Source organism: Lycium barbarum, chromosome 6 (genome assembly GCF_019175385.1).
Source record: "Lycium barbarum isolate Lr01 chromosome 6, ASM1917538v2, whole genome shotgun sequence".
Taxonomy (NCBI): Eukaryota; Viridiplantae; Streptophyta; class Magnoliopsida; order Solanales; family Solanaceae; genus Lycium; species Lycium barbarum.
The window spans coordinates 91,666,315-91,738,403 of NC_083342.1; the positions used below are offsets into that span (position 1 = coordinate 91,666,315).

At 35.5% G+C, this 72,089-nt stretch overlaps 2 protein-coding genes across 2 annotated transcripts; one reads left to right on the plus strand and one right to left on the minus strand.

The window, feature by feature from the left end:
* The first annotated feature begins 23,425 nt into the window (after positions 1-23,425).
* Positions 23,426-33,833, plus strand: LOC132644823 (T-complex protein 1 subunit theta). The gene is made up of 13 exons (XM_060361454.1): positions 23,426-23,726; positions 24,439-24,701; positions 24,790-24,936; positions 25,018-25,179; positions 26,846-26,923; positions 27,394-27,527; positions 29,864-29,936; positions 30,023-30,100; positions 30,189-30,311; positions 30,566-30,660; positions 30,753-30,962; positions 33,010-33,067; positions 33,386-33,833. The coding sequence occupies exons 1-13, from the start codon at positions 23,591-23,593 to the stop codon at positions 33,452-33,454; spliced, it is 1,626 nt and encodes a 541-aa protein (XP_060217437.1). The 5' UTR covers positions 23,426-23,590; the 3' UTR covers positions 33,455-33,833.
* A 1,842-nt stretch (positions 33,834-35,675) lies between these two features.
* LOC132644824 (pheophytinase, chloroplastic) lies at positions 35,676-39,979 on the minus strand. Its single transcript, XM_060361455.1, has 6 exons — positions 39,823-39,979; positions 38,217-38,934; positions 37,155-37,381; positions 36,643-36,834; positions 36,389-36,545; positions 35,676-36,157 (listed from the first exon to the last, which is right to left on the minus strand). The coding sequence occupies exons 2-6, from the start codon at positions 38,904-38,906 to the stop codon at positions 35,918-35,920; spliced, it is 1,506 nt and encodes a 501-aa protein (XP_060217438.1). The 5' UTR covers positions 38,907-38,934; positions 39,823-39,979; the 3' UTR covers positions 35,676-35,917.
* Positions 39,980-72,089: the final 32,110 nt, after the last annotated feature.

Sequence of the window (72,089 nt, forward strand, 5' to 3'; positions counted from 1 at the left end):
AGTGCTGCTTGGTTGTTAAACTGCATATTGTTATCAATTTGTTGCACCTGCTTACTGCTTGTACTTTTATCTCATGCAAATTACTATAATTGATATATGGAGGAGAACTTGCATGCTCTCCCTCCTAACACATTGATTGTTCGTTTGGAAAAAGTGGAAGAGAAAACTTGAAGAGAGGGAAAGAAAATAATGGAAGGGAAAACTTCAGCCAACCCTAATGTTTAATATGGACTGAGTGTTAAGGTCGTACAGGGGTATATTTGGGTGAAAAATATATTTTTGCCGGTCAGGTCGGATCGGGTGTCTTTTTTTTTAGTGAAATTGGGTAATTTAAGGTATAATTGGGGATTTATGTTAACTGAAGGGTATAGATAAATACTTTCTTAACGAGGGTGGATATTTATCAACTTTGGCTAATGGAGGGTATATTTAACTAATAAACTAAAGTAGAGGGGGTATATTTGACCCTTTTCCCAATAAAAAATGTCACCTATGGTGATATGATTATTGTTTCTATTAATCATTCGTGTTGTCCAATGGCTCGAATTGGGAGTCTCTGACATGAGCTAAATAACCGCCCGCGTTAAAGTAAACCTGTTAACCGGTTCGAATCGGGCCGGACCGGTAACCGGTTAATAAATCGGTCGGTTTTCGGTTTAAAAATGAGTTAAATAACCGAAATCGGACCGGTCCGGTTCAAAAATGTCCAAAATCTCTTTTTTTTTGTTTTTTGTATAGTATATATACATTATAGTATTTATTAGTATATTGTAGGTATATTTACATATGTTATATAAGTTTATAAGTAAAGTTTATATATTTACTGACTAACAGCAATACAGCATATACGTGTATATATATATATTAAGTTATATGCTTAAGTTATACTACATATACCTAAAATATACTAAAAATATACTTATATATATCAATATATTTAGGTTATATATATATGTTTAAGTTATATGTATACTATATATACTTATATATTATAACTTAAGTTATTTATAGCTTAATTTTTTTCTAAGTTTATAAATTCGTATTTTATAAATTAAGTATATTTATATTATAAGTATATTCTTAGTATATTTTAGTTATTTTTCAAGTATATAACTTTCTAGTTTTTAATTTAAGTGATGTATATTATAGGTATATTCTTAATATATTTTAGGTATATTCCTAACTTAATATAATAAAAATATGAACACAAGTAAATAGAAGATAGCTCAATGAGCCATGTATTTTATTCATTCTTGAATAACATTTATTTGCAAGTTGTAGTTTTTTTTTAACTTGCAAATAATACATGAGTTGCAAAGAAATAGTAGAATAATAAAATCACCAATTCTCAATCATTTGGTTAATTTCCCCATATCATATTCGGCCATGGAGATACCTTCAAAGTCTTCCATTTGGTCCGCTCCACTTGCTATCAAATCTTCAATCTCTTCCTCTTCCTCTTCCATCGCTTCTAAGTTTTGGTTGTGTCGCTCCGATCTAATCCAATCGCGAATGCACACTAGTACTTGCAAGCTAAATCCGGATAATGAGTGTCTATGGTCTCCAATTTGTTGTCTTCCTTGGCTAAATGCACTCTCCAAAGCCACGGTTGATACTTGAACCATAAGGATATCTCGAGCCATTCTTGAGAGTATCGGATGACTTGCCTTGTATTTCTTCCACCATGCTAAGACGTCCAAATCATCTAGTTCCTTGATATCCACATTTGGCTGCATCAAATAAAAGTGATATTCATCAAAGTTTGCATTACAAGAAGGAGTTGGATGTGAATGTAAAACTTTTAAATGCGACAAACCCGACAAGCCCTTTTTGCTACTTTTAGTGGAGGGTTTAATTCTCTTTTTAAAAAACCAATCGCCTTTGTATTATTAGAAGCATTATCTAAAGCAATACAAAGTGTTTTTCTATAAATGTTAAAAAATCTCATATTAGTAGATATTGAATCCGCTAAAAAATTTTCATCGTGACGACCTTTCCCTTCATCATATAAAAAAGCTATAATTCTTTTTTGCATAACCCAATTATCATCAACCCAATGACATGTAATAGCAAAAAAATCTAACTTGTTGAGACTAAGACCCAAATCAGCGGTAAGAACATTACAATTTAAAGAATTAAATACATGGCGCAAATAAAATTTATATTTTTTATACAAATCTATAACATCCGCTCTACAAGTACTTCTAGGAATACCCTCAAATAACGGATTATAACAATGTTGAATGTAAGTAACAAACCCCAAACCTGAAGGAAAAGAAAATGGTAAACAATCATAAGCTACCATTTTAGCTATTTCTATACGCTCTTATTTCTTGTCATACTTAAAAATTTTACCGGTTCGTGGGTGTATCATCATTTGAATACCCCCCACATTTGAACCTGTTTGCTCTCCCCAAACATCCATATGTTTCTTTCTCATATGACCATTTAGTGTACCCGTTCCACCATCCTTACTAGTTCCTTGCCTAAAAGTAAATACTTGTTTACATATGTTACATTTAGCTGTTTGGCTTTCCTTATCCTTAGTCATAAAATTCCAAATTTTAGCGGTTGGCTTACGAGTTCTATGCGGTTTATCTTGTGTATGTGATTGTGCAGGACCTGTATCTCCTATGGGATTTTCGGGGGCTTGTGTTTCATCATCATTAATTTCATTAAAAGTGTCGGTATAATGTTGTTGCGTTGCCTCATGATCTAAAAGTGGATTATTTCCACCAATATCAATGCATAAATTAGGTGTTTCTTCCACAAATGTTTCCTCATTAAACTCACCCCTAACAATACCACTACTACCGGCACCATATCTAAATCTCTTCGCCATTATTAAATAGAATTAATTTAAATCACACTCAAATAAATCACAAGAAAATAAATTGCAACAAATTAAATTGCGTAAATTAAATTGCGAAAAATAAGGATAGAGCTGGAACGAAGGTCTCAAATTGTCGGACTAATTTCCAACAAAGTATAGGCGGCTAGAATTGCAAATCCACCAAAGCTACTTCGGATTGTTGCAAAATCACCAACTCCACCAACAATATTATAATTGCAAAATTAATAATTGAAATTATAATAAGACTTTATAATATTTAATTGAGAGAAATTTAAAGTGGCTAATTGTTGCAAAGTAACTATAATTGAGAGATTGAGAGAAAGAGAAGAATGAATTGATGTGGATTAAAATGGAAATGGAGAGGAGTTTATATAGGGGTGGGGGATGGGTTAAAGTGTTAAAAAAAAAAAGTTTGGGGGTTGGGGGGGGGGGGGGGGGGGGGGCAAAATGTGGGTTTGGGACCGTTTGGCAACAGCCATTTTGGCAAATGGACTGTTGGCCAACGGTTCAACTAAGCAGCCCAACGACTACATTTAAAAAATAAATAAATAAATAAATCGACCGATTTTACCGGTTTAACCGGTTCGGTTTCGGTTTTACCGGTCCGGTTCCGATTCCAAAAAATTGAAACCGAACCGATATTTAATAAACGGTTAACCGGTTCCCGTTCCGATTCCGATTTTACCGGTCCGGTTAACGGAAACCGGTTGACGGGTTTACGTTAAAGTCCAGTGCTTTCATTGGAGAAAAATGTGTTAGCCTGACAAGTCACAATGTTGCTCCTACATTAAAGTGCAGCTAGTTACATTCAACCGGAAATTAATTTTTGCTAACAAGCCCTTCTCGCATGCTTTTAACTTGTAAAACTCTTATTTTTTCTTTTCTTTTTTTTGTAAGAAAATTCAGTATTTCTAATTTCTATTATATATAAGTGTCAAAGGAGGACCAACATAGCATTAACAAATTGTACATAGAGCATTCCATGTTTAGAGCCATCCATGTTGTACCCCATCTATTTTTATTATATTCTATTATATATATTTCTATCTATTATTATTATATATAAGTGCCAAAGGAGGACCAACATAGCATTAACAAATTGTACATAGAGCATTCCATGTTGTACCCATCTATTTCTATTATATTCTATTCTATATTATATATATATATTATATTATGAGCCCGTTTGGATTGGCTTATAAGTTGCTAAAAACAACTTATAAGCTGTTTTAGCTTTTTTGAGTTTTTGGCTGGCCAGCTTAAAGCCATTTTGTGCTTAAAATAAGCCCAAAAAAAATAATTGGGCCCGTTTGGCTTAGCTTATCTAAAACAGCTTATAAGCCAAACAAAAATTAGTTGGGCTACCCTAATTTATTTATTTTTGGCTTATAAGCTGCTTTTTTTAAGCCCATCGAAACAGGCTCTATATATAAGTGCCAAAGGAGGATCAACACATCATTAACAAATTGTACATAGAGCATTTCATGTTGTACCCTATTTCACTGGTGAAGGACACGTTAGATTGTACTATAAATTTTGCCAATTTCATTAATGATGAAAGGACACGTGTTTGTACAAAAAGATTCAATTTTAATTCTCCGACACATTTATTTCCTCCATACACTTTTATCTATTTGTTTTTGACTTTCACGTTCTTTAAGAATTAATAAATCAAGTACTCCCTCCGTCTCATATTACTTGGCTTTAAGAATTAATAAATGAAGTACTCTCTTCGTCCCATATTACATGGCCACATTACTATACTTAACTTTTCACGTTCTTTAAGAATTAATAAATGAAGTACTCCCTTCGTCCCATATTACTTGGCCACATTACTAAAAATATATGTCTACTTTTCTATTCCATGTTTTTCTTATGTATAACAAACGCCCAAGGTGGACAAACACAGCAACAATAAGTTGTGCAAAAAGCAACTGAATTCAGAAGTTGAACATTAATTCTACCTCTTGTGTATTTACTTTTTTAAGTCGCCACGGTCTGTAGTGTCTAAATTGTCCTTTCATTTCCTTCATTTGGCTTATACTCCCTCTGTCTCAATTTAAGTGCCTACGTTTGACTAGACACGGAGTTTAATAAATAAAGATAGACTTTCAAATCTTGTGGTTCTAAATTAAAAATTTGAATAATATAATAAAACATCCTTTGAAATCTTGTGATTATAAACTTGACATGTAGGATATTTGAATTGTCAACTTACTAAATATAAAAAGAGGCAGGCATAACCAAAATAAGTCAATTTTTTTTTATTTCTTATATATATTATTTCTATTATATATAAGTACCAAAGGAGGACCAATATAGCATTAACAAATTGTACATAGAGTATTCCATGTTGTACCCATCTATTTGTATTATATTCTATTCTATATTATATTATATATTTCTATTATATATAAGTGCCAAAAAAGGACCAACATAGCATTAACAAATTGTACATAGAGCATTCCATGTTGTACCCATCTATTTCTATTATATTCTATTCTATATTATATATAGTATTTCTATTATATATAAGTGCCAAAGGAAACGCCTAAAGTGGACGAACACATCAACACTAAGTTGTACAAAAAGCAACTGAAATTGTACTGTAAGCAGGGACTAATATATGTATATGTTTTACTATCTTACCCCTATCTCTCTCCAATAAATACTTTCTAATCAAAATTGACTATTTTTAAGAACATTTATTACTAAAGGTAAGATGGGAAAGATTTAATTAATTTTATCTTGGTTTTGTAAATGAACAAATAACTTCGTCCCATATTACTTGGCCACATTACTAAACTGCTTTTTTATCCCACGTGGGCATATGTCATAGTACTGAATATTTATTCTCTCCTCATGTATACACATATACACTTCAATTTTAATTATCTGACACATATTTATTTCCTCCGTGCACTTTTACTTGCTCACTTTTGACTTTTCACGTTCTTTAAGAATTAATAAATGAAGTACTCCCTTCGTCCCATATTACTTGGTCATATTACTAAAAATATATGTCTAAATTACTTGTTCATTTACAAAACCAAGATCAAATTAATTAAATCTTAATTTTAATCCCTGTAACAATTCTTTTTATCTATAATTGTTAATATAAAAAATTATAATGTAACTAATTTACCCCTTATTAACATATTTTTTAATTAATTTAATAAAAATATTTTATTAGTTTTGCTTTTTAAAAATTCAATATATACAACAATTGTTCTTATGTTTATATTGAACAGTTAGTTAATTGAGATGGATATCAACCTGTCAGTATACATATAAGATATTAAAGAATTTAAAAGAACAAATCTATAATCAAAATATTAATTTCCCCTCATATTCTTACTATCTTTTTCACATCGATGAACAACTTTCATTGTGTCCAACTCTTTCCACTTCAAAGACTTAATTCCATCATTTTTTAATTATAACTAAAGTGATGGTACATAAAATACATTTTGTATATGTTGTTATATATAATAACAATTAGAATGTTTTTAAAAGTTATCTACAAAATACAAACCTTAAACACTGGCTAATTAAAGTGACGGAGTTTAAGAAATAAAGATACTTTTGAATCTTGTGGTTCTAAATTTAAAATGTGTATAATGTAATAAAATATCTTTGAATCTTGTGATTATAACATTGACATGTAGGATATTTGAATTGTCAACTTACTAAATATAAAAAGATGCGGACATAACCAAAATAAGATAAATTTGAACAACAATTGAGAAATTAAGGGGAAAAATAAGAGCAAAAGAAACAAAATATGGAGACTCACTACGGAGAATCACGGTATCTTTGCAAAATATACAAACCATAAAAACTAACTAAAATGAATAACCAAATTAATCATGTTGGGCCCGTGTTTCAATCTGTATAATTTTTTACCCAAGTGCATTTGTATTGCTTGTTTATGTTGTTACCAGATATTTGGGAGATTGTATTTGGATATGATGAGGAGAGAGGCAACAAAAATTAACTATTAACCAAGATAGGTTAACTAAATAAATCTGGACCATTTATTTATTGAAGGGACACATGTAAGAATTTTCAATAGTCAACGGGAGGAAATGGAGTGATCAACTATTGGAGGGGAGCCGGATTCGTTTCAAATGGCTTTGCGTTATTAATGCAGTTAATGTTGTGTTCTGAAGTTATATTGGAATCTAGTGTATTCTTCGAACTTGTAAATCATGTCTTTATCGTCCATTTGTTCACTTGATTCGATCTTCTATTTGTTCTTGTTATTGTATTTGATCTAGTATCACTGGCGGAGGCAAGATTTTCAGCAAGGGGTTCAAAATATGAAGAAGTAAACATGCGAAAATTAAAGGATGATAAACGGGGCGGGTGGGCCAGAAAGAGAAAGAGTAACCTTAACCGGCTAATTTTAACTCGCCTTATCATATCCTGTTTAATATTTCGTCCTACTTTTCCCCTGCTCCATCGAGTCTTTTTAAAATTTCTTGCGCTTCTTTTTTCCTTTCACTTTCCAGATTTCTACTTCATTTTTAAACTTTCTATTCTTTTTTTCTTTTGAATTAGTGCCCCTTTAGTTATATAATACCTTTGAAAATCATCAAGATTCTTGAAAAGAAATTGATATGATTTATGAATGATAGAGAAAGAGGAACGAAATAATAAGAATCTAAATGTAATCCTTAACTTTGGAGAAAAGGTAGAGAATAAATAAAAGTAATTACTATTTACTACTTTGTTTAGATATGCTATATTTGTTATAAAATCTGCTGCTATTAAAATAAAAATAAAAAAAGTTAGAATCCTAACATTGTTGAATCATATTGATTAAAACACTTAGGGCAATATGCTTCCACGCACATTCCCCAAGACTTTTCTCTGTCCTACTTCCTATGAGGGGGAAACTCCATTTTCCAGTGACTCCTTGCCAGAGAACTCCTTTTTCTTTCCTTTATACTTAAGCTATTACCTTATGTGATAGTTTCTAATCTTTCTTTCTTCCTATTTTAACCTATTTCCTTTTCTTCACAAATATGGGGGATAGCTAGATCTATTTTAATGCTGGTTTTAAGTCATTTGATGTTACCAGGTGGTCCTCTGGCAACTCAGTGTGGTACGAATAGGTGGAAAAGAGTCGTAAGATAACGAGGAGATCGACCATGAGTAACAAGACCATGGAATGGATATGGATCATTCTTAAAGAGGCTTCAAAAGATCAGAAAAGAGTGGTTAGAAGATGGAAAGTCACAGAACAGGACTCGGAGCATTTTTGCACCAGAAAATACAATGAGCCTAGGAGGTATATGAGCATTTTGTCCTTAAATGGTGGGGGAAGATCAATCCTTATTATTCCTGAACCAGTCTTGAATGCAGGGTAGAATGAGATAGCATTTAAGATTGACAACTTCATTAAATGCTCAAAAAAATCAGCATTGAACGCTCTTCCGAGATTAACTGAAGCCAACTACCCTTATGATAAGATAGTCCAAGATAGTAAATGGCAGTCCAAAAGGCTTCGCAAAGAAGAGCTGACTAGCAAGAAAGGAGATATTGTTATCTATAAAGATGTCGATGACGAAGAGGATGGGTTTCTGAAGAGATGTCTAGTGGGGTGTTTCGGAGAAGAGACTATGGAAAGACCCACACTAGCCGATATAAGGAGATGGTCAACTGCTACATGGAAGAATGTTTTCGGGGTAAGTATCTATGAGATGTATGGAGAAACCTTTTTATTTGAATTCCCTACAAGATTCATGGCAGAGAAGACCATTCAAGGGCAATGGTTTTGGAAAAAACTCAGATTGCAACTAGAATGGTGGAACCTTACGGGGGGTGTATTTCGAACTCCATTGCAATAAAAAATTCTTGGATTAAAGCAGTCGGAATCCCTCTCCATTTGTGGTCGCAAATTTTTTTTCAAAAAATAAGGGAGTTATGCGGAGGCTAGATTGCAACTGAAGAAGAATCAGAACTCAAAAATCATCTAAAATGGGCCCGAATTCTGGTAAAGAATGATGGTAGAAATCTACCAAAGGAGGTGTCCATAACTCGTAATGGAATCAACTATGCAACAACTCGTACCTTTAAACTAGGCTATGATTCATGATTTGGGACTTAGAATATCAAATGGGAAGTGTTGGAATTTAATTTGCTGCAGTTAAGCAAAATCCCATTGTCACGACCAGATACACGGACCGTATAATAATATACGGCCCATACTTCTAGTTCATATAAGGCGAGTACAAATATCTCAGTATCTACCAAGTTTTTGAAATGCTTCGATACGAACCGTATAATGATATACGATCAGTTCGTGAAACTCGTTTGGGGAGTCCCAGTTCCTGGAACTTTAATCATTGTTAAATACGGTCAGTTTATACGGACCGTATAACTTTATGCGGGCCTTATAATTTCCCGAGTCAGTTAAGTATAAATACCCACCCCAGTTCAGCCTTTTTATTTTATTTTACTCCCAAGCCCTAGCACGAAGGTTTTCTTCTCCCATCAATCCAAAACAACAAGGTAAGCCTATTTCAATCATTTCAAGTCAATTCTAATATGTATTCATGTGATCTAATGACAGTTCAACATTCCTAAACTAGGGTTTTCAAGAAAACTCATTTAAAAGATTCAAGACTAAATCTTTAGGGATTCTTCTCCAAGTTCAGATTATTGATACAAGTTTTGGAGCATTATCAGGTATGTAGGGTTTCTATCTACGTGTGGGAACATCTTTGTTCTTTCCCACGCCCCGTTCTTCCATGATTATGTAAGAGTTCACTAAACTATGGTTTTTAGCCAAGTTCATGATAACCCTAAGTCCATGCACCACGATTTACCATGTTTGATATATATATATATATCCATTGTTGTATTCCTAATCTTCCATTTTGGATATAGGGAATCCGTCCGTAATCCATGAAACCCCATATATTGCATTCCATGGGTTCCTACATGCAAGTAATTAAATATTATGCTTACTTTCATGAATATACTACATGTCTACACGTTTTCATGCAAATAAATTATATAATCTTTATCCATGATTATGAAACAAGATATCCATGTTATACTACAAGTCATGTTTTTACGAAATTCATCGGCTTCTCAATCAACTATATCCTGTTCATGTTTTTGGGAGTTGCACAGATTACCGAGAAGGTTTTATACCTAAAACTATGTATGCCAACGTAGGATAAGGATCGCTCCGCCCAGTAGGATGATTTCTTCATATATTCCCCATTGAGGGATATGGATCCATTCAGGTTATGTTCATGTCTTGTACCCCGGCAAGGTACAAGATGGCTTAGCTAATCGGGCAGAGATCAGACGCCATGTGTTAACATGGTGGTTACATGTCGGTTATACTAATGCCCTCTCAAAGATATTTCTACTCATGTTATCTATATATATGTATTCATGTTCATGTTCATAACCAGGTTTAAGTTTCAGTTTCAGCTCTTATCATGGTATTTCATGTACCTGATCATTTCATTCAGTTGCTTTACATACCAATACATTTAATGTGCTGACATCCCTTTTCTATTGCCCCGGGGCCTGCATTTCACGATGCAGGTACGGATTTACAGGATGCCGCATCTGTTCGGTAGGATTTGCTCGTATCAGCTTATTGGTGAGCCCCATCTTATTCGGGGTGTTATCCTTATTTATTTCATGTCATGTTTAGCAAGCTAAGATATGTTGGGGGCCTTGTCCCAGTAATTATGTTTTACAGTTCAGATTCGTGATAGAGGTTTCATAGACTAGTCAGTCAGTTATGTCAGTATTCGGAGTTGTGTAGCCATCTTTGGCTCAGTTTATGATATTTCCGCATTCACGTTTTATACAAGTATTTTTATTAAATAGTATGAATTCTCATGTTCTATTAAGGCTCATCATGTTTCATGTTATATTCCGCATGTTTATGCCCCATGTTGATTCAGCAAGCCATGTGGTTCGCTCGGTCAGATGCAGTCAGGCACCGAGTGCCGTGTCACGCCCAGGCGGCCATGGTTCGGGGCGTGACAATTTATCACATTCCAATATGGCTGGAAAGCAGAACTAGATTCGAACTTGAGCTGGAATATGCAGAAGAAAGTGTCAGAGAAGGAGATACAGAGAAAAATCCAGTCCATGCTCTTACCCATTGGACAAATAGGGTTAACACCTGCAAAGAAGTATAAAAGTCTCCTTTTCATAGGGATTCAGTAGACAGAGATCATATGGGTAGTACTTGTTTGACAACTTTGACAGCTGGGAGAAATTTTAAGTCAACAACATGTGAGAAGCACATGGGTCCTTTTAATGAAACTACAAATTTGAGCCAACAGGTTGAGCCCACTTTGGAGGCAGCTTTAAACATAAAATTTGGGCCTCACTTAGCCAGCCAAGTTATATTTAATGACTTACAATATTCTTATTCATCTGATCTCTTCAGTGATCCTTTTGTTGAAGTGCTGAAGTGTTCTCAAGATCAAATACCGACGCATGCAAAGACCCAAAGTGAGGAAATTCCAGATTCTTTGGCAAGAGTAACTTCAAACACAATGGAAGAGCTAAACGGGGGAGCTCCGCAGGATATAATTGGGGCAGCACAGACGGTAGAGGTGAGAGAAGATGACATCCGCTGTATAAATAAAAGATTAATTGAATTAACTGAACAAAATTCAATTACAACCATAGAAAATTGGGAGGTAGAAGAGGTTGAACCTCTTCTTATTCAGCAACAAGAGGCTATTCTTGACAAAGGCTGGGCAACATCAGTCTGGGTCCAACAGAACATGATTGAATTGAGCAAATTACTTGGGGCATTTTTTTAGGGGGCACGAAAAGTAGGCCTTGGAATTGCTATTACAAATCGATAGTTGCATGCAAGCTAGAAGGATGGATGAGGACAGTGTCAGTAAGAAGACTAGATTCAAAAGGGCACAAGAGTTAAAAGGCTTAGTTATTTTTTATGGCAAACTCAAGAGTAATAGGGATAGAGCAAGGGGAGGAAAATACTTACCACTGATCTATGCAGTTCAAACTAGTATCCTGGAATGTTAGGGGATTGGATGATAGTGAAAAAAGGAGAATTGTGCAGAGCTCGATAGTTGACTGGAATGCAGACATCATATGCTTCCAAAAAGAGGATGAGGACTGATCTATGCAGTTCAAACTAGTATCCTGGAATGTTAGGGGATTGGATGATAGGGACAAAAGGAGAATTGTGCAGAGCTTGGTAGTTGACTGGAATGCAAACATCATATGCTTCCAAGAGACTAAACTTGAGGGGGACATTACAAACATACTAAAATAGGTCTGGGGAGGAAGATGGACCAGGTTTTCTTATTTGGAGGCTAGTGGCACTAAAGGGGTAATCTTGTTTATATGGGACTGTAAAGGCTGGAAGGGAGAAGTCCTGGAAATTGGCACCTATAATTTGACTTGTAAGTTTGAGGCACAGCTTCAAAACTTTTCCTATCATATAACAGGGGTATATGCTCTAAACAACTGCTTTGAAAGAAGATCAATGTGGGAGGAGATTGGAGATGTTAGAGGACTGATGGAAGAGCCTTGGGCTATTTGTGGTGATTTTAATGTCACCAGATTCACCTCAGAAAAAAGGAAATGTAGAAGAAAAACTAGGGGCATGGTGGAATTATCTGATTTCTTTGAAGACATGAAGTTAATTGATCTTCAATTAGAAGATGGATCATACACTTGGTTTAAAGGGGATAATCATGACATAGCTTCCAGAATTGATAGGTTCTTGATTTCATAAGAATGGGATGACAATTTTAGTGACATAAAACAAGTCTCACTGCAGAGACTGGCATCTGATTACATTCCAGTAGCCTTGTAAGAGGTAGAAGCAAAAACTATTTCAAGTTTGAAAATTGGTGGCTACGATTACAAGGCTATAATAACAGAGTTAGAGGTTGGTGGAGCTCTTTCAATTTTCAGGCAAGCCTGACTACATACCTACCTGCAAACTAAAAGCTCTAATACTAAACTCAAGGATTGGAGTAGAAGTGATCCTGGAAACCTGAGTCTTCAGAGGAAGAAATTGCTAAGTGATATGGCAGTGATGGATGAGGTGCTTGGAGACAGAGCATTAACAGGGGAAGAAATAGTAAGGAAGGCAACTTTATTTATGGAATATGAGGAATTGATCAAAAATGAGGAAATATCCTGGAGACAAAACCAAGACACTGTGGTTGAAAGAAGGTGACAAGAACACCAAGTTTTTTCAAAAGGTGGCCAATACACACAAAAGATTCAACAATATTGGTCAACTGTTGATCCAGGGTGAAATAATAGAGGAGCCAACAAGAATAGAAGAAGAAATTATTGACTATTATCAGAAGTTGTACAAAGAAACTGTTCAAGGCAAACCTACTTGCATTTTTCCAGCTATCCAGTCTTATCTGAGGAGGATAAGGAATCCCTGCAAGGCAACTTTGAGGAGAATGAAGTACTAAGGTGTTTGAAGTCGTGTGCAGTTGATAAAGCTCCTGGTCTAGATGGTTTTACTATGGGTTTCTTCATCAAGTGCAGGGAGATAGTGAAACAGGACATCATGAATGTTTTTCAAAACTTCTATGAACAAGACGTTATTGAGAGGAGCTTCAATGCAACCTTTATTTCTCTCATTCCTAAGAAGAAAGGTGTTATGGAACTAAGGGACATTAGGCCTATCAGCTTGATCTGAAGTATCTACAAACTATTCTCTAAAGTTCTGACAGAGAGACTAAAATGTGTGATTTTAAAATTGGTGGATTCTCAACAAATGGCTTTCATTAAAAGTAGACAGATCATGGATGCCGCCCATGTAGCCAATGAAGCAGTAGCCTCTAGACTGAAGCAATAGAAACCTAGTATCTTGTGCAAACTTGACATTGAAAAAGCGTATGATCATGTTAACTGGAGCTTTCTTTTGAGTATGTTAGAGAAGATGGGTTTTGTCCAGAAATGGATACACTGGATTAAATTCTGCATTTCGACTGTTAGTTATTCTGTCTTTATAAATGGGTGCCCAGAAGGATTCTCAAAGCACAAAAGGGTCTTCGTCAAGGTAAACCTTTGTCTCATTTTTTATTTGTAATTGCTATGGAAGGCCTTAACAACATGATCAAAGTAGCCAACTTGAATGAGTGGATAAAAGGTTCAAAAATTGGCAATGACAGTCTAGAGGTGACTCATCTACAATATGCTGATGATACACTGATATTTTGTGATACTAAAGAAGATTAATTGAAATACCTTAGGGTGATTGTTGTTCTCTTTGAAGGAATATCTGGCTTACACATCAACTGGAGGAAAATCTTTCTATATCCCATTAATGATGTTACGAATATGGATTTGTTGGCGGTTGTTTTGCGTAGGGGCTCTACCAACTATTTATCTAGGAATGCCTTTGGGAGCTAAATCAAAGTCTGTTAAGATTTGGAATAACGTTATTTAGAGACGGGGAAAAACTGGCAAGATAGAAGACTCGGTATCTGTATATGGGTGGTAGATTGACTTTAATTAATTCAGTTCTTGATGCACTTCCAACATACATAATGTCTCTGTTCCCCATTCCAACAGGGATTATCAACCAGTTGGATAGCATCAGGAGAAATTTTTTGTGGCATGGGAACAAGGATAAGAAGGGTTACCACTTAGTTAAGTGGAAAACATTTACTTGTGGCAAGAGATATGGGGATCAAGAATTTGAAGATTCAAAGTAAAGCTCTCAGAATGAAATGGCTATGGAAGTTCACCAATGAGAATCAACTCATGTGGGGCAATGTTATTAGAGCCAAGTATGAACAGGAAGATAACTGAAGACTAAGGAAATCACAACACCATATGGGGTGAGTATATGGAGATCTATTAGAGTATTGTGGAGTGAGTTGAGGGCCAATTCCAAGATCAAAGTGCTTGATGGAAGAAAACTAGTTTTTGGAAGGACAATTGGCATGAGATGGGCAGTTTGGAATTGGCTTTCCCATACATCTTCAGTATAGTGCTCTACCAACAAAGGAACATAGCAAAAATGTGGACACCTCAAGGCTGGAGCATTATTTTTAGAAGACAAATCAATGACTGGGAAATACAAAGAGTGGCTGACTTCTTCAATACAATAGAGCAATTTGGTGGACTACAGACATGCTATGATGTGTTATAGTGGCAAGGCAATAGCCGGTGAATATTCAAGGTCAATGCAGCTTACAAAAAGATGAATCACTTTAACCAGCAGATAGCCAACTGGCCTTGGAAACATATCTAGAAAACTAAAATTCCCCACAAAGTTGCATGTTTTGTGTGGTTTCTTGCTAAAGAAGCAACTCTTACACAAGACAATGTGATGAAAAGAGGACTTCCTTTATGTTCCAAATGCTTTTTGTGTGGAGAAACAGCAGAGACAGTTAACCATCTCTTCATTCATTACAAGTTTACAACTTAATCATGGAGAATTATACTAAACCTCAAAGGAATCTCTTGGACCATGACTGGATCAGTCACGGATGCTCTCAAAAGCTGGGAGGAAACATGCTTACAGGCAAAGGACAGGAGCAAATGGAGAATTGTCCTTGGCTGCATTTGGTGGACAATTTTGAAGGCTGCATTTGGTGGACAATTTTGAAGGAGAGATATTCCAGATGTTTTGAGAATGTGGAGAATGGGTTGCAAAAGATTAAGCTAAACTTTATCTTGCTTTTGTGTTTTTGGTGCAACCAGATCTACTCAAATGATATTGTCTCTATAATTGATGTTTTAGATTCAATATAGAAATAGGACACTAAGATTTAGAGTTTGTTGTAAATATGGTTTCAGTACTACCTAAGTACTGCTTTGCTACATTTGAAATATAAAAGATAGAGTTACCAGTTTCAAAAATAAAATAAAAATGATATTAGTATAAATTGTTTTGCCATAAGAAAGGTGCAATGTAAAAATAAGGCAAAATGTGAATCAAATCAAATACTGCAAAGGAAGCCAAGGCTGTGAAATGTAGCTCAATCTTTATGGGCTTAAAATCTGCACAACTATCACCTTTCACGAGCCTAAGATATTGAAGAAGGTAAAGAAGCGAGGAACCCAAATCTATGTATTTTATCAACATTAAAAAAACATAGCAATGACTAGGAATCGAACCCACGACCTTGAAATAATTTTGAACGCCCTTTACTACTGAGCTAAGTTTCTCAGCTATGTCAAGGAGGTTCAATATGAAACATATGTCCATAATAGTCAGGTTTGACCTTAAGTATACACTGTATTTTCCGGTGAAGGGGGTTTTGCTCCTGTCTGGTAAACTTATTTAAACTTTTTTTTTTATTTTAACTGGCACTTTTATTTATCTTCTAAATAGTAAACTTTGAGCTAAAGGAGTTTACAAAAAGGAATTCTACTTCCTAGTCCATCTGTGAGATATGTAAAATTATCTCAAGTCAAACAGATGAGGTAAATGCACTATGAGCATGGATTCAACAATCATACATCTGTGTACTGCATGTATCCATCCTAAACAAAAATCCTATCAATGCTACAGATAACTAAGAATCCCACCATTTATGGTGGCTCCCAAAAAATCAAGCTCCCCTTCTTGTTACAATTTGAAATGATCGCAAATCTTATCTATCAACTGCTAAAAGATCTCTCAATTGTTTATCAAAAGTATCATACAAATTGTTAGTAGCTGAATCATGACTGACAGAGGCTAACTTATTTGCAGCTTCTTTAGCCTCTTTGAAACAGTATTGCAAGACGAAGCCTGTCTGTAGCATATGTTCTCCAAGCTCTTCAACTTCTTTTTACATCATCGGAGGAATTAAGCTCACCTCATTAACACAATCCGCAGCATTTGAAATCATGTTCAGCAATAAAAAACTTATATTCACAATTTTTAAACGACTCCATAAATAAGAGTATGACCCTAACTGTTTTTGGTCACCCCACCTCCTCCACAATCACCAGTCTTACAACTCTCATCAGAGTTAATCTTAACAAAATGTCACGACCCAGCCCCGTGGGCCGCGACTGGTGCCCTACTTGGGCACCCAAACGGACATACAAACTAAATCATCATTTTTAAACAGAGTTGAGAACGAATATTATCTTGCGCGATTGCGCGTACAAAACATTATATCAGAATCAGAAGAGGCAGCGGAATATACATCGCCGAACATATGCACATATATCAAAAAGCCGGCAAGGCTATCAAATATGTCAAAAGCCGACAAGGCTGTCAAATGGCACAACGGCCCAAAACGCATATACAAATGCACGCCGACAAGGCTGCCACAAACATATACAAAATGCACGCCGACGAGGCTGCCACAACGAATAGAGTCATGCAAACACATCCGTACAGAAGTAGGCACACACACCCACAAATACGTCTACAGACCTCTAAACAGACAAACCGAATCATATGGCGGGACAGGGCCCCGCCGTGCCCCTGAACAAATACATATATACATAGCGAACGAATATATACTGAAATGTGTGCTCTGAAATGAGAAGAGCACTCCAAACAGCAGAAGAGGGTGTCCTAAATGGGTAGATCACCAAACTGTGCGTCTGTACCTGCGGGCATGAAACGCAGCCCCCGAAGAAAGGGGGTCAGTACGAAATATGTACTGAGTATGCAAAGCAGAATATACAGAAAGCAAATCTGAGACATAAACGAAATGGAAGTACCAAACATAAGTGCAAATCCAACATATCAAAATTTGCTTACTTTCAAAAATATGTAAGTAATGCATAGGGTCCAGAAGAATATGGTCGCCCACCCGTCGATGGCACCATAACACAGCATAACACCAGAAAGTTTCAACTTTCCGTGTCCCCGTCACATATCACATCACAACATAACGCCATACACAGCATAACACCAAATATAGGTGGAACCCGACCCTCTTTTGCGAGTAGCTCGGTGAACCATAAACACAGCATAACTCCGGAGTATATCAAAATGCGCACGACAACAGAACCGGCCCGGGACTCGGCGAAAGGAATAACAGAATGCACGAGTAGAGTCGTGAGTAGTCATATGCATAAAATCATTATCATAAATTCAAACATAAGTAAAATGATCATATTTGAAATCGGAATAATAATCATACCAAATTCTTTCAAAGATTCTCTGAATTACATAAAGGAAAGTCGCGGGACCCACGGACGGGTATTTACCCAAGTCGGGCCCGCCTATGGAAAACATACGTATCATACATAATGCAAAATTTTATAAAAATATTGGAGCAATCCGAGCATTTATGTGAAATGTATGGCATTCAGAAATTTCGAAGTTCTTTAAAGTGAAACCTTTTTGCGCAAAGTTCGGAAAGCGATTATTTCAAATACATAAAGGTTCATATTTCATCAAATCATACATAAGAGTGCCAAGGAACATATATAGATCATATCATTCTCGGATTTCGGATTTGGAATTTCCTTAAGGCTCTAATCTAGCCTATGTAAAACTAAGACATGCCAAAAAGAAGGGAGGTTGCTTTACATACCTCGTACGCACTCCAAGATGGCCAATCTAAAGTAAATTCCAATCTACGCCTCGAGCTCCCCAAGGTCTACAAATATGCCAACGAATATCCAATATTAAACATAGGCACTTAAGCCATTTATTCCAACTAACATTAAATTCTACAGAAAATTCGGCAGCATTTCCCCTGTAAATAGGTCATCCCGAGAATTTAACTCGCTCAAAATCAACAACAACAACCACAATAACCAACCTAGCAACATCGATAATCAATTCGAAAGGCAAAATAATAATAGTAGCTCTCTTTTACACCATTCGACAACTTTCCAATTATTCAATTCAATGGCTTACTTTCAAGCCACAATATCGTTCGTACATTCGATTATTAACCCAAACTCATACTAACAACATTCGAGAACATTCTAAACAATTCACATAATTTTTCCAACAATCCACAATTTCTCCAAATTTTTGGCCGAAAACAGCCCCTACCCGTGAGCAGCCCACTGGGCACACTTCCGACTTTCAATTCATGTTTTGTATCACAATTCACAATATAACGATACCATTTTCATAAAATATACAAATTACATCAACGCACAATAACCCTCAAATCAGCCCGTACAATCTCAACATCAATCTTAAGTCATTAAATGCTCAATTCCAAACTAGAATTCGTAACGACGACACGAAAGCGCTTAAGCGATAATAATGCGATATTCGGCATAATCTATGACTCACATTCGTTCACACTACACATATTCATATGTTAATGGTTATCATATATAAGGATTGCATTAAATGCACAAAGTTCTCCAAATCAGTCCGCAACGCTTACTATATCAATTCGGGACATTTAACTCTCATTTCCAACATACAAATCATCACAACAACCATTACGACGCTAAGCGATATTAATTCATTCTTTGCTACCATTTGGAGGCTATATACACGGCTACACTACACATATACATGTATTGATGATTTTTATTCTCTTCTCCACTCTACGACAATCAATATGCTACAAGCAATTAATTCATCAACCCAATACCACACCACACACATATACTTCACACGGTCAACACACCCAACACAAGACCCAACTTCAACATTTCATATTTCATGATTTTTATCCATTTTAGCATACTACAATATGCATACAACATTTATAACTCCAAAAACAAGATTAGAACTCACTTTTATTCTCCAATCCACCAATAGGCTAGGGTTTGCAAATGGGCAAAATGAGTGGTTGAATGACCCAAACAATACTTCCACGCTACTTAGGGACCTCCAAATAGTGGGTTTATACCAAAGAAATAATTTTAGAGAGGCAAAAATGGGACTTGATTTTTCTTGGTTGTGGCCGAGAACCATGGGGGAGTGGAGGCTCTCCAAGTCTTGTTATTTTTCTTTAAGTGAAGAAGTGGGAAATGAGAAAGATGACTTAGTCTTTTTTTTTTAAGTATCCACAAATATCTCCCTTTGTTTATGGCCCACACATGTGTTGGACCAATTAAAATTGGCCACACAATGTGTGGGACCATTTCAAGTCCACACGGCCACCATGGCTTTTGGTGCAAGATTTTAAATTCCAATTTTATGAATTGTGGTCCCAATTTTTCCTAAGTGTCCAATGCCCTCAATTTCATATTCAACTTATGTCTCAAAATAAAATCAAATGGTCAAAAGTCCCGACTTCAAATCCCGGAATAGTCTTGGCCCTTAATTGTCATAGTTAATCCGGGTTGTCCCAATGTATAAAAATACGGGACGTAACACAAAATTTATGGAGGATATGATCCATTTAACCATAGTTGATGGCTTGAAGGCAATGTCACTAAGCACGAGTTTGGTTACGTAATCCAGTTATGAATGGTTTTACATCACAGAATTGGTTGTTAACCAACTGAGCAACGTTGAAAGAAATATGACTCACAGATTTTTGACATTTGATCTCTCTTGATCATATTTAGCTCCACACCATGACCTCCACAGTTTCCAACATCTAACTGTTGGAAGAATTTTGAAAATAAAATCATGAACAGGATTAAGTGCTTTCTTCTTCCACCACTGTACTAGTAACTGCCTGAAAGAGATGTTACAATACTGCACTTCTTCATGACCAAAAAGGACTTTCCAAATTGCTTGTGCAGAGTCACTATTGTCAACATCCTCCACCTTTGGATTCCTACAGTAGCAACATCTTGAAGAAATAGAGATACCCATTCTAGCAGCTCTCTCATCTGTAAATCCACAAGTTGAAGTTCATTTTAAAGGAAACTTTCTTGTGCCATGTTATAGCATTCAACCAGGAAATGTCATTTTTCTCCTTTAAAATTTGCTAGGCTGAAGTAATTATATATATTCCTTTTTGGTCAGCTGTCCAAATAGCTCTATCTGGTTTATTAGGGCCGAAAGTAATCTGCATATGGTATATTTTTTCAATAAAAGATTAAGTCAGGAAAGCCTTTCATCCTCCTCATCTTCCTTGTTCATTAATTAGGATCTCATTGAGTTTGAGATTTCTAGGTACCCCGTCTTCAAGAAGGTAGTTATGGAGAGCTCCTAGACTTGTCCAATTGTCAAACTATAAAGCCAAGTCAACCATTTCCAACTTTTCACAAAAATGTGATTTTCCATGTCTTTCTTAATCTTACACATAACATTCATAAGTGTGACTGTTCAGAATACTATTTCTTCATTAGAGGATGTATCCTGTGACAATATTTGGCCACAAGGAATTCATTCCACAAAGATTGTTTAGTCCTGAGATTCCAACACTGCTAAGTGGTGAAAGTATTGCATACATACTTGAGCTTTCTGAAGTTTGTAGCCCCTTCATCATAGGCAAGCGAAGCTTATCCCGTGTTACCTAATGATATTTATTCTTCTCAGCAGTTCCACCCCAAAAGAAGCTAGTAACCATCTTTTCTAGCTGATTCAATAGACCCACATGAGGGTGTATAGCTGCTAACAAATTAATTGAACGTAAATAATGTTGCTCTTCCTTAAATAGATAGAATTTTTGAATACCAACCAGAACTCTTGAATAGGACTTTGCTTATCATCTTTGAAAAAATTGTAAAAAAAATTCTACCCATACAGAGTGGTCATTCTAGATATTTGATTGGAAACTTTTTGTACTTAATTTCTATGATGTCTTTCACCATTAAGATGTCTTACTCAATGGCATTAGGTGCTATAGCAACACAAGATTTTCGTTTGTTGACAAGCTGGCTAGAGATCTTCTCATAAGTTTTCATCCATGATCGTTTTTAGAGAATTGCTGCATCCACTGGGAAACAAAATGATATCATCAACAAATGCAAGATGATTAATAGGAGGAATATTTTTACTTATGTAAAATCCATTGAACTCATTACTATCATACAATTTATTAAGTTTTCTAGAAAGGAATTCAACATAAAGAATAAAAAGAGACAGGAAAATATGATCTCCATGTCTTAATACTCTTTCTGATTTGAAGAAGTCTTGCCTTGTACCATTGAATAGCAATGAATATCAATTGCTAGAAATATGCGTGAAGATCATGTCAATTCAGACTTCACAAAATTCGATTTTTCTCATTAGTATACAAAGGTTGGGTCAGGATACCCTAGCATAAGCTTTTGTCATATCTAATTTCAATACCATATTCCCTTGAACATTTGGCTTTTCAATATCCTGAATGATTTCCTGGGCTAGTAAAACGTTCTCAGTAATGGCTCTCCGTTTTGGTAAATTCACTTTGATTGTCAGTTTGTCACAAATCAAGGTAGGAAGTAAGGTACTTAGTCTAGCATTGAGGACTTTGGAGAAGATTTTGCTCAAAACATTACATAAACTTATAAGCCTCATTTCATTGTAATGTCGAGGAGAGTTCACTTTGGGTAACATCACTATACAAGTGTGAGTGAGCCATTTATGAAGATTAGCCCAACAAAAGAAGGATTTTATAAAGCTTCAGTAACTGCAAGGACAACTATAGTCCAGCATTTTTGAATTCCTTTTTGCAATGAATCCATCTGACCAAAGAGCATTATCGGGATCGTTGTTGTAAACACATTCTTTAATCTCTTCTTCAAAGTGAACTTAGTCAACATAAAGTTATCTTCTTCAAGAACCATTCTCTCAATATCATTAAGCTCTTCAAAGTTATTATACTCAGGGGGTTGGCAAAAAAATCCTTTGGAATAAGTCATTGCAGTCTCAACAACTTCCTGAGTACCCTCAACCCACTGGTAATGCACATTTTGAATATTAATGATGTTGAGCGTCCCTCTTACATTCTTTAAAACACTATGAAAATAAGCAGAATTAGAGTCCCTTCCCTTAACTACTTCACAATTGCCTTTTGTTTTAAAGCGAGTGAGTGATGGCCGGCGGGATGGGGAAGAAGAAAGGGTGGGGTTAGGTGGGGATAGGGGTGGCATGTAAGAAAGTAGGTTTTTACCTTTTTTTTTTGTGAAATAATTTTTTATTAGTTAAATAAGTTTTATATTAGTTATCTTTTTCTTCATTCAAGATTTACTAATTATTTTGGGCCCACATGCCACATTGTGTTGTTCCATTCGTCCTTCTGCCATCTGATTCACGTGTGAGTTACACGCCCTTTATTTTTTGGATGGGTTATTATTTTGTGTTAAATCGGTACAAATTTGTGGGGGCTGGGGTTCAGAAGGTAGGAGTATCGTTTATAGTCTAAATGGATTTCGTGGACAAGTTCGAGGGTTTGTCTATGCGATAAGCCTAAAACTTTTAAAAATTATAGTCTTATAAACATCTCATAACATTTGTGTGCTTATTAAAATTTCTCATTAAAATTAAATGAAAAATTAATTGTTCTCAAATTTTAGAAGTATGTAGAATATTATATAAATTGGAACCGAGGGAGTAATAGATTGTACCTTCGAGAAAATAAAGCCTCAATTTTTCAATTGTCAAATAATATTATTAATATTTTAAAATTCAGACATTTTAATTAACCTTAATAAGAATAATAATAAATTTAATTTCTTAATACTTTTGTCATTAATTTAAAACATTTCATACTTTTTCACGACCATTAAAAATACTTCACGGCTAAACTACTAGAACGTGTACTAGGGCTTTATTTCGGTTTCCCTCTTCTTCTTTTTCACTCTAGCGTCTTTCTGTGTCTCACTTACAAACAAAACCTCACACCATTTGCTAGGGTTTAAGGAAAGGCAAGAATCTTAAATAGACACGTTAGTTGTTGTAGCGTCACTAGATCAAGCAAAATGCAGGCTTATGGAATACAATCAATGTTGAAAGAAGGGCACAAACATCTTTCAGGTCTTGACGAAGCTGTCGTTAAAAACATCGATGCTTGTAAACAGCTCTCCGCTATTACCCGAACTTCTCTTGGCCCTAATGGTACTTCTTTTTCCAAGATCTTATTGTTAATCTAGGTTTTGGTTTCCACTTTGTATATTGTTTTTCTGATAACCTATGTGTATGTATACATTTTTTTTTTTTTTTGGATCATTAGAGGCTGACTACTAATGATAAGAAAGTGGCAGTTTGGGTAAATAATGCTAATTTGATATACTTGAAGAAAAATCTGAACAGCATTTCATTAAGGACCCCCACAACCACAAGAAAGAAGAATAATTGTAGGAATCTATTTACTGAAAAAAGTATACAGTAAGTCTGTATTGTGTCATTCTCTAGATTGAATAATTTCTATTGACTTATATGATGTGCGGAGAGCGTAAACCTTTTCTAGCGGTTGTTATATTGTTAATCTGATGAATAACCATTGGCAGGATTCTTCAAGTTTCTTTTCATGTAATTTTTTTTTTTCTTGTGATGTTTTTGGATTTTTATTTTAATAATTATTAGTTGAAGAAGTTTAGAGTTGGAAAAAAATATAAGGGATAAACAAAGTAGACATTCATCGAGGGAGCATACCAAATGTAGCAATATGAAAATTAAATTAGAGATGGCTTAAATAGTATTCAATATCTGAAGGGGTGTGCTCGTAATTATAAGAAATACAGGATGGTCCATGCATGCTCCTCCGTTATCTTTTTTATGAGTTGCGTTTTTTAATCTTGAGTAACTTTGATTTTATTCATTTGTTCAGGCATGAATAAGATGGTTATAAACCATCTGGACAAGCTTTTTGTCACAAATGACGCTGGCACTATTGTGAATGAACTTGAGGTCCAGCATCCTGCTGCGAAGATATTGGTTTTGGCTGGAAAGGCACAGCAAGAGGAGATTGGCGATGGAGCTAATTTGACTGTTTCATTTGCGGGGGAGCTCCTCCAAAATGCTGAGGAGCTCATCAGGATGGGGTTGCACCCTAGTGAGATTATCATCGGATACAATAAGGCGATAAATAAGGTATGTTATATCTTTTACACTAATAATGCTTACTGCTGTGTTGACAAGTGATCTCAGATTTACTTGCTAATAAATTCCGTCCTGGCAGACAATTGAATTATTGGATGAGCTAGTTGAGCCAGGTTCCGAAAAAATGAATGTCAATGACAAGAATGAAGTCATTTCACGGATGAAATCTGCAGTTGCTAGCAAACAATTTGGACTAGAGGATGTCCTGTGTCCTCTTGTTGCTGAGGTGCATGACCTGCTCTTCTCGTAGCATTCTTGGTGGTTTTTAGCTGATCCGCTTTCTAATTTGACTTTTCATGGTGTGTAGGCTTGCATTCAAGTGTGCCCTAAAAACCCAGCAAACTTCAATGTGGATAATGTACGCGTTGCAAAGCTCTTGGGTGGAGGTTTGAATAATTCCACCATAGTTAGAGGTTTGGTGTTGAAAAGTGATGCTGTTGGGAGCATAAAGAGGATAGAGAAGGCAAAGGTGAGCTATTGCAAACACATTCCAGAAATTGTTTTCCTGTTACTTATAGTTAAATTTACAGGTCTATTTCAGTATTTTGATTTCCCTTTCTTATTCAGGTTTGATTGTTGTTACCCTGTCTGGTTATAGTTCAGAAATTCAGATTTCACCTTCACTTTGCCTTTTATGCTATTTTCGCCCGTATGCAAGATCGATTTTAGTTTTATTTTAGAAGATCCATTTTAGATTTTTTTCCTTCATATTTCATTTTTTGAGCGGATAAAACTGCTATGTGGTAGCTATAGGATGATTTGGTTATTTACTTTTTGAAAATAGTTTCTTTTGCATACTGCAATTAAAAATAATTTCTTCAGCATGATCCAAGAATTGTTATTCATAAACCATTCAGTTATATGAAGATGTAGTTTTCATTTTCTAGGATGTGCCATTATGTTTGGTGGCTTTCTACTAATTATGTGTGAACTTTTGGTTTCTAATTTTTATTCTAGTTAAATTGGGCTACTTCATGCGTTAGAAGGATTACTGGGACAAGGGTCAGTTGTTGAACCATTGGATATAATCATAACCTGATATTATGGTTTACAATGGATGACATGTACTTTGCATTGTGGCATAGAACTGAAATATTAAACTGTGTAGGCTGATAGGGAATCTACAATCTAAGTCCCACAGTAAGAAGATCAGTAGTTTCAATGGTCTTGCTGCACAAGTTGATTTCAGATTTTATTGTTATTCTGCATGGCTTGCTGGAAGATTGGGTTTCAAAACTTAACAGTTAGCTAGTTTGCGTTGGTTCCTGGATGCCTGTATTCCTATACAAACTCCAGTATTTCTCATCCCTACCTAAGATGAGCTTCCTCCCCAAATACCCCGGGCTTATTTCCCTGGTTGAAGCGATTTCCAAGGTTTTCTCACTTTACCTGGATAACTGCTTCCCTAGCCTCCTGTACCCTCTGCTTTCCCTTTCCTTCTCATCATGAAGAACCGAAACTTGTTCCCTGTGCCTGCTTCTTCCACTTATCCCTGTTTCGGCAAGCCAATTTTTCTCTGTTCCTGATTTGCTTTTGTACATCCTTATCAAGCATCTGTTAGTCTTCATATCGAGTTTCAGAAATACACCAAAGAAATACGTTGAAACCCATGATACTAGTTTTTTCACATAACTAAGGGACTATAGTAGTTGAAAATTCTAGGATAAGGGATATGTGATGCATTGATGGAGGTGAAATTACTTCACTTATTGGGGCTGTTTTTCTTTTTCCCTCCCTTCCCACCCATTTTAACAAATAATAGTGAGACACAATGATGGAACAAAGCTACCGGGTAGGAGGTGTACTCCATAAGTTATGTTTTACTACTATTTTTCATAAATCCCATGAAATCATCCAGATGGGCTAGTGATGCATACTTCTAAAACAAAATGAATATGTGCTCCTTCAATCCTCCATGTTTGGTATTTGCTTGCTGGATGTATGCATGGAAAATCTTTGCTTGTTTTCGTGTGATGACATTTTGCTTGTATTGGTTATGTTGCAACTTTTATGCCTTCTCTCAGGTTTGGTCTCTAAGTTGCAACTGGCTACATTAGCATACACAGTTAACTATCATCTCTTAGCTTCAGCTTCAATTGGTTTTATGCTTAAAGAACCCATATACTCCAATGCAGGTCGCTGTTTTCGTTCAAGGTGTTGATACATCTGCAACTGAAACAAAAGGAACAGTTCTTATTCATAGTGCTGAGCAGGTAACCGTTGGAACTATACTGCTTTACTTGAGAAGTAAAAATCTAATTGTTATAGAAAGTCCATCGGCATATATTTTGTTGTTTCTGGATCGAGTTTAGCTATATTAATTGACTAACAACAGTTAACAGGAAAAATGATAAATGATGTATTTATCTGCTTAAGACAGGAAATGCTAATTCTGATTTCGATCTGATATTTTTCTGGCCTCTGTCAGAATCCATTGTATGAATCATACGATTAGTATTTGAAGTCTAGGGTTAGCACCACCCTGATTTGTTTTACTAAATTATTGGGCACTATAACTTCTTTATCCGTAGCTCATGTTTTTTTACATGGTTGACCCTAAAACTTCAAGTCAGTCAAAGTCTGAAGAAGTTAATTTCATATGTCCTTCCTTTTTATTTTATTTACCTATTTATCTTTCAACTTTTTCAGTCTGTCAGTAATCTCTTGTCTCTTGCATTTGCAGCTTGAAAACTATGCAAAGACTGAGGAATCTAAGGTGGAGGAACTTATTAAAGCAGTTGCTGACTCAGGTGCCAAGGTCATTGTCAGTGGAGGAGCGGTGGGAGAGATGGCTCTACATTTCTGTGAGCGTTACAAGTAAGATGAATACTTTATTTCTTTTTATATTTGATATTTTTTAATTTGAGACATTTTGTATACCTCCTTCTAAGTATGTTTCTGGGCAGTTGTATGCATATTTTATGAAAATGAGCAGAGAAAGAAGCTAATTGGGGGGGTCATTTGTCTGCACACATACGTACTGTTATCCTGTTTATTTATATTTAAGGACTGAGCTTTTGATAATCTGAAATTTTATTCAAAATACATCAAGAGGATTTCACAAACTGTGTTTTGAGATAAAATAAAAAACAATTATTGTCCTGAACAAATTTGTACAACTATGGTGACCGGTATGCTACAGCATTCTCTTATATTTTCCACAATACAATTCTTTTGCTTCCCAGTAGGGAGTGTATATTATCAAATCTTTCTCAATCTTGCTTGGGATTGCCCATAGTCGGCAAGGCAGATCCTCTCAATCGTTTTTCCTCTCCTCTTAATCCAACTACCTAATCAACAATTAATCTCTTTCATATAAAGCATCATACAGTGCGCTATTGTTGGGAATTCATGCATAAGGGTAAGGAACTTTGGATGAACTAATGCGAATGTGTGTAAGCCTCGTACCTGATTGTGATAGCCCTCTCAACTCCTCATTGGAGCTTTGTAACTAGTGGCTGGTTTCTCGTCGTGTCAGCTTTTTCCCAGTGCGCGGAGTTGGTCTTGACTAATGTTGCTTCATGTTCATTGGAGAAAAAGAAGGGGACTTTAGGGGTTTTACCTTTTTCATAAAAAAGAGTAGACTTTAGGGGATTTTACATTAAGGAGCAACTCAAAAGGTTTTGGTTTGTGTATCTTATTGCCTGTTTGTACTGGTCATTGTGTTTCTAATCCTCTATGCTTTACATATATGCTTTTTTGGCAGATTCATTCCTTCATATTTATCTAGTTGGACTTGCACTATATTTAGTTGAAGCTTTATCGAAAGGGAAAACTTTTAAACTGACTATAATAATTGTGTTGTATTGCCTACAATGCTCTGGTGATATAACTCAGAGTACACGTTTTACGGTAAAGCAATTAGATGACAAATTATTTAGTGTTCGTTTTGTCGCATTTGTCACTTGCATTGAAGATACACTGAAAGAGGTAGTGCCATGAAAGAACAGATTAAAACTATTTCCTTTATAGAGAGGAAGTTCGCTTGTTTGGGAAATTAGGAGATGTTAACACTGTTTCCTTTTTACATATTGATAAATGTCTGTTGCCATTACCTGCGCCCCCAAGAAAGTATCTATGGCCTGTTAAAGAGAAGTCATTTTACATCATAAGTAGTCTTTGCTTTACACAGACCAACAACATACCCAGTGTAATACCTCAAAGGGGGTCTTGGGAGGGCAGAGTGTACGCAGACATTACCCCTACCTCGTGAGGTAGAGAGGCTGTTTCCGGAAGACCCTCGGCTCAAATACTACAAATCAAAACAGTTATGAAAAAGAGAGTAGTGCAGTGAAAAAGTTTGGCAGTTAATAAGAAAGCATTTCAGAACATACAGAAAAAGAACAATAACACAATGAAATAAAGATATCAGAAATAAAATAAATAGGTACTGAATGGCGCTAGACTACCACCACGCCTACCCCGCGTAACAGACACCGCTCGACTACCTACCCTAATTCGTGATCTCCATATCTCCTATCTAAGGTCATGTCCTCGGTAAGCTGAAGCTGCGCCATGTCCTTTCTAATTACCTCTCTCCAATACTTCTTCGCCCTACCTCTCCTCATACCCACCATATCCAATCTCTCACACCTCCGTACTGGTGCATCGACGCTTCTCCTTCTCACATGCCCGAACCACCTCAACCCACTTCCCTCATCTTATCCACCATGGAGGGCACTCCCACCTTGTCCCGAATATCCTCATTTTTTATCATATCCCTCCTAGTATGCCCAAACATCCATCTCAACATCCTTATCTCCGCTACTTGCATCTTCTGACCATGGAGCTCTTGACTTGCCAACACTCTGCGCCATCCAACAAGGTCGGTCTAACAACCACTCTGTAGAACTTACCTTTAAGTTTTGGTGGTATCTTTTTTATCACACATCACTCTGGAGGCGAGTCTCATCTCATCCATGCTGCACCAATGCGATGTGTGACATCATCGTCGATAACAGAAACGGGCTAAGAGCCGAACCCTAGTGCAAACCCATCTCTACTGGGTAGTGCTCCGAGAGCGTCCAAGCTTTAGTGGCCTCTTCTGAAACTAATTTTTTAAATTTTACTTCTTGGACTTGTTAATGTTTTTACATCTATCCTGGCATAATCTGGAACCACTTCATATATATTTCATTTTTGGTGTTTTGCAGACTTATGGTATTGAAAATCAGCTCCAAGTTTGAACTCCGCCGGTTTTGCCGTACTACTGGGGCTGTTGCGCTTGTAAGCATACGGAACCTATCTGATAATATATGTGAAAAGATAATACTTAAATTTCTTATAACATTCTTCCTTGATTGTGAAAACAGTTAAAGCTTAGCCAGCCGAATCCAGATGACCTTGGCCATGTTGATTCTGTTTCAGTGGAGGAAATTGGTGGTGTTAGGGTAATATTCCTAAATTCTATATTTACATCCAGGCTCCCTCAGTTTAGCTGGTATTAGCAGTATATTTGATTCCTTACATATGCAACAGGTTACTGTTGTGAGAAATGAAGAAGGTGGAAATTCTGTCTCCACTGTTTTGCTGCGGGGAAGCACTGATAGTATTTTGGATGACCTTGAAAGAGCTGTTGATGATGGTGTAAATACCTACAAGGTAGCTGAAGTTAAAAATATAAGATATATACCCGCTAGCGCTTTTCCTCCCCTTTTCCTGCATGCATAATTGTCTGTTGTGACTACTTGTCCCTTCATTGTAAGGTATTGTTTGGAAATATAATTAAATTTCAGAATTACATTTATGAAATCTTGATTACTATAAATTGAGACATTGACAGATGATGGATAGCTCTGATTGAGTCTGCTTCTAATCTTGAAAATTTGACTGTGGTTGCTCTATGTTTGTTCCAGGCAATGTGCAGGGACAGTCGGATTGTACCTGGCGCTGCTGCTACTGAAATTGAGCTGGCCAGAAAACTGAAAGAATTCTCTTTCAAAGAGATGGGGTATTGTTTTTGTTGCTTTGTCTTTGCAGATTATCTCTCGCCTATCACTGCCGGCCAATGTCTCTGTTGTGTAACTCAGTCACTACTTTCAGGTTGGATCAGTATGCAATAGCAAAATTTGCTGAAAGCTTTGAAATGATTCCTAAAACGCTAGCTGAGAATGCCGGCCTCAATGCGATGGAGATTATATCATCATTGTATGCTGAACATGCGTCTGGAAATGCCAAAGTGGGCCTTAACTTGGAGAAAGGTGCCTGTGAGGATGTCTCTGCCTTGAGTATATGGGACCTCTATGTTACCAAGTAAGCTGCTCTTTTCTGGGTGTCTGTTTTCTTCTTTCAGTAAGAAGTGGTGGAAAGAATCTATATGAACAAAAAAATCTAGATGTTCTTACTTGTGCTTGTTCAGTTCTATCGTTCTTCTTAAATAAATTTTCGCTAGCATATCTGTAGTTGATCCAGTAGGCTGGAGTTGCATTCAATTGATTTATTTTTTACTAGAGCAACTAGAGGAGTGAGTTTACAAGCTAACTGAACCTAGTCTCATCCAGAATGGTATATTCTGGATGTTAATGTGCGTACACTCGTTCATTCTATTATTAATAGGTAAGTTAATTATATAGCTAGTTTCTAGAGACTCTTCTGTTTGTGAGCAATCCCTAGAGATTTCGGCGTGCAACCACTCATTTCTGATTATGACTGAAATCAAGGATGATCTCATAAAGTAAAATGTTAATCGGATTGAATTTTGGTTCGTCAGCAGATTGATCCTTATAGTAGCATGGCTATTAACCTCTTCTGAAGACAGTTGTCACCATGAAATTCTAGGGAGCGAGTTTCTCTACTCAGTTCCCAGTAAAGCTTGGATTTCTTACATATGTGTAGTTGGTTATTTCGATTGCTGGATGGGGTGGACAGAAGCAGTAGGTGGAAGGTCTGCAGGTTAGGGGATGCATTGTTGCATAGAAAGCAGAAGCTGATCAAGTGTTGAAAGAGGGACAACGATGGATGGAAAATCCTTCCTGCTACTTGACAGATGGTCTTTTATCACTGGATGCGTTCCCCTGGGAATGGATTTCATTGGGTTAAAGAGGATGGGTTTGTCCATATTTAGTGGGTAGTCAAAGGAAAATGAAAGAGAGTTTCTCAAGATTTATTGGGTTCTCTATAGGAATGAGAACCAAATATGACTTTGGCTTGAAGTGTGATATAGTCGCACAACTCTGATGGATGATTTGCCCCATTTGTTCTCCATCGTGACGGCTAAAGAGGCTACTATGTTGGAGCTCTCTGCAAGGATGGAGGTTAGGTATTATAGGAGGATTCTTAGAAGATTAGTACAAGACGGGGAATCTGTCGAGCTAGAAGCATTCCTACAAAGGTCTTACAACTATATAGGTTTGGAGGTGGATAAATTTTTTTGGAAAGAGTAACTTTGATCAAGTAATAAGGTTTTATTGACAACAAAAAAAAACCTAGCGTAATCCCACAGTGGGTTATGGGGAGGGTAGTGTGTACACAGACCTTACCCCTACCTTGAGAAGCCAGAGAGGAGCTTACTGATAGACCATTGGATTAAAAAAGAAAAAAAGACCGAGGCTACCTTATAAATAAAAAGACCGTCGGATCAAAGAAAGATGAAAAAGAGGCAGTAGCAACAAGCAGAAATAACAGCAAGATAATAAGATAACCGAGGCTAAAGAAACAACAGGTAGTAAATGAAATCTAAGAATAAGAAATTACCAGAATAGTACTAACACTCCGGGACTAACCTTCTAGTCCTAATTCTCGACCTCCACACCCTCCTATCTCTACCCCTCAGCAAAATCTCTCTTATTTCTCTCTCCATATGACCCACATAAGGGCTAGTGGAGCAACACCACACCCCTTGCGTCTTCTCTTCAGTCTACTAAAAAATCAGCTATGCAATAATTCTGACCTTGCTTGGCATCAAGAATTGAAGACGAATCAACACAGTTTTCCACCAGAAGCGAGACACTATCCGGTCATAAAATAGCGCCCCCTCCCCCCACGCCCCCCAACCGCAACCCAAAACACACACACTAATAGTACAATTATTTTATAATAGTAATCAATGAACAGATCTTGGTATTTTATCAAAAAAATATATATTGATTTATTTATCAAAAAAAGATAAATTAGGTCCTCCCCTAGCACACTAGTAGTACCATTATTAATGTTATTATCTCTTTTTGATTGGTTTATTTCCTGATATACTACTATTTCATGATTATGTATTTGGTATCCTGAGTCTTAAATCTTTTTGGTGGATTTGTTAGCTTTTTATGCTAATCTCTATTCCCTAACGCATCTTGGCCCTTTTGAGCAGGTTTTTTGCTCTAAAATACGCTGCTGATGCTGTCTGCACAGTGCTTCGGGTAGACCAGGTAATAAGTTACTCGAATTAACTAGTCGTTCATGTTTCATTCCTGAGAAGTGCACAGTTTTCTACCACCTTATGAAAATTTCAGCTCTCTTGATAGAGATGCATGGAAGAATGTCTAAATAATAGCTAGATTAAAGTTCGATTGTCGATGATAGAAAAGGGATAAGAAAGGCCTATTTCAAGCTGATCGATGTTCATATTTGACTACTTGCTCTTTTGTTTGCTAATGTAGTTTTTATTCGGTTCTGTTTTCAATTTTGAGTACGCTTCTTTTACTTCTCATTTTTTTTTTTAAAAAACGTCTATTTTTTAACTGCAGATTATAATGTCTAAACCAGCTGGGGGTCCAAGGCCGAGAGATCAACCGGCAGGGATGGACGAGGATTAATCTTTACACCGTCTTTCTTACGTTTTGTCTTTCTGCTGATATTGTTTTCTTTTGCGTGGGTGGATTCTCCTTTTTTTTTTTTTTTTTTTTGCTTATAATTTTTCCTTTTGGAGTTTTTACTTGTTAATGGCAGAGGTTTGGCTCAAGAATTTTTGATGATCTTGAAACAGTATGTGCCGCCTCTATTGTACTTGATTTGCTAGGTAAATGCCAATGAAGTGTTAGTGGGCATAGTTTGGCTGGTCGATCTTGACTATTGGAAAGCTAGCTAGCTGGTATCATTTTGCTGTAGGTTCGTTAAGTTCTATGTCCTAATTTATGTGATGCCTCTCTATTTTGAACCATAATATCATCTACAAGTCGCAAAAATTCAGTTGAACATTTGATTTTCTTTGATCAAATTGACTTTAGCAATTAATGTACTTTTTTCATTTTTAAACTACTAATATGATATACAAATCAAGTGCTCCTTCAACCATAATTTATATACACGCTCTATATTGGAATGTTATTAATTTTTGGATATGAATTTCTTGAACTTCTCAGGAAACTATTTAAATTAAGGTTTGATGTGATATTTTCTTTATGACATTTAAAATACAGTGATTCAATATTTTCTTTCGCTATTACTTGTGCAATATACTATCACTTTAATATTTTAAACTTTATTTTCGATCAAGCGTTGTCATATAAAGTGAAACGAGAACAATTTTGGCTCCGAAGATTAGACTCGGTGAACTTTCTTTCTATATTGCTGCAACTGGATTAGGTCTTGGGATGTGTCAGTTAGTTGAAAATGGTGCACTAATTGATTCTAAGACGTGCGTGTATTGACTAGCTCAAAATTGTGGTAATGAACTCAACTTTCAAATTTTGGTAATTAAAAATAAGTGGTAATTGTTAGGCCATCGTGTTTTAGAGTATTCATGTAGCATAGCTGAAAGAAGACAAACTAGTGATTGAGGAGGTATGTAACAATAACGTGGAGAATTAAGGTTTGAGCAACAATTGTAACACTTGGTGTGAGCTCATTTGCGCCTATTTTGTGGGATGGGGATTTAACTTGGCTATACATGTGTGAGAGTTGGGTGGACTACTTGACGGATTAGAGATCTGTGCAAAATGACATGACATCGTTGATATCAAATGTGCGAGCTGATCTAAAGTAGTTGATATAAAAAAAGGTAAATAAATATATTGACAACATTTGTGGAATGTATCAAGGTGAAGAATTCGTTGTACCCAATCACCAAAGCTTTATATTAGAATGTACCAATTCTATCTCCTTCTATGCATATTCTTTATTTGAGCCGTGGGAAGTTAAAACACTTTTTTTATACCATTTTAAATAGGGATAATACATAAACCTCTTCCATTAAACTTTGTTCACCTAAACTACAGGGTGTGTTTATTGCATTTATGATTTTCCGTTTTTTTTTTTAAAAATAATAATAAAAAAAATTCATATATATATATCTGCCACCTTGCACCAAAATCTCAAGGGGATTGATAATCATTTCTTCTAAAATCTTACGGAAAATTTTGATGCATCCCTTGTTGGAAGAAAAAACGACGCTCAAGTCAACCATATCGATTCAACATTTTTATCCTTTAGATGAATAACTGCTTATTAGTATCATGATGAATTTTATAGGTATTCCATATTAAAAATAATACTTTTCATTATAATCCCTAGAAGATAATTAGACCTACTCTAGAATAACAAACGTAAACGAATTAAAAATAAGATTGAAAGAATATGCCAGGAAAAGGATTAAGTTAATTTATTTGTTGTCATAGTAATTCTTATCGTAGCTTTGCCATTATTAATGCTCTCTTGTTGTCATTATCAATGGCTTTGAATGTCTTTACCAAAAGTATGTTGTAATGACTCATTGAATGAAGTAATTCAGCAAAGTCGATGAATGAGTTGTCCTTGAATCTGATAGAAAACTTACCCTATTTGGCGCACTGTCTTGTACATCAATATGTGATGTCTAATTTGATGTTTTACCTTACAAAAGAAGGTATGATAGGTTTCGTTCCCAACTCATCCTCCTCCCTTCTAATTCCTCTTTTCTTTAAGTATTGCATAATTCCTATTTTGACCCCAATAGAATGAGCTTCTTTATAATTTTGCAATAAAAGGTATAGGTCAGGGGACAAACTCTGGAAAACAAAAAGGATAGGTACAAATTAAAATGAGCGCTGACATGAAGGGTGCAAAATGAAAAGAAAACATTTTTAACAAACAATGATCGTTCATGGTATTGACATTTTGGTCAATGACAAGCAAGATTTAATCGAGGGATGAGAAAAAAAATTATATATGCTGACCTATATTAAAATTTACATTGCTAAATTGTTATGTTAACACACGAACATTCGGTTTGGCATGGTGGGGATTTATCACACAATATGTGGATTTTACGCGCACAAAAAAATGAAAAAAGTTATGTGCAATTATGGAGAGTAAATTCCATATTGAAATCGAGATTTTAGAAACATACGAAGCCTCTCCCATTGAGAGGTCATTGACCCGTACAATTGCACTTTTACTGATTTTTTCTTTCCTTGGCGAACAAATTCCAAGTCTTTGACAACGTCATATTCAACGCTTTCTGGACTATCAAGCAGCGGCAATGCAACCGAACTATGGGATTCAATATTTCTGATCCATCCGCGCAGCAAAAAATTCACAATCTGCGCATGTAAGTGGGTCGAGATTTAGAGTCAATGTGGGCCCAGAACGGACGTGATCTTATGCGTCAAAGACTAACTACGAGGACAATCAGAAAATAAAGATAGCAACTGATATTACTACATGACAAGCTTTGAAGGAAATTTTATGACGAGATGGTAACAATGAGAAAGCACGTTGACAGCCAAGATCGAATGTCAAAAACAGATGTATAGCCAAGTAAGACGGCCTACCTCTGGGACTTCATCATGGGGGCAGTGACCAGCTGGACTAATCTGATAATATGGAGCTTCAGGGAATTGACGTTTCACTTGTAAACCCCAAATAGGCATCACCCAAGGGTCTTCTTTCCCATATATGAGACAGACAGGTACATTGTTCATTCGACACCTAAAAATAGCAAGATGGAAGATTTTAGCTTCGTTACAGTAAAAAGAAACCATATGCAAGCAAAATGCAGCGGTTATGTAATCCTTGCTTTACTTACCCAGTCAGTGCCTCTTTAAAACTTAGTTGTCCCCTAGGAGCGAACATTATTGAGGCAAGGGATGCAGCTGCTGCCGGGTGTTCTGTTACCTCAAGAATACTCGAGAAAACTTTATCTACTTTTGTGGTGTGATCAGCATAAACTTGTTTAAGCACCTCTGCGATACTCTCAGGAGCACTAATTTTCTGCCATCTAGAAAAGCATAATGAAGTGTATAGAGGGATAAGATTTGGGTAACAGCCAAAACCAAAAACATGGAAACAAGCCATAATATTCCTCTAAGACTATGATGAAAGAACGTCAAATCATCCAAGAACGATGCATTTGTTTTCAGCGTGAGTTGCAAAATGTTGACAGATCATTTGGTTTGGTGAAAAGATCCCGGTCAAAACGCTAATCAATATAAAGTGTATTAATGGCAAGAAGAAGATCCTCTTCCTATCTTCTTCAGTGTGTAAGTTTATATAGGCTTAGGAAACTACATAAGTGAAAGAGCAAGTCGTAGCACTTACACAAGTTCTGTGAGTTTTCTGATATTGGTGGGAAGAGGAAAAGTCCCAGCCCATGGAAACAATCTAGATAATCTTGGAGATCTAACAGGATTAGGAAGAAATCCCCAAAAAGGCGTCGCATTCAGCAAGGTTACACCTTTCACCAATTGAGGGTAGTATGCTGCAAAGTAGAGGGCAACGTATCCACCAAGAGAATTTCCCACGATGTAGACTGGTTCTTTAATAACCTGCATCATCAAAGGATACAAGGTTACAATTTGTTCCTTATGATCAATATTATTCTAAAGCAATCCCTCAAATTTAACCAATCAATAATTTGGAAGCTTCTCGAAAAGCCCGTTGTACTACAATCATTACATAACTGTTTAGTCAAATAATACGGAGCTTTCCCAAATATCTACTTGGGTATAAACACAAAATGGTGTAAGAACAGGAAAAAGAACATCAGAGAAACATTGCACATGAAGTTCAGTACAAAGTATCTTCCAAAGAATAGAAAACAAATAGCAAAGTATTGTCCAGTACAAATTTCCAAGCTTTGACTTGCACAGTATCATCATTGATTAAGTTGATCAGAACTAGGTATAGCCACCTTGAACAAACACCACAAATAACAGGTATAAGGCCCAGGCAGCGACCCAACATACCAGTTTATAGGGAATCAATCTGTGTTATACCACAACCTAGAACCTAGAAAGACGATACAAACTCTTTGAGTCTGACATCATATAACCATTAATTAAGTGAAGTTATAGCCATACATTAGTCAAAGAAGGAGAACAAAAAAAAAACAAATAAATAAGTAGCGCCAAGGAACAGTTGCCTTCCATAATATAGCACACTGTCAACGAATGCATCTGTGACGTGCTCACTAGCGTTCTATCAATATTTACAGTTTCATCTTGAAGAATAATAGGTACATTGATTACCATTTGTTATGAACCCGAGTATATCCGAAAAAAGAACATGCAATTAAAAAGCTAGCAATACATCAATGACAATGCTTAATCTGCAGATCAACCACTTTGAGAAAAAACACAAGGACAAAGATACAAACTGTACCTCTTCAATGAAATAGCGTACTTGTTCCCTCCATAGATCAACAGAATAGACAAGTTCTTTTGCCCAAGGTTCTGCTTCATCTCCAAAACCCCAGAGAACATTGTCTCCATCACCTTCTGATTCATCTCGTCGTTTGGACTGCAAAGTTGGATCCTCACTAGGTAATGACTTCCCCTGTCCAATAAAATCTAATGCCCATAATCTGTGATCACGACCAAGATCCTTTAGCTGTTTTTCATAGTGAAAGGAACCAACACCAAAACCAGGAAGAAAAAGTATCGGTGCGGAGTTAACATTTTGACATCCAGATTTCTCATAATGAACATTCAGTTTTGGCTTCCATTCCCACAAGCAGCTATCGACCACAGCAACAGAATCACTTTTACTTTCACCAGGTAAACTAGGAATCATAACCTTTGGTACTGATTTACCTCTACCAGTCACATCTTGGTTACTGACTTTCCCATCTACCATATCTGAGTTATAGCTTTCGCTCAAGACACTTGAGTCTAAACTGTCGTACCTCTTTAGAGCAGCGATAGTGCAAAATCTCTGGTTCCTGTTTTTCTTTATGCTATAAACATCTAAACCATAACACAACCTTCTTTCTTTTAGACATTTGCCAATCAGATTCCGTCTAACATTTACAATGCAATAATATGGTGTCGAATAGAGAGAAGAAATTTCCATCCTGGAGGCAGCTTTCTGAATTGAATACCTGAAATCGAGAATGTATTGAAATTAAGCATTTAGGTTATTATCAAAGAATAATCCAAAAGATGCAAGATAGTAATGGAATCTACTCAAGAAACAGGACCATAGAATGTCAGCGATATACTTCTACACATCTAGTTATCACTTCATAGAGCTCAATTAGTCCGGCTTCAGGATAAATCAACTAAGAACAAATTCTTCGAAACTAAAACAATTCAACCTCCTCTTTTCTTGATTAAAACGCACTTTTAACTATAATATCACCCAAATAAAAGCTTGGATTCATCCATCTGGTTACAAGGGGGTCAGGAGCGGATGTACAATAGAGGAAATGGATGCGGCCTAACCCAATAACTTTGGTTCAGAACTTCTATTTGTCTTAAGAAATCCATTTAATATGTACAATTATTAATTTAGAACTAAGTAACTAGAATCCCGAACCATAAACTTCAAGTCCTGGATCCGCCTATGAAAGGGCAGACCAGCCTGATCTTGGAAACCAAAAAGCTAAGCAAATATTGCTTAATTCTCTTCTTATACAAATTCACTCAGTAAGTATTGACTGGAATAACCTTCTTCAGCTTACTTGGATATTCTTCAACACACAACTCTTGAACTCAAACACCCAACATAAGATATCATAGTAAACCAAAAAATTAATAACCCAAAAAAACCAAAGTTTCACAATTCCTTGTGGTAAAAACAAAGAAAGCTTAAAAGCCAACTTACTGAACTTAAACCCAAGAATTAAAATACCAACCTTATTATTACACCAAAATTCATTACTTAAATCTCCAATTTATCAAATATTGTAGTACTAACCATTAAAAGGAACATATAAACAGAACTTACTTTTGTTTGAAACAAGGAAGAGAGAATTAAATATTATTACCTTTAATCAGCTTTGCAAGATAATTATCAGCAAAATCTCCAAGAATCTAGGAGAGAATATGGAGAGAGTTCCTTTTTTTTTTTTTTTCATTTTAAATTCAGTTGCAGAATGTTAGTTATATTTCTACGACACTCCAGAGTCCAGACAAAAGATTGCTTAAAAACGTGGGATCTATTTAGAAACCAAGAAAATTAATTAATATAAATGAGAATATTTAACAAAACTGTAAGCACCAATAAGTTCACACACTTGCTATAGATGATTATAATACAAAATTTGTCATGACATAAAATTTTGTAATAATGTTAATGTAAAATATATAACAGAGTTAAACTTCAATTCCAAACTATAGAAAATAAACACTGTTTCTCTATTATTGTTGTTTCTATCAGAAACTAAATATTATAATTAGTTATGCAAAAATTATATTAATAATGCAAATTTTAGAGATGTATGCTAAAATTTGTACTTGAAGGAAGGTGGGAAAGGAAGAAAAAGGAAAAGACAAAGAGTACACGTAACGAATTGGTGTAGCCAAAGCCTAACAGGGCCACCACGTGGTCGGTTTTCAAATTTCATTGGCTGTAGATATAATGAACAAAAATGATTTATATTTAGGCATTACTTTTTAGATATAGTTTTTTAGTTGGATTGGTACGTTTACTTTAAGTTCTATTTTTTAATAGTATTTTGATAATGTCAGAGGTTTTGATGCCAAATTGTAAAGAAAAATAGTATATTCATTTTTATTTTGTATAAAATATGAATAAGATGAATTTTAAACAGAAAAACATAATTAACGATAATTCGAATAGTCGACCAAGGCGTGATAAACTGATAATTGTGGTAGGTAGGTAGGTGCCACGTCAAAGTGGAGAATTCAAAGGCAAAAGCGAGGAATAAGCTCTGTGAAGAATGAGAGAAACTACACGGCAGAATTCAAATTTGTCGTGTTAGTAAAATTATTTAGAGGGACCATAAAAATATCTAAAGCACCTCGTTTATTTCATGCATCTTATTTTGCACCGATATTTTTCTTTACCCATATTTTGAGCTATTTTTAGCATTTTGTTTATCATCCTCACTCTTTTTGTGTATTGGACGTTATTAGTTATTATACTAACGTTACAAGCAGAAACTTTGTTTTATATCTTCAACTTTCTAATCCCTCATCCTGGAATTCTGTGCTTTAATGAGCGTTTTGGTCGTATAGCAGAAAATGAGGAGTTGTGAGAAAAGAAAAAAGAAAAGAAAAAGGAATATGTACAAAGTATGCACAACTTGGTGTTTGAGTCAAGAACACGTTATGAATAATAAAACCTTGAAAGGAAAAAGTCTTGAAAAGATGTTTAAAATATTAAGGAGAAAAATTTCTTGAAGGTAAATTGAGAAAGTTAAAGTTAGGGGAATTACGCTATATTCATGCTAGTAGAGGTTAGCAACATGCAAAATAGCTCATTACGTACATATCGCGTCTTTTTTGGAAATGCATAAAGTGAAGGGTTTGAGATATTCCGTTTTCGTAATTGCTCGAGGCACTACTATTTATTTGGAGTCATCAGTTAACTTTTATCTAGGTGTATTGAAATATCTATGTTACTTTTATTTTGAAAATCGAGAAATAATTTGGAAATAAAGACTTCTAACATTTACATGACTTAATTTTGAAATAAGAAGGTTTAATCATTCCGAGAAGGTGTAAAGCATCCCTTAAAACCCATGTAAGTGCTTATTACCGCTCGATTTTGATTAACAAGTACAAATTTAGTTAAGGCATTAATTAGGAAACTAAAATTAAATCTAATTATTAAGCGGAACAATCTTTTGAGAAAAAACGGGCGACTAAGGACCCCTTGGCCATAAAAATACTATAGATATTCACTTTTCCAGAATAATTTTTCATTTTATCTGAAAATCAGTGTTTGACCATGAAAATTTCAAATTCAACTTGAAGTTATATTTTAAATGTTGGAAAACAACTTATAACATGTTTTTCAACTCAGTTTTCACTTTTGAAGTTGTATTTAAGTACATTCAAACATGACCATTAATCCAAATATTCTTTACAAAAAGTATAATCAAACATAACTCAATCTCCAACTCCAATTTCACAAATTTCATTTAAAATGAATAATATTTGGAATCCACTAAATTATGTTGTGGATATCTAGAATGGCAAAATGTTAGCATGTCCTTGAAGATAAAGTTATGGTAGTAAGTTGAGCATTTAGGAGCCCAGTGTTAATTAAGCCATAAAACAGAATGGGCAGTTCGCACCTACGCTGGGGTGGTATTTAATTTTCCCGCAAATTGGTCGTCTTTAATTTTTTGGCCTTCGGCACTTTAAGCAACAAAAACAGTGGTCGAAAATATTCCTGACATTAAAAAAGCAAAAAAGAAATTTGGACTTATGACCTAATTTCGCAAGACAGAGTTTCATAAAAACATGCTTTGTCGGGCAATGTTACATAAAAATTATGTCTTGTCCGGCATAGTTATGTAGAAATTAAGTTATCCGGCATAATTTCATTTCTACAGAACTTATGCCGTACAAGCCAGAATTTATGCCAAACAAGGCAAAGCTTCTATAAACCTATGCCGAGCGAATTAGTTACTACACAAATTATGCCGGAGAACTTCATTTCTAAAGAACTGTGCCGGACAAGATATAGTTTCTATGTAACTTTGCCTGACAAGGCATGGTTTCTAAAAAGAATTGCCTTGCGAACCATTTCTACAGAACTATGCCATACAAGACATAATTTCAATGTAATTTTGCCCGACAAGGCATAGTTTCTATGAAATTCTACCTTGCGGTTTTTTTTTTTTTTTACTCTGCTGGGGACTGAACCCAAAATTTCTGATTTCGTAGACCAACAAATAAAAATATTTTAATCCTCAAGGTTTTATTAAATGAGAAATAGGGTAAAATATTAAAGACCAGTTCGTATGAAGGGAATCCGCGCAAAAAATTGAAACCGAATTGCAACCCAAAGCTATTGAAGCTATTGACTTAGCCATAAGTAGGTACGTGGTAATAGATAGTGGGCTTGGACTTGGCTATTCCTATTACTGGGCTCATACGGTTGTACCGGAGGGAAAAAGCAACAAATGGCCATCCGTCCCAAACTATTGATGGCCCAAGAAGTTTAAAAAACATTTTTTAGCCTCTCTAAAATAATTTTATTTTAGTATTTTTTAACTAATTTCAGCATATGTATATAAACTATATCATTCTTGTATATAAAATGTATCATACGTATCGAATTTGTATCAATGTTGTATAGAATATGTATCCCTACAGTATGTGTTTAGAAAATGTAACATTGTTATATAATTTGTGTTTAATAATTGTATAATCAACTTTATACTTACTAATTATAAATATATTATACAATTATTATACACATATTATACGTGTTTCAGGATATTTCTTGAAGGCTCAATCAACATATACTTACTAATTGTACACATATCACACATGTTTTAGGATACTTTTTTGAAGGCTCAATATGAATTTTTTTCGCCGCATATATGCTCCCTTTTTGTGGCAAGCTTAGTCGCCACGAAATGTGTAGTTCTTATGGTGACCCCCTGGAGTCGTCACAAAAAACTTTTAGCAACAGCCAGTGGCGTACGCAGGATTTTTCATAAGCAGTGTCACCATGTAAAAGAGTGAACAACTGAATAAATCACTATAATGATATCATATTATAAAAAGACAACTCAAATCACATTAATAAAACATAGGTAAAGAAACAATAAAACATACTTAAATTTAAATATCAATATAATGAACACTAAATAATTTCATTGTAGAAATTAGAAAGAAAATAAATTATTGTCATGAAAAAATTGCAAGCACTTAATAAAATATTATGGTGAAGAAAGTGCTAACCTGATGTGGCAATCGGGATAAAGAACGAGAAGAACTTATATTCTAATTTGAAAGGTGGGTAGCCATCAAGTATACTCTAATTGATAAAAGAACTTTTAAGGTTATGGTTTATGAGTTCTTTTTAGGGTTTTAGCTTTTAAGTTGTAGCACCCCCTTTGGGAGGACACTATTACGAACAAAAGCCAATTTTACACTTACACCGTTTAGAAGGAACTTATGCCAAAAGATATTCACAAATATATTTAATAGCGGAAAAAGGCCCATGCGAAAAAAATTTGGAAGTACGGCATTTTTTTTCTTTTTTTTTTTTGTGCGCTCCAAAAATTTTCTTAGATGAAATAAAATAGCAGAGTATCATTTTAAAATGGTAATTCCCTTCTCAAATAGTCAACACATTTAAGAAACTTTGTTTTGAAATTTTATTTCCAAATCAACACCATTACGGGTCCATAAGATGCACAAAACTCAAACTAGTGATTTTCACAAAACTATTATCATCCTTTGTACATAATTACAAGACAAAATACAAATTCAGTATATGGCATGACTTGGGTTAAAAACACACCCTAAAATAGCAAAACCAGTCATCAAGTTTAAGTTACAAGCACATGGTCTTGTTTTCCACAAGCCTTCAAAATTTCATACGTAAGTGCCACATATGTATCATGTACAAGTCCCCAAAAATTTACAAAAACTAGATGCATATGCAGATGTGATCTTCACAAGGGCTCCCATAAAGTCTACTCCAAATGGCCATCTTCATACCTCATCTCGCGCATTACCTACGATAGAAAACAACTATCGCTAAGCATGAAGCTTAGTGGTGTATAAACTTTGGGCTTGGAGCCATTAAATTCTCCAATTCCCTTGTTCGCCGTAGGTGGCTCAATAAGGTAACAATAAGCCCAAGTGAACAAGTATATCAGAGTATCGAATACAAGCCTTGAAGAGTTTCAAAATATCAATACTAATATTCTAAGGCTCAAGTATTAAGAAAGCTTATAATTCAATTCAAGAGAATTTGTCAAATAACCACTTTCGCCCAATATGTACGTCATGCCATCACACTACGCACAATCAATATCAAGACGGGCCGAAGCCCCGAAATCAAGAAGGACCGAAGCCCATATCAAGAAGGGTCGTCACCCAATATCAAGAGAATCAAGAACCATGTTGAAAGTGGCTTTCCACTCGTACTCGAAAATGGACGAAAATCCATCGTCAAGACGAAATGTAAATCCAAAGTCAAGATGGGCAAGATCCGAATCGAGGGGCATGCCAATATCGATGACTAGTCACCATAACAAGAAGGACAAAGTCCCAACAAGAATGCAAAATGATCAAGCAATTCGTACAAGTGGGCGATTTAGCAAAAGTCTTGCAATACTTGAGACAATAACCATATAATAATATAAGATGAAGAGTAAAGAAATAACTCATCAAGATACTTCAAAATTCCAGAAAAATAAAGATATTTTAAGTTCAAGTTTATACACAAACCTTGACGTTTTACCACACAACAAGTTCTACCACAACTCGAGGAGTTCAAATCATCTACGCCATAGACCAATCAAAGTCCACTTCGTCAAATAATTCCTCTTAGCTTGTACAAGAGCATATATACCTTAAATACACAAATAAATATCTACTTAAGTTCAAAAGTACCAGCACATCACAACTAAACACGAAATCAACGAAAATCAGCCCAAACTATCAAAACAGAAATTCTGGACAGCGCTACCGTCTTGTATTGTTGCTCAGTTTCGAAGGGGTAAATGGAAAAACTGGACTTTGTGTCCTCAATGAAAGTTGTAGATATATGTCTTAGGGTCTCATATAAATTCGAATCACCCCTACAGCAATTTTGTACAAAAAGATATGCTCAAAATACTAACAGCAGTCCATGTAGAATGTTCAAAACAGAAATCTGGACAGCACCTCCCCCTGCACTTCATCACCCCTTTTCGGGTAGCTAAAGGCAAAACTGGGTTTTACAGCCTTGATGAAAGTTTTAGGTCTATGAAATAACTTTCCAGAACATCTTGAACCACTCAAAACGGAGCTGTATACAAGGAGTTATGCTAAAAAGTCTAACAACAGTCCCAATCCAAAAACGGGTTTGCAAAACAAAAATCTGGGCAGCAACTCCCTTGATATTCCAGCCCACAAAACAATTCAAAACAACCATCAACCAGTCCCAAAATATTATCATAAAACAGCCACACAAAAATCATATCAAACAGCCCCAAAATATTATCACAAAACAACCATAAAAATCATACAAAACAGCCCAGTATACGCTTTGTATACGATATTTTCATACACTTTATTCTCCCAATTTCGAAAACCGCAACTTATCAACAACATCAACAATCATTGTACATCATAACTCAACCAATTCCACCCATTTAAATCCAACAAACATCCCCCAATCCATAAATTGCAATAAGGCAACAAACGAGTTTATAATGTCATTTTCTCCGTTCTAATCCGTTAAAACTCCAAATAAACACTTTAATAACATAAAATAAATCTTATACATACCTTAGCAGTAGCTCAACCACGAAAATATCCTTCCCCAAGGTCAATATTTAGCTTAAAATGACGATGACAACTCGTACTACACTTTTCTCTTCACGAGCTTTGGGATTCGGAGCTCCGATTTTGATCAAATCTTGGTTTTTTTCTCTCTACTCTCTTCTCTCTCTTTCTCTAGGAGGTTCTGGAAAATCTTGGTCTGTAAATGAAGAAGGGAGCTGAAAATATCCCTTAATGAGCTAAGGGGTTGGGCCTGACCCGACTTGGAATCGGGTTGGGCCGAATTTTGCTGTCCAGCTTGACCTTTCTGCATTAAAACGTCCATAACTCTTTATCCAGATGTCACCTATAAGCCCATAATATATGGTTGGAAAGGTATTTCAATTATCTACAACTTTCATTTTATGAGTTTTCCCAAATTCTCAAATTCGGATGGGGTTACGACCTCCCAAAGTCAGGTCACCCGAAACATAACTAAAAAAAATATTTTTTTTTTCTAAAAATTTGAGGTGTTACTTTCAAAAAAGAAAATTTTGGGGTGTTACATAAGTTACTTGACCAATTTGGTACATAATTAGAGTAGGAAACGGCTAAGTTAGTTTACTGGTTTTAGGACCCACTTTCGTTTTGTTCCATTTATATTTTAGTTGTTTTATTGATTTAGAATTTAAATTATAGTATAAGCAAAAAAATAAGGCCGGGCGGTTTGAACCCGCAACCTTGCCTTCAAAATGGAGCTCTTTACCAACAGACCAACGCTGGCCTTTTTGCTGAAGCAATGTCACATTATTGTTTTGACCTTTTACTATCGTTCCATTTATTTTTAATATATGTATATTTAGTAAAAAAATTCGACGAAGCAATGTCACGTGACACCCCTCAGACCAACATAAATACGCCCCTGGACAGCTGTACATGTAATGACCTTTTGTGGAGACTTTTTTATCCTTTGTAGCGACTTTAGTCGTCACAAAAAAGTCTAATCTCTTATAGTGATTGGGCTAGCGCTTGTTAATAGTTTGGGCGGAAAGGCCAATTCGCCTCATTAAGCTCAAACATGGACCACTAAATTTCTGATGGCCAGGTAGTGAAGTATGCACGGTTTGTCATTTAAACGGTCTAGTCTTTAATTTTTTCCCTTCAAATGGGATGGTCTTTAACTTTTGGTTTTCAAATTGAACTTATGCCTGTAGGGTATAAGTTCTTTAAGTGCGCAGGCATAACTTGTGGATATTATGATGCGTAAATTATGTCCTTATAGGCATAAATTCGATTTTGAAGGACAAAAATTAAAGACCAGCCCATTTGAAGGGAAAAATTTAAAGACCAGCACAAACTAGGAACAAAAGTGCAAATGCGCGGAGGTAGTGTCCTTTCAAAAAAATTGCGCAGACTGTCCTTCACATGGATTGGTCTTTGATTTTTGGCCCTCAAATCGGTGGTCTTTAATTTTTGCCTCTACTTCTCATTTAATGAAAATTTGTGGGCCAATGTACCCTTATTTGCTAGTCTATGAACTCAGAGATTCTGGTTCGAACCCCAGCAGAGGCAAACATTATGACTTAGGCATAACTTCTATACAAAAATTATGCCTCAAGGCATAATTTCTATATAGAAACTTATGCCTTAAGACATAGTTTTGTAGGATAACTTAATTTCTACAGAACTATGCCTTAAGGCATAACTTTACCCCGAATATGCATAGTTCGCTATGAAACCCTGCCTTACGAATTGTTTTTCACTCTGCCGGGTTTCTACAGAAGTTAAGGCCTAACTTCTGCCCAAATAGGCATAATTGCTACGAAATTCTGCCTTGCGAACGTTTTTTTAATACTCTGCTTTGATTCGAATTCAAAATCTCTGGGGTATTTTCAACCACTTAAAGTGTCAAAAGACAAAATTTAAAGACCAGCAATTTGAGGGACAAAAATTAAAGACCGCCTCTGAATAGGGCATTTGTGTGAATGACCCGCGTCCTTTTCCCGGGGATTTATTCCTCTCGGATTCGCCATTCTGGGTCCCTAACTAAAGTAGGTTTGGGCTAAGATATGATCCCCATTATCACATATTTACACCAGGTGGCCACTTTTGTGGTCTTGTATGTAGAAGCTGGCCATTATTTCAAATTAAACTGTAATTTAAATTAGTTTGGATTTTAAGAACAGATAATACGGGTTACTTTCGTAATTCAGATCACTAGTTAAATTTTTAAAAGTAGTGCCTATTGTGTAATTCACCTATTCATGACTACTAAGCATCACAAGTTCCTACTAATTATCACTTTATTTCACGGATTCCCTTTAAACACGCTGGTCTTTAATTTTTGTCCCTGCTGCTTATTTAATAAAAATATCCAGATATGCTTTCCTTGGCATAAGTTTTGTAACATTTTTATCTTCGGAAATTGAACTTTTACATAGCTCGGCACAAGTTCCGTAGGAATTAAGTTATGCAGCATAAGTTGTGTAGTATTTTTCAGATTATATTGAGTGTTGAAAGTTTTGACTTTTCCGGCATAACTTGTGTGGATGTGGCGATATATATGCCAATGCTAAACGCTAACTATGCCGAACGAAATCTAACTTATGTCTGATCATGTTGAATGTTGAAAGTTTTGTCTTGTCCGGCACAACTTGTGGAATGTTATAATACATATGCAAAAGCTAAACAGTAACCATGCGCCGAAATTTAATTTATGTCGTGCCAAAATGCTGGAGGACAAATATTAAAGACCACAAATTTGATGGCCAAAAACTAAAGCCCACCTGGAAATAGGGACATTTGTGCGAATAACCCACTAATTATACCTAATTTTAAGGCAGATCAAGTACATGATGTCTTTATGAATCTAGCCTTGAGCAAAGTTGGGCCTAATTATTGCGCCGAATAGAATTCAAGTCTAGATTGAACCTACCCCATTTGGGTCCATTTTGGTAACAAGGTGTAGTTTCTGCACGGATTGTCCTTCAAAGGCGTTGGTCTTTAATTTTTGGCCATCTCTTAAAAAAGTGACCGAAAATATCTTGAGATTTTGGGTTCGAATCCTCGCTCAGTAAACAAAAAAATAATTTCGCAAGGCAAGGTTTTGCGAAGATTCTGCCTTAAGGCAAAAGTTTGCCTTGCGAAATTTTGCAAGACGAATTCTTTTTGTTTTTTACTCAGCTGGAATAGGCCTAACTTTTGCACAAATAGGCTTAATTTTGCTACGAAACTCTGCTTTGCGATTTTTTTTGACTGAACAGAAATTCGGACTTAGAACCTCAGGGTATTTAGGCGAAAGACAAAAATTAAAGACCAGCAATTTGAGGGCCAAAAATTAAAGATCACCCCCGAATAAGGCCGATCGTGCAAATTTCCCAACAAGGTTAAGATGTTTGACATGGGCCAGGGACAAAACTTGAGCTGATTTCTCTATTCCCTTTAGCCTATATTATATTAAGAACAACACCTAACAATAGTACTAGGACTAATTAATTTTTTATATATAAAAAAGAGCAGCTCAATGGATAATAATTTGATTGATACTTCCCTAGACCTGCTTAATGGTTTGGTTCTTCCGCAAAGTAGTATTTTGGTTAAACCGTACCATATGTCTTAGCAAAATAGACGTATGTGGTACCCACTTTAGTGACTAATATGTGAGGATGTTTTGCTTAGTTGTGAATTGTGGTACCCACATTAGTGCTTGATTATGAATAAAACGGATTTCTGTGGGTAAACTTATTGAAACTAGGGAGCATATGAGCATAGTTTAAATCAATGTTACCCGATTTTATCCATTGAAAACTATCTAGGATATTCAAAAGGGAATCTAAATATGGATCCTATTTCCATCAAAAGCCAATTATAGTTGCCTATGTTGGATCGTTGACCAATGGGCAATTGCAAACTCTGGGCCAAGCCCAAAGGGACTCGCCTACACTGGTTCATGGCTTGAAGCAAGGGATAAGGACACAAATGGTGACGCCCGGTGGCCCAAAAATCTTAAAAGTCATTTTTATCCTTTTTAAAATAGGTACATTTTCTAGCCAATTTTCAGCTAATTCCAGTATATGTATATAACTGTATCATTGTTGTATATGTATAATGTCACGCCCCAACTCGGGAAACGTGCGGACACCTACCATTTTCTCACCTCGGTAGGCGAACCCGTCCCTTAACCAGCACTCAAACAAATAAATGAAATCAACTCCCAACCATAATATAAATAAGTTTGACATAAAAGTAATTATAAGTGCGGAATAATACATGCCTAAATGAATCTGGTCTCAGTCGTACAAGAGCTACTACATAGATGAGGTCTGAATACATAGACTCATAGATAAATACTGTCTCAAGGATAGAAATAAGACAAGTAATGAAAGAGTAGCCATCCGGGCTGCAGATCTTCCAAGTGCTCACCCTGGATGCTAGTGAATCAGGCCTCGGGATCAGTCATGAGGGGTGGAAGTCTCTTCAACAATGTACTCTGCACTCATAAAAAGAGTACAACAAGGTAGCATCAGTACAAAACACGGTACTGAGTAAGCATCATAGGCCGACATCCGTTAGATCACGTATGCAAACAAGGAAATGGAAAGATAATCACGCTCACAAACAGATACAAGTCAACAAGTCTAAGTAGTACAATCAATTACTAAACGATGTCTCAAATATCTCACGAATCCAAACATAACCCAATGATCACCCAATAACTCAAATATCAGCGAAGATCAATATCAATCCAAATGATAATAAGAACGCATAATGTGTATGCAAATGGAATGCGATGCAATGATACACACATGCTCCAGGGGGATGATGTCCACCTCTCGACAGTCATGACCCATGGGGGACTGCTAAGTCCATGTATCATCATTCCGTATCACATAGCCTAGAATGACTCATCCATCCAATATCATTGCTAACCACTCCATATCACACAACATAGAGATAGCTACGCAAATATAGTAATGTCGCATGAATCATACTTACCTCCGTCATCACCATCTCCCAATATCAAGATCAAGACAGATATATCATGGATATGAGAAAGTATGTCATGCAATGAGAAATCATGGCTAACATATGGATTACAGTTAATTCATATAAGGACAACCATCATAGTACAAGTATCACATGAATCCGTTCCTTCCAACTAGTCTCCCATAATACATAGAAACCACAATTCACATAAGAAAAGCCAAGCATAAACCTAGGGATTCTACAGGCCATGAGCCCGAACACACAAGTCACACAACGGTACCTGCCTTAGAATTCCATCCCAAACTTCATACTCGAAGGTTCACGTGATGTCTCCAAAAATTCCCTAGTACTACATACGAGTCGCTAACTGGAGTCTAACAAAAAAGATAAGCCATAACCTACCTGGAGTGCCGAACAAGAATCCCAAACAAATCACACGAGTGCCTTGCCCTTCCTTAATGCCTCCAAATACTCAAAGTCTATTTATAACGTAATCTAGATTAAAAATCATGAAGAACAATACCCATATTGCTAGGCTTTTAATTTGGTCAACTTAAGCCTATGAAATTTGGGAAAATGGGCCCACAAGGGAAAAACGGGAAATACGAAAGTGAAACATGCAATTCAAGTCTAAGTGATCAAAATCCACTAATCAATTCCTAAAACAACTCAATATTATGCTAAATTCGTATTTAAAGTGAAACCCCCAATTTTGAGTATGAACCCTAACTCTCAAATTCATTAATTGGTTACTAATAATGAAGGATTCATGTTTATATAGCTATTACCCATCAATTTCATACTAATATAAGATTATTCCATCAACAAATCAAGGTTTGATAATCAAAAGTTCATTCAAGAAAGAAACCCCAAAAATCCTCTTTAATCCTTATGTTATTGGAAGACTCTAGCATGAATTAGGGAGTTTTTAAGGTGGATTATGAATCATAAATGATGAATAGGGTTAGATGAACTTACCCCAATAAAAAATTTCCTCAGAATCTCTTATTTTTCTCTCAAAATTGCTCGAGAATCGAGAGTTATGAATGAGGAGTGATAGGTTTTTAAAAAGGATTTAAGGCATTTAAGTCCCCATCGACCGCTACAGCGGTCTGCAATCCACTATGGCGGAATCGCTGTCGCTGTGACATGACCGCTACGACAGTCACCCCACATTACACTAAACCGCTATAGCAGCAGGGCTATCGCCACGGCGATACGGCTGCCGCGGTACTGGTGCCACTGCAGCGGAAACCAGTCACCAGAAACGTATTGTTTTTGACCATTCTCAACCCAGAATTCGACTATCACCCGAGGCCCCATAGATACAAAACAAATGTTCAAACACACATAAAAACGCGCTACGAACTCACCTGTGGCCTCAGATTCCCCAACGGGGGTCTCGTTTACCAAGTCAAACCCCAATACCCTAAAACCAACTTTCCAACCAAAGTCCCATAATGCACTCTAATGTATTGGGAAACGAACCGAACATACCCGCAAGTCACAAATGACTATCCGGATCTCTCGGAATTGACGGATTTTCAAAAAAGGTCCGTTTATCCAAAATTCAACATTGGATATATACAACAATATGAGTTTTAGAGGAAACTTTGCAGTTGTCTAGCATCTTCTCAAATTCCAGATTTGATTGGATAACTCTATTCAGTTTTTCCCATGGGCCAATATTAGGCCTTTAGATTTCTCTTCTTCCCCCTATTTTATCCTCCATCAGACAGCCACTAAAACCATGTGAGCTCCACCTTCGAACCTCTATAGTCACCATCAAACGCCATGAAACAACGATTCTCTACCACTATTAAAACCAGCCAAAAACACCTCAAAGCAATCATGAAAGCTCTAAAAATGAACCATAAAACAGAGCAACTCCTTAATCTTCTTCCCTTCGTATCTTTTTTATGCTGGCGTCGTCTTACCGATATGCTCCGTCATCAGCCAAAGAAACAAAGAGGAGAAAGTGAGAGGCAGATGAATCATAGGAGAAAGTGAGAAACTAAATTTTGGCTAGGGCTTGTCTTTATTTTGGGCTTAGGAGCTATTTCGGGTCATTTACTTAAAATCAGGCTTTTTGTGACTTTCATTTTGCTGGTGGCCACACCATGTCCTTTTCCCTTGAAGAAATTGCACAGTTTGCCCTTCAAATGGACGGGTCTTTAATATTTGTCCTTCATATGGACTGGTCTTCAATTTTGTCCTTCAAAATTGAACTTCTACTTAGTGTGCATAAGTTCTTTAAGGGTGCGGGACACAACTTATGAGATATAATGATGCGAAAATATAAAATTGTGTCCCGCAAAAAAAATTATTTATCTTGAGAGGCAAATATTAATGACCAACACAAAATAGGGACAAAAGTGAAAATGGCCCTCATGGCTTTGCTAGAAGAGTCCTAGACACATCTTGGTATAAAAGCCCTACTCGATCCATCCTCAATGGAGTGAATAAGACCCAATTCCCTATTATAGGAAGCGCACAAATAGTCGATTGAAGAACTGCTATTTAAGGCATACATCAAAATTATAAAACATTTAATATTTAACTGTTCATAATTATAATTTTGGACCTATGAAATTGAAGTTAAAATCTGGGTATGAAGTTGCAAACTTCAGATATACGAATATGAAGTTTGGAACTAGCAAGTGAAAACCATATTTGTTTTTACTGTAATACCCCTGAGGAGGACATTGGCCATATCGTCTTCCAATGCCCATATGTACAAAGGCTTTCGAACATGCTCTTGCAACAATCCACCTGTCCTTTAATGTTTACTATCACTACTAACATCACCCAGTTAACTGGCCTGACATTTGGAACTCTATCAAGAATAAACCCTTCAATAGTGTCATTAATTGGAACCATATCCTTCCATGCTCTTTCTGGCATGGCTTACTAGGAACGGTAATATCTTCAACAACAGGAAAGATAATGTCAGCATTGAGAATACCATTGCTAAAGCTGTGGAGTCCTTTTTCATCGTAGGGAAAGGAATCTTGAGGCAGGAAAAAATAACCATCAACATTTATATCAAATGGGAACCCCTTGATAAGGGGTGCTACAAGCTTAACACTGATAGATCAGTCTTGGGTAATACTGGGAAGAGAAGATTGAGTAGAGTGATCGGAAACAACATGAGAGACTGGATTTTGGGTTTCATAAGAAGCACCACTTGTACCACCAATAATCATGCAGAATTGCGTGCCTCCATAAAGGGCTAAGAATACCTCGGAACCAAAATCTTATCCCCCTTCAAGTCAATACTAGCTCAACTGAGGTTATTTCTTTACTCACTAATGGAGACATTATTTATAATCCTATAGTTGACGAATGCAGGTGGCTAATTCAGAAATTGGAGAATCCAACAATAGTACACTCCTTTATGTGTAATTATAGGAAATTTCCAAAATAAAAGTGGTTACCGATAAATAAACCAAAAGAAGGGAGATGAAGTAACATTAAGCGCACAACCAAGAACATACCAATTTAGAGAATTAGAGTCGCGGGATAGAGAAGGGAAAAGCTCCGACAAACAGCAAAACTCGTCAGTCCTTTCTTTGAAGAGTCGAGAGCTTCGTGAAAGAAGATAAATGAAGGAAAAAAGCTGTTATACACGTGTTGCAATTAAAACAATATTCTTTGAAGGAAACAAAATTACCAAATTATCTAAAAAAGTACAACTCTTGTTACATTTTGTACAACTGCATATAGCAGTGTTCGTACACCCCCTTGTTCACTTCTAAACATTAGAAATTTAACACAAAAAAAGAAAAGAAAAAGAACTGGCAGTCAAATTTCAAACAAAATATCTAAAATTGACATGTTTTAATGCAGTTTAAATTGTACAACTGCATATAGCAGTGCTCGTACACCCGCTTGCTCACTTCTAAATATTAGAAATTTAACCAAAAAAAAAAGAACCGGCAGTCAAATTTCAAACAAAATATCTAAAATTTGACATGTTTTAATGCAGTTTAAATTTTAGATATTTATGTTTGGAATTAGAATTAGTAGTTTGCTTCCAACTTTAACGAGGATGCTAACCAACTCAAAGGTCCCATGCTAAGCATTTTCAAAGATTCTGGAGTTTTAAAAAAATCTAGTATAATAATAAGCGGGGAAATGTTTTCATAAAGGGTCATAATTATACAAGTGATTACTATTTACCTTAACGTCTCATGCATGTAGATAGTTTTACTTAGAGGTGAGCGTTCGGTTTTATTAAACTTCGGTTTGACTATTTCGGGTTCGGTTTTTTGAAGGTGGACACCAAACACCGAACCAAACTAATTCGGTTCGGTTCTTTCGGTTTCGGTTTTTTAAAGTTCGGTTCGGTTTTTTCAATTCGGTTTTTTTAATATAATATTAGAAGCGATTCTATTGACACTAATTCATATTCTCAAAAGCAATAAAACATAAAACCGATAAATTGAAATCAAAATCAAACAAACAGGATACACAAGAACAGAAAACTATAATCATGACATAGGATTACTAGGTGTTATATACATACCGTAAGTATAATTAAGAAAACACATAAAAGACATACATTAATCCTAAAGAGACATCCTAGTTACCTTTCTTTGTTAAGGATCTTTGATTTTTTCAATTGAAGTGGAAAATTAGGGATACAAATGCAAAAGAGGACTTATTACAATTGGGTTTTTTTTTGCTTTAAACTTAATAGGCCTGGACTATTTTAATTTTTTTGGGTAATGTATTAAATTTCGGTGCGCGTTCGGTTTTTCGGTTCGATTTTATCAAACTTCGCTTCGGCTATTTCGGTTTCGATTTTTTGACGATGGACACCAAACACCGAACCAAACTAGTTCGGTTTGGTTCGGTTTGTTGAAGTTTCGGTTCGATTCAGTTCGATTTTTCAGTTTTCGGTATTTATGCCCAGCCCTAATTTTACTCATGACTTTGGTACTTTGCCCCTCCCTTCAACACAATCATAGCTACAACGAGACTTAGGTATTGTCATACATAATTCCCTTGCTTTTCCACTTCAATTATTTCATGATTCTCATTCTAAGATGCTCCGTTCATTTTTCTCTTTATCTTTATTTTTTCCCTTCAGTAAGCAATCAATTATGACTTTTGGACCTTCATGATTGAGCTTTTCACTTTACAGCACTTGCAGCTCACAATTACACCATAATAAAGTTGAATTGATTTTTTTTCCCCACATGGGTTATTCCCTAGGAGTATTTCAGAATAGAGGGTTAGGACATTAAATTGATCCTATTTTCTCTTCTTCGAAATAGTACTGACAATAATATACTAGCAACTTACTACAAAAAATAATTGTAAAAGAAATACATACATGTGTTGGTGGGAGATAATAAATACTAAATTAAATAATAAAATGTGCTTGTAAAATGTCAAAAACACAAGCCTTATCCGAAAAAGAAAAAAAAAAAAAAAAAGAGGAAGAGAGAACCTACATATGCCTTGGTTTATTTGAGGTACATTTTCATTGTAATAATTTAATGTTCTTACGATGATCAACGAAATTGTTCTTGTTTCAAAGTCAGAATCAAATGTTCCACGAAAAATCCTCTCTTGTCGTTGCCTTGTTGTTAAGGGGGCCAAAATCAATGTCTAAACAATAAACATAGACATGTTATTACCAAACTCATTTACTTCAAGGTTTACTAAATTCTTGTTTTTCCGTTCATTTTTCTTCTTTTTTGGGTTTAACTTACCCTTAAATTCCTCTTAAAATAGATCTCTCGACTATAAAATCTTACCTTACTTTTAACTCTTCTTCATTAAATGAATTAATTAATCATCAATCATCCAACCTATGAAAATGACGTTGTAACATTAAAATCATCAAACTTAACCGAAAGTCATTCAACACGAAATCAACTTTCCTTTGTCAGATGCCACGACACTCGTTGAATTTTCTTACTTTCTAAATGGTTATCCAATTTACAAAATATTGCTAGTATTCCTTTATTTTTTAAATCTATGCATGCAAGCCAGTAATATTTTTATTTACCCAATAAATATCTTATTTTACCAACATAATATTCTTGCTTTTATCACGTAAAATATGTACCTTTTACCTGATAGAACTTACTCAATAAGTAACATTTTTTAACCAAGTAAAAGATACATTGAGGAACAAAGGTGTGAAAAAAAAGGTGTAAAAAGAAAATTTCTTATATATATATATATAACTAGTCCCTTCGGGGAAATCTGATAAAAAAAAATTCTCTATATATAACTAGTCTGTATTTCCAATATAATTTTTGAATATTTAAATTATAATGTAAGTATCGTGTGTGATCAACTATTTGTCGCGCAAAACGGGGCCCTTTTGTACTTATATAATTCGCACCATTTATTCCCTTCATCATTATAGATGGACCAATCACTAATATATGCATTCCCTTATTGAAAGCAAGAGCTAATTAAGCAAATTATCCTAATTCCTAAACAGAACATTTGGGACTGTTTCACCAAATCTGCTGATGCATGATATGCTCCAAAATAAACAAATATTCATGATCATTAACATCCGTTTATTATTGTCCTCTTATATCTAATGTCAAACCTCTCTATAATGACATCGTTTGTTTGAAAATTTCATAGTTGTTATAGAGAGATGATGTTAGATATGTATACCAGCATTTCATGTCTTTAGATCTCAATTAGCTGTTATAAACAAAAGTGCACAAAAAATTATTTTCCCGTACTTTTTATAAGTGAAATCAAATACTTGTTAATTTTAAAATTTCAATTGATTTTCATATATTAATTAAAGGGAAAAGGGTCAAAAATATGTTTTAATGGCTAAAAATATCATCTGAACTAATTTTGGGTCATTTATGCCCCTGCCATTATGAAAGTTAACAAATATAACTTGACGGAAATCCCCAAATTTATTCAAATAACCCGATTTCTAAAAAATAACCCATTCTCCTATTTTACCCGCACCGACCTACCTCCTAAAATAACCCATTCTTCGTTCTCTCTCATATTTTCTCCTCCGTCTATCAAGCCCGTCGATGGAGACTTACTTTCTCTTTAGCCGTTGACTGATTCAAAAGCTAGTGTCATGTTTTTGGAGCTATAATTTTTATGTTTCAGTTAAGTCATCTAGGAGTCCTAATTATGTTGAAATTAGTTAGGTAATGCGGTCAACTCTTTTAGCCATTGCTTCAGGTTATAGGTTAGTGATAAGTTAGTGCTCTATTTATTTGCTTAGTTGGTTGCTCTGCAGTACTATCCATTTAAAGGTATGCACGGGTTGTTTTCAAAATGATTGTCAATTGTTTTCGTCTTTCTTTGCTTTCCTTTCTAAGGGAAGAGCTTGAACATAATTTCAATTCAAATAATAAATAACAGGGTTATAAAATATAAATGTTTGACAAAGATGAAATTTAAAATGTTTTCTGGTTTCAAAAATCACTTCTTAATCTTCCTTCTGGTTATAATTGATGGAATCGACGGTTTGAGAGTTGTAGAAGAAAATATGAGAGAGAAGGATGAATGAGTTATTTTAGGAGGTGGGTCGGGATAGGTAAAATAGGAGAATGGGTTATTTTTTATGAAATCGGGTTATTTGAATCAATTTGGGGATTTTCATCAAATGAAGGGTAATTTGTTAACTTTCATAATGGCAGGGGCATAAATGACCCAAAATTAGTTTGAAGGGTATTTTTAGCCATTAAAACAAAGTAGATGGATATTTTTGACCCTCTTCCCTTAATTAAAATTGAAAAGCCTAATAAATTACTCATAAATCTATACTAGTTATATCGTATCGATAAAAAAAATAAAAATATAAGGAACATATGCATTTAAAATTAATTAAAAATTTCATATTTCAAGTTTGACGTAAGAATTCTACAATTGGAGGTTGTTTCATAAATTTCAGTCTCTTAATGATAATATAATGCTTGAATTGACGAAGATTTTTTTTTAAATTTTCAGCAAAAGAGAATCCAATAGCGTTCCTTTTTTTTTTTTAATCAAGCAATAATATTACTTAAATATCTCCAAATCTGATTCAAGCAGCTCTTTAAAGAGCCAAATTGAGATTTTTCTGAGGGTAAAAATGGAAATATACATATAGCGTCGGTTCCTATCTAAGAGTTTAATAGGAGTAATTGACTCTCCTATCTCATAATATTTGAGTATGGTTGTAGGTAGATAATTTTACAAAGAGTGTAGCGCTTAGTGAATTCCATTGCTGTTATAGGTAGAATGCTGTTATATAGAAGTAAAATATAACATGAAAAGTCTGTTTCGGAGAAAATCAGGTTATTACAATGAAATGTTGTTATAACGAATGACAATTATAGAGAGGTTTGACTGTAACTAGTAAATTTGTCTGCGCGATCATATAACATACCAATTATACTTCTACCATTTGTGCATCTCAGTGTTTGAAAAACAACTTTGATTAATGTATTTGAATTTGTTGTCTTTGTAAGTGGCATCAATCACCATATCCTGATTGATTTCCCACAAGTATTAATAATCTGTTCTTGGTTATGACTTTATTTTCTGAAGTCTTTCTTCAAATATTCTTATTATTAATAACTGCGGTCATATTTTCTTGTTGAATGAAGTTCAAAATGCACAAAAATATAAAAAATACTTCAATACAACTAAAAAGCCGATGCATAATATGCTCCAAAAGAAACAAATATTCATGATCATTAACACCTGTTTATTATTGTCTCTTATATCTAATTTTGGACTGATATCATAGATCGGTTACATTTTTCCTCTCCTTTCGGTTTCGGCTATTAAATTGGACAAGATGTTGACGCCATATTTTTTTGGCTATTTGCTGGTAACCGATCAAGTACAACTGTTGCCACATAAGAAAATGGTTTTAAAAAAGAAAAAAATCATGAAATGTTATTTGTGAAATTTGATACTTCATGTCATTGGCTATTTTTCAATTACAGAGCTACAAAATAGATAGCCCACGCCGTTACTACGTATAAAAGACGATGGATACAATTAGACCATATACAATTACTAATTGCTATACGGTAAAAATGGATAAGTTTGATCTATGTGAAACTGATGAAAAGGTAAAAAGGGTCTAAGAATAGTTCCAAAAGTTCCCTTTGTAATTATATTGGTTGCCACGGCAAACCAGCTAATAGCATCAAATAACTTCAATAACGGTTAAATTAAAGCAAAATACATGGTGAATGACTACTCCTTTATAGCTATTTTTATATTCTGATATCAAGACCCTTTTATTTTACCCCTTTATACCACATACGCATGAATAATTGTTCACATAGAGTGATACATTCTACGAAATGAAAGGACTCCCGTTTACAATATTTAAAAAATGTATAGAACTAAAGCTTAGAACAATGCTGATCAAAGTTCACATAATTTGAAATTGAAAAATGAAACAAGTCATTACTTATAGAGGAGTGTTAAATATTACTATCTCCGTTTCAATTTATGTGAACCCTTTATTATTTGGGGAGTTTACGAGGCGGATTCACATTTTCCTTACATTTTTCCTAAATTATTTAAATTATAAATTATCATGACTTATAGTACTTCTAATGTAGTTTCAAAATATATAAATTTTATTTTTACAAACTTGAAAAGTCTATATCAAAATTTAAGGTCAGAGTTACAAAATTTAAATCTCATATATCAAAAAAATTCACATAAATTGAAACAGGGGAGCATATAATATTAATAATATATATTTCTTTTAAGAAAAAGTAAAACAACAACATATTGGCATTTGATCCGACAGCAAAGTTAGTGTGAGACAGAAAAGGTTTTCAAAGCGTTGAAGATTCCACGTTCATGTGGGGCGCGTGAGAAACACGTCCAAGATACTCAAAAGTGGGCCCCAAGAAGAAAGATGGCGTGGGCTCAGCACAAGGATTTGCCGCATTGGATATGAAAAGGATAAAAAAAAAAAAAAAACAAAAAACGGAGCCCATTATCCACTTTCCATGTGAAAAAAGTAGGAGTTAAAGTGTTGCAAATTTTTAGCATTATATACTTTAATTTTTGATAAAAAGTACTAATTTATTTAAAATTTAATTATTTATAAATAATTTAATTGTATAAATATTTCTTTAAAAGATGTCAGCTTTGTATTTTTGTTCTTTTTCTTTTGTCTTTCATGAACTAGGCTACAACCTAGAGAATCGGTGCTCACGTTTCTTTCCCACCATTTTCGAAACTCACCCACAACTCATGTCATATCTTTGCGTGACTTATAAGAATAGCTTTGGAGGTGAACGGTTTGGAGCTTTTGATCTTGCTTATCTCATAGTTAAGACTTCAAATTTAACAACTTTTAGCCTTGACACTTGCATGCCAATAAAGCAAGCGGGGACAAAATGTTGAAGAACAACTATTTTCAAGGGCATTATGTGTCATTTCCTCAGGGCAAACCACCCTCTCCCGGTGCAAGAAAAAGCCCAATTTTTAATATGCAATTATACATGCACTATCAGTAATTATACACCAATTGCAAACTAATTAGGATTGGTTAAATATATGTGTCTTCTGTATCGACCAATTTCACTTATAATTTGTAATCTATCTTTAAGACAAATTGCAAGTTCTTTACAATTTATAGTTAATACGAATCTCTAAACAAAAAGAAACACATTAGTTCTTATTACACACCATATCTAAAATGATTTAAGTGTTAATCACGACTAGTTAATACTTAATATCACACTATATATCTTAAGCTTCTATTTTGTTGTGTTCTTCACTAAGTCCACATAATTTTTAAAGATTAGAGGTTTTTTTTAGACAATTCCCTCTATGTAACTTTTGGTTTCGCCTTTACCTCTCTAACATATTTAATTATCGTAAATGTTACACTTACATACTGCATACATGGCATCTTAAAGATTTACCTTACCATTCACATTTCAACCGTACTCATTTGGAGTGTTGAATCTGAGAGGCTCCATGCTAACTCTAATATGACATAAATGATCTCACAATTAATCGTTCCATACAACCTGCTTTTTTACTTTGGCAACTATCTCTATGGTATATAATACTCTTTTAGCACTTCACAATATCAATTATTCTATTTTAATTCTATGTATTTTTATCTAACCTACCATTCTCCTGGAATAGTGAGCCTACATATCTGAATGATTATCTACATTTGTTTTCATAATTCGAGCTTTTGAAATAATTCAATAATCTTCTATTTCTCCTCCCTATATTGACACGCATGTGATGTCTCTTTCGTTCATAGCCTTTGTCATAGTAGGTGTTAAGTTCTTTTCTTATCAAACAGATATCTACAAAAATAATGCTTTGGGGCTTTATCACATGCTTTCTTTAAGTTAACGAATATTATATGAAGAATATTTTTGGTCATCTTTATATAAATTTTATCAATCTTAATATATAGCCCCAATGGTAGATTTTTACATGATACTCCATCTATCCAATTTCATTTATGTGCTATTATTACTATTTACAGAGTTAGTTTTCTCTTTGATCACAATTTTTATACCTTTTTAATTATTTTTAATTATTAATTCTCACATTTATAGTATTTATGTAACTTTTAAATATAAAAAATAAATTTAAAGGCTACCATGTTCGTAGAGAAAATTAATTATAGCAAAAGGAGTATTAAATAATGGATTTCAGTGTTCCAACCAAATAATTATAGCAAGCCATTCAGTTTGTACAAGTGAATCTTCAAGTGAAATGCTATGATATTATATAAATCATATATAGACAGAGTGGTGGTTCTTGCACTGTTGGAGCAGGCAGAGAAGGATTTTCTATTTTCCAAAAGGCATTTTGGATAGTGCTAAAGTCTTATTTTAGGGAACCCTTTTTGAAACATATATAAAAGTTACGGGAGTGAAAATTACGCCCATCTATCCATCACAACTTCTAAAATTGAACTTTGTAGATTTTCTATTTTCCAAAAAGCATTTTGGAAAGTGCGAAAGTCTTATATTAGGGAACCCTTTTTGAAACATAGATAAAAGTTGCAGGAGCAAAAATCGCGCCCATCTATCCACCACAACCCCTAAAATTGAACTTTGTAGATTTTCTGGAAAGTGCGAAAGTCTTATTTTAGGGAACCCTTTTTGAAATATATACAAAAGTTGCAGGAGCCAAAATCACGCCCATTTATCCACCACAACCCCTAAAATTGAGCTTTGTAGATTTTTTATTTTCGATAGAGAATTTTGAAATATTTACAAAAGTTGCAGGAGTGAAAACCACACAATTTGTCCTCCACAACCCCCAAAATTGAACTTTGTAGATTTTCTATTTTTCAACAAGCATTTTGGAAAGTGCGAAAGTCTTATTTTAGGGAACTTTTTTTGAAATATATACAAAAATTGCCGGAGCAAAAACCAAGCACATCTATCCACCATAAGCCCTAAAATTAAACTTTGTAGAATTTGTAGTTTTCAAGAAAGTGAGAAAGTCTTGTATTAGGGAACCTTTTTGAATTATATACAAAAGTTGCAGGAGCGAAAACCATGCCCATCTATCCACCACAACCCTTAAAATTGAGCTTTCTAGATTTTCTATTTTCCAAAAAGCATTTTGGAAAGTGCGAAAGTCTTATTTTAGGGAACCCTTTTTGAAATATATACAAAAATTGCAGGAGCGAAAATCAAGCCCATCTATCCACCACAGCCCCGAAATTTGAACTTTGTAGATTTTCTATTTTCCAAAAAGCATTTTAGAAAGTGCTAAAGTCTTATTTTAGGAAATCCTTTCTGAAGTATATACAAAAGTTGCACGAGCGAAAACCACGCCCATTTATCCATCACAACCCCTAAAATTGAACTTTGTAAGCAAATTTGGACAAATGTCAAAAGTACTTTTTGTCCCAAATCTAATATCCATGTACACTTGATAACTAATAATATGAAAAGGTGCTTATAATTATACATTACTAGTAATTATTGTGGCTCCTGTTATTATTGAATTAAAGCAGAAGAGAAAAAATAGGTAAATACTCAATCAAATGCCTCAACATGCTCAGTGGGTGTGAAATCCTATAGAAAATTCATGGAGAAAACTCTATAATACAGTTATACATTTGAATCTAGTTAAGAGTATCGAAATAAAATAAATCTAAACTTAGAACAATGCCAGGAGTTCGACCAACTCACGATGAAATTCAAACTGTAGACATTAATTTAGATTCAAATTATTTGGATCTCTACTAACCCATAATGAAATCAAGTTGGAGACATAAATTTAGTCAAAGGGCTAGGATGTCTACTAATTGTCCATAATGAAAAACTATACACAAAAATTTAGGGTCAAATCTTATCTTAATATTAGGATTTTCTTTGAATTGGTGTTGGATTTCTTCAATTCTCCTCAACAAGTAGTGCTTTTGGTTCCGGGTTCCATTTCCAAATAGAGTAGGTCCGTAGGATGAAGCAAGGGTGTGTTCGGTACGGAGAAAAATGTTCTTTATGGAAAATATATTTTTCAGGAAAATAATGAGTTATTTATTTATTTATTTATTTATTTTTTTGTGTTCTATACAACAACACCAACATCAATATACCCAGTGCAATCCCACAAGTGGAGTTTGAGGAGGAAGGATGTACACAGACCTTACACCTATCTTTTTGGGGCAGATAAGCTAGCTGTTTCCTAAAACTGTTTGTATAGTCTAGACGATTACTACATGAGATGAGAGTCGGGGTAGGGGGTGTGGGGATGGGGTCTACGAGATTGAGGTGGAAGATGTTGTATGTTGGAGGGTAGGGAGGATATAATCAATGTGGAATGCTACTTGTGAAACTTGTTTCCCTACTTACACTAGAAAAGTCATTTTCCTCATTTTGATGGAATTTGTTTTAGTAGCGGAAATATTTTACAAAAATTCTGAAAGATGTTTTCCTCCATACCAAACACACCCCAAGTCTATGTCTTTTATACCCTTAATGAGGAAAACATTCAAAAATGATTAAATGTTCTTAAATTCTTGGGGTATTGAGATCTCGTTCATTGCACAAGCGTTAAGCGACTGTGGTGTGCGAGCTATTTTGTTTTTATGTTTTTCACTTTGTTTTTAACTAGAATGATGATAACTGAATTGTAACGACCCATTTGGTCGTTTAGGAATTTTGACCCTTTTACCCCTGTTGACTCTTTTCTTAGCTTCGTTAGAGCGTTTTGACTTGTGGGAATGGGTGGAAGTCGGGCGAGTCTTGGTCAAAATTGAGGAAATTAGAAGCTTTAAGTGAAAACCTTTGACCAATAGTTGGCTTTTGGATAAACGAACCTTTTTGGGATTTTCATCGATTCCATCAGGCTCGGAGAGTCGTTTATAATTGGTGGGGTGGTTGGTTTGGTTCCCGAGGCACTCGAGAGCTATCACAACCAAATTTGTGAATCATGATGGCAACTACACTGTCCCCCCTACTCAGTAGGCGAACAATTCCCAAATCATTTTGGTCATTATAAGAATTATGCAGAAATAAACAATAATTAAACTAACAGATTCAAATTATATAAATGATAAGTGCGGAAGTATTAATAACTCCAAAATCTGGTCTAGATTAGTACAAGAGCCACTATTATATAGATACAAGTCTGACGGAAAGTAAATACAAATCTCAAATATCAATACGGTCTCAGGAATGCAAAGAAGACAGTAAATTACAAGGAAGAGTCTCCGGGTTGCGGATCTAGTCCAAAAGCTCACTTTGCAATCTCTGTCACATAGACTTGGATCATCGTCGATGATAGAAAATGGAACTAGTAACAGACTCTGCACTCAAAAGAAGAGTATAATAAGAGTAGCAGTAGTACAAACAACACGTACTGAGCAAGCATCATAGACCGACTAAGGTTAGTTCACACATACAGGCATAAAATCAACAAGATAGACAGATAGGCACATAATACCCATACCAAGATCACAGAATATCCCATAATTGAATCACAACCTAAGATGAAGCTTCTAAACCATAAGTCTGTCGAGTCTTAATAGTCCCAGATCAATAATCTCATCTCTCAATCCTGAACCTAGGTAGAGTCTCTAATCCACAATCTTGTCCAGTCTGTAATCATATCTATACCACAACGATAGTTCAACAGAACCATACCAAGTCAGAAATAAGGAGCTATATGATAATGCAGAATAAAATGTAATGATGTACAATGGAATGCACTAGCTAAATACGTCAAACATGTACACACATGCCAACAGCTATTTTCGCTCATTAGTCATAACCCACGGGGGACCCGCGAAGTCTATGTACCCCTGGCTTCGGAACAGACCTTGGATCACGAGTTCACAAATAGGCCACATCCTCACCCCTATCAAATATGCCTTATATACATATATTAGGATAGGCCACATCCTCACCCCCTGTCAGATGTGCTTTTATACATATGTTGTATGCAAAATGAGTATTCAAAATATGGTTCAAGTCTAGAACGTCAATATGAAACATCAACTCAAAGTAAGCATGATCAATCAATGAAATCAAATACCAATGAAATTGCAAGTCGCAATGCCATAACCATATCAGGACATAGAATAATCAGCTCATCCCTGGAATGAATCATATAATTCCTCTCGATCAACATAAGAGTCTATGACACCATTTACTTCCACATATAGCAAGTACCCCTTACCACTAAGTCTTACATCACCAAAGTGTTCCATTTTCTTTCATAGTTTCCATAAGTCTTTCATCAATCATTTCCGGACCATTTCCATCATATATGAATGTATGAATGCAGGAATGAGGAATCTGTGAAATAAATATAAATGAATATCCTATGAAGATCACAAACACCGTAAATTGTATCAAATCTTGCATAACTTCATTACCTTCAGCAAATCATAATCAAGATCTCATTCGTGCCTTATCACAAGTACACATCTAATTCAAGCCTAATCTCATTAGCTGATCACAATATGAATCTCAACGTATTTCCAGTTCAACAGTCAATATGGAACATGATCAGCTAATAATATCAAGGTCAATGAGTACAAGACACCATGCCACAAGTCATGACATGTAACGACCCTTCCAGTTGTTATGGGAAATGTAGGATCACCCCAATAAATTTAACCTTTCCAAAGGTAGAACGAGCCCGTAGAAACTAAATCAAGTAAGCTTATGAGTTAAAATTTTACTTGTTTGTGGTTGTTGCTTGATTTTCTTGAGCCCGTCGAGGGGTGACGTAGAATAATAGAACCCCGTTGGGAATTCCGAGGCCACAGGTGGATTCGTAGGGCTTCTTTATGTATATGTACATGTTTGTTTTGTGTTTTTGCGGCATTGTGTATGCTGTGAGCCATGATATTGGGGCATTGTGTATGCTTCCCTTAGCATTGTGTGTGCTTCTTGATTATATTGGGGCATTGTGTATGCTTCCCTTAGCATTTTGTATGCTTCTTGATTATATTGGGGCATTGTGTATGCTTCCCTTAGCATTGTGTATGCTTCTTGATGATATTGGGGCATTGTGTTTGCTTCCCTTAGCATTGTGTATGCTTCCTGACATATTTGGCACATTGTGTATGTTGCCGTGGATTCATAGTGTTGACTAATTCTTTAACTGCCACTTATGACGGTTCGTAGTGTAAATTGTGTTGAGATATATAATATATTTGATAAATAGTGGTTTGGACCTTGGTTGCTATTATATAATGATATATTCATGTGCATAATATTTTTGTGCCTGTTGTGTGTTTGTATTTTCTAACACTTGTTCCAGGAGTATTTGAAGTGGCGGGTCGAGGATCTTTCTGGGTTATATTTATGTATAACTCACTCCTTACCTGCATGTCCATGCAGATATTGTCGTTGAGAACGAGACTAGTAATTGAAGACTTCGTGAGTGGATTCTGTTGCTGAGGTGAGCCACCGCATTGTTCGTGGAGGCAGCCATTTCAGCTTTATCTAGTTTATTTCTAGTTATTACTTTTGTTTTGGGTTTACATGCCCGACACTCAAACTCGTGTAACTCTGTTAGATGCTCCATGGTCTTAGCGTGGGATGTGGGCTAGAGATTCTTTTTATCTTAGCGTTGGTTAGTTTTCATAAATCGACTATGGATTTAGTTGGCTACTATTTCACATTTTTATCATTAATAACGTTGTTTGACCTGCACTTATTTTCTTTTAGTGCTATTGTAAATTATTAAGAGTATGATATATGGTTCGCCTGGCGGGTGGTGTTTGCTGGGAGCCAATCACGTCTAGCGGGTATTTTGGGACGTGACACCAGTTTCCAAACAATGCACAACATACAATCAAATGCCTCAATTTTTAGAATTCTAACTCTTTAAGTTTTCATTAGACTTACACCTAGTCTCAGAAATGAATCGGCAAGGATAAAATGGTCAAAACGCTCCTAACGTCCTAGCGGGTCGTTATATCTGATACCAATTAAACAATCATTCGTCCTTAAACGAAGAAGGGGAGTACGAAAGCAGACAGTAACCAAGGAACCTGTATTATAACTACTCGGAAGCCTCTCCGGCAAGAAGCGCGCCAAAACACTGCTGGTTCACCTTATCAATCAAACTTCTTTAATTTAGCTCAAAGATCCAATTTATCATATTTTATATCCTCGAATTTCTTTGACAACTGATCCCCGAATATAAGAACTGTTTCTGCTAGAATTATCTGGTTCGGTATAGCCATACCTTTGAACGCAACCAATGGGTCCCATAACATTTCTAAAAAATAACATGAACCTTTAAATATAGTCACAATCATAGCCCACTCGGAACTGGTAAAATACTCTAATTCCACTAACATTATTTTCGCCCTTCTAAAGCCGTTCTTTGCACCACGATTTCCTAGAATCATATAAGCACACACCATAAGCCCGAAACCATGACTTACTCTTGCCAGAAAAGAATCCTGCTCCATCTGAGAACTCTAAGCAATTCCATCAAAACTGATCTTGCTCGAGGCTGACTTTGCTAATTCCAAGTCTGTTAATTTCGTAACCCGGCGTTGAACCCATTTAACCAAAATCGTAGCTCAGACCTTCTCAAACCTTTAATCGCCATACTGAAAGCATACCCACTGATTACCTTGCCGAGTGCAAACCCGTAAGGAACTAGCTGACTACTCTAAAGACTGCTCACAACCATAATACCTCCTCAAATCATTATTAATCCCTGACATATATCGTTAAAACTGTCCGAATAATTGACTTCTGGAAGTAAATGCACATCTTCCTAAATACCACCAATAGTCACTCGAGTCGGCCCCAACTTTTCGAAACCAATCACAGTCCTATCACCCATCTGGGGCGACTAATTCTAGTCCTTTAATATTTTGAAAATGCCTACTCGAGCTATATAGTAATGCCCATAACATAAAACACTTCCACAAATACGGTCTCATCTCCAAAATATAACTCTAGTCTTCACGTTATAGATATTTCCAGATTTTCTTTCCTTTAAATCACTCTAACTCCTCCATGGAAGAGTGCTACGAAATTACCTCACTGGGTACCACACAAGCCACTTCCTATAAGCCTTAACATGCCGGTTACTCGAAATTTGCTTCTGGTTACTCGAAATATGCTTCTTACTAGTCACTGATCACGAAAGCTCACGAAACTATGTCATATCACTTAGTCTAATTTTGTAGGTCCAATTTTGTAGACTTATTTCCTTAAGCGTACTCAACAACCACAACGCACCTGAAATATGCAAGAAAATGACACCACAATCCATATTGACCCAAGTAATTCCGAAGATGTGCCTCATCTTTACCGATTCTCGATCAACTATACCTTTTTTTGACTTTTCAATTCCCAGTTCCAATCAAATCACAATCATCGTCACCATCTAACCATTCTCGAACCCACTCGATAGAATACCGCAAAATCATAAGCCTTACCAACTGACCGAGTCAATCCTGGAGATAGTAGCATGTCACACACTCTACACCCTAGAGTTTCCTTAACGTATTCAACTCTAAAACTGAATACTCTCTAGATCTAGTGTATCACATACACCGTCCTACTAATGTCCCCACGTATTCCACCAAGGTGCCTTTGCTCAAATTCCCTTAATTCAAATTTTGAAATGTTCTCTACAACTCAAATTAATTTAAACCTCATCATTAATTTACCACTTCAATGCCTTGTCGAACCGGAACACCCTTAACCATTCGCATGATTATCCCTATCATTCGATTGACTCAACCGAGTAGTAACACCAGTAGTAGTAAGAACTAGCTGAACTTACACAATAGGTACAAGACTCTCAACCTAATTCATTATTATATGCGACACCCGATAATTCCTTGAGTACTAAAGCTTTATACTTGACCAACACTAGAGTCACTATTAATCAACCACTGGCTTACGGCATAACAAAACATATCAACTCAGCACTGAACCCTTATGTCTATTCTACCGTGTATGCCCGCAACATAATCCTCAAATTAACGAGTTATCGATTCCATGATATCTTTATCATTCATCTAAACACGAAGAAGCGGTGAACATACACTTTACTAAAGGACTAGGACCATAACTGCCCAACATCTTAAGTCTCCACTCGTCAGAAGTAACATTGCTTTCCGATCTAAAATCAATAACCACCTTCCTGAAAGAACCCACAAACCACTGCCATATAGACACGTCAAAACCCAAATTAACTTTTCACAACCGAATACGCAATCCACTCTCGTACAACTTACAACCTTAACCTGATGAGCACGTCAGATACCAATTGTTCCCTTCTTAATGGCGGAGATTATTCTATCTAGATCCTTCTTTTTACGCCTCCGTTCCATTTACATGAAAAGTACTCATACCAAAATACCTTAAGAAATCTTACCTCGTTACACTTACCCCAAAAGTCGCCTTTCAATGCCCTTATCCTCAATTTTTTAATGGCGGTCACTATCCCTTAGTCAAAACCAGCAATCCTTTCTGAGCTTACACTTGTTTCCATATATTGACATCTATACTTTGCCATTGCTGAACCATCTACTTGCTGTAGATACACTCGTGCCACACAAACCATCATAATACACTGTCACGCCCCAAAACCCACCCTAGACGTGACCGGCATCCGACGTCATGAACAACATCGGAAGGACCTAAACAACACAATAATAATACTTGAACCCGCCAGGTTCAACATTCGCCTCCAACAGTTTATAAAGTAAATGTAACAAATCATGAATACATAAACTAAATCAGCGGAAGTCTTAATATCGTAAAAGTTAATCAAAACGTGACAACGCCCAAGAGTTAACAAAACTCAACAACTACCCACAAGAATGTATACTATGGAGCTTCTAGGAATAAGAGGTAATAGTTTGACTCATCGGGACGCAGCCCAAAAACTAATAATAAGTGAACAAAATAATAGGGTGTCCCACGAATGAACGTGTGGGCTCACCAAATCAGCAGCAATAGCAAGTCCTTCCTAAGCGCCTGAAGTATCACGAACCTGCTCTCTTGCGTTACCTAACATACCATCAAAAACAACAATGGTATGCCTGAGTACTTTGTACTCAGTGAGTGCCTCGGGGACAATGAGTAATATAAAAATAAAATATAATAATACATAAAGAAATCAGTTCTGAAAAGATAGTATAAAGCTGTCATCCCACTTTATGATTCTTAATATCGTTTGTTGAACAGTTTATAAAGCCATTCCAAAATCCCGGTTTCAATTACGCTTTAAATCGATCAGGCATAAATATCAGTTCCAAAATAAAGATGGATATCACAATCGCACATATGGGCCCAACTCAATATCAACAACATTGCGTAATACACCGGAATATGGATTCACGGTGGCTACTCTTCCTCCCGAATAGCAAGGCATATTGCGCGATTCACCGGAATATGGATTCACGGTG

Bases quoted from the DNA above. Each gene is read 5' to 3' on its own strand.
- LOC132644823 (XM_060361454.1), top strand. From the start codon at position 23,591: ATGCAGGCTTATGGAATACAATCAATGTTGAAAGAAGGGCACAAACAT. The intron at 24,702-24,789 runs GTATGTTATATC...CCGTCCTGGCAG, and splicing joins ACAATAAGGCGATAAATAAG to ACAATTGAATTATTGGATGA. The intron at 25,180-26,845 runs GTGAGCTATTGC...ACTCCAATGCAG, and splicing joins AGAGGATAGAGAAGGCAAAG to GTCGCTGTTTTCGTTCAAGG.
- LOC132644824 (XM_060361455.1), bottom strand. From the start codon at position 38,906: ATGGAAATTTCTTCTCTCTATTCGACACCATATTATTGCATTGTAAAT. The intron at 37,382-38,216 runs GTACAGTTTGTA...TTGATGATGCAG, and splicing joins TACGCTATTTCATTGAAGAG to GTTATTAAAGAACCAGTCTA. The intron at 36,158-36,388 runs GTAGGCCGTCTT...TTACATGCGCAG, and splicing joins CCCATGATGAAGTCCCAGAG to ATTGTGAATTTTTTGCTGCG.